Source organism: Microchirus variegatus (assembly GCF_963457635.1).
Source record: "Microchirus variegatus genome assembly, chromosome: 13".
NCBI classification, from domain to species: Eukaryota; Metazoa; Chordata; class Actinopteri; order Pleuronectiformes; family Soleidae; genus Microchirus; species Microchirus variegatus.
In genome coordinates this window covers 20,188,529-20,247,321 of record NC_139814.1, presented here as the reverse complement: position 1 = coordinate 20,247,321, position 58,793 = coordinate 20,188,529, and the positions used below count along the sequence as shown (strand labels likewise).

General features: G+C 38.1%; 8 protein-coding genes across 8 annotated transcripts in view; 5 read left to right on the top strand and 3 right to left on the bottom strand.

Moving 5' to 3' along the window:
* The window catches only part of LOC310935623 (sodium/hydrogen exchanger 3-like), a gene marked incomplete at both ends in the record, with an annotated part of 16,230 nt that extends 15,290 nt beyond the window's left edge, over positions 1-940 (bottom strand). Inside the window, one exon of the mRNA XM_083899556.1 lies at positions 616-940. Within this exon, the coding sequence (XP_083755682.1) occupies positions 616-940 (325 nt within the window). The remainder of the gene's footprint in view (positions 1-615) is intronic.
* Positions 941-6,342: 5,402 nt separating this feature from the next.
* lipea (lipase, hormone-sensitive a) lies at positions 6,343-14,990 on the top strand. Its single transcript, XM_083900028.1, has 12 exons — positions 6,343-6,379; positions 7,721-7,787; positions 8,646-8,884; positions 9,629-9,913; positions 10,166-10,256; positions 10,860-11,005; positions 11,106-11,291; positions 11,385-11,537; positions 11,632-11,776; positions 12,320-12,547; positions 13,340-13,731; positions 14,201-14,990. Exons 2-12 carry the CDS (start codon positions 7,784-7,786, stop codon positions 14,441-14,443), a joined length of 2,112 nt encoding a protein of 703 aa, XP_083756154.1. The 5' UTR covers positions 6,343-6,379; positions 7,721-7,783; the 3' UTR covers positions 14,444-14,990.
* Positions 14,991-17,058: 2,068 nt separating this feature from the next.
* On the top strand, positions 17,059-25,430 carry LOC310936074 (putative ATP-dependent RNA helicase ddx6). The gene is made up of 12 exons (XM_083900107.1): positions 17,059-17,925; positions 18,009-18,113; positions 18,553-18,682; positions 18,968-19,114; positions 19,347-19,441; positions 19,544-19,666; positions 20,385-20,513; positions 20,619-20,735; positions 21,224-21,287; positions 21,372-21,473; positions 21,579-21,826; positions 21,909-25,430. The coding sequence occupies exons 1-11, from the start codon at positions 17,701-17,703 to the stop codon at positions 21,791-21,793; spliced, it is 1,452 nt and encodes a 483-aa protein (XP_083756233.1). The 5' UTR covers positions 17,059-17,700; the 3' UTR covers positions 21,794-21,826; positions 21,909-25,430.
* A 1,456-nt stretch (positions 25,431-26,886) lies between these two features.
* tomm40l (translocase of outer mitochondrial membrane 40 homolog, like) lies at positions 26,887-30,772 on the top strand. Its single transcript, XM_083900026.1, has 9 exons — positions 26,887-27,103; positions 27,499-27,566; positions 28,177-28,269; positions 28,358-28,459; positions 28,783-28,888; positions 29,225-29,347; positions 29,824-29,900; positions 30,022-30,124; positions 30,378-30,772. The coding sequence occupies exons 1-9, from the start codon at positions 26,893-26,895 to the stop codon at positions 30,515-30,517; spliced, it is 1,023 nt and encodes a 340-aa protein (XP_083756152.1). The 5' UTR covers positions 26,887-26,892; the 3' UTR covers positions 30,518-30,772.
* Positions 30,773-31,628: 856 nt separating this feature from the next.
* LOC310935817 (uncharacterized protein) lies at positions 31,629-33,334 on the bottom strand (the record flags this gene model as incomplete). Its single annotated transcript, XM_083899777.1, has 4 exons — positions 33,197-33,334; positions 33,049-33,102; positions 32,301-32,451; positions 31,629-32,208 (listed from the first exon to the last, which is right to left on the bottom strand). The coding sequence occupies exons 2-4, from the start codon at positions 33,086-33,088 to the stop codon at positions 31,629-31,631; spliced, it is 771 nt and encodes a 256-aa protein (XP_083755903.1). The 5' UTR covers positions 33,089-33,102; positions 33,197-33,334.
* Positions 33,335-36,104: 2,770 nt separating this feature from the next.
* On the top strand, positions 36,105-37,430 carry LOC310935621 (uncharacterized protein; the record flags this gene model as incomplete). Its single annotated transcript, XM_083899554.1, has 3 exons — positions 36,105-36,144; positions 36,257-36,407; positions 36,851-37,430. 3 exons carry the CDS (start codon positions 36,105-36,107, stop codon positions 37,428-37,430), a joined length of 771 nt encoding a protein of 256 aa, XP_083755680.1.
* Positions 37,431-39,121: 1,691 nt separating this feature from the next.
* apoea (apolipoprotein Ea) lies at positions 39,122-41,367 on the top strand (the record flags this gene model as incomplete). Its single annotated transcript, XM_083899553.1, has 5 exons — positions 39,122-39,148; positions 39,513-39,576; positions 40,086-40,236; positions 40,665-40,952; positions 41,061-41,367. 5 exons carry the CDS (start codon positions 39,122-39,124, stop codon positions 41,365-41,367), a joined length of 837 nt encoding a protein of 278 aa, XP_083755679.1.
* A 9,733-nt stretch (positions 41,368-51,100) lies between these two features.
* LOC310935619 (globoside alpha-1,3-N-acetylgalactosaminyltransferase 1-like) lies at positions 51,101-56,656 on the bottom strand (the record flags this gene model as incomplete). Its single annotated transcript, XM_083899552.1, has 9 exons — positions 51,101-51,242; positions 51,519-51,738; positions 51,833-52,028; positions 52,112-52,244; positions 53,009-53,143; positions 53,218-53,250; positions 53,424-53,480; positions 56,077-56,121; positions 56,631-56,656. 9 exons carry the CDS (start codon positions 56,654-56,656, stop codon positions 51,101-51,103), a joined length of 987 nt encoding a protein of 328 aa, XP_083755678.1.
* Between the last annotated feature and the right edge of the window lie 2,137 nt (positions 56,657-58,793).

Here is a 58,793-nt window from a genome sequence, read left to right as displayed (position 1 = left end):
GTTCTCTGGATCAAAATGGTTACTGGAACCATTAGTGTTACTAAGAACCCTTGAAAAACCCTTTGCAAATGGTTCCAGGTAGAACCTCAGCCATTGCAGAAGAACACTTTCGGAACCTTTAGAGTGTACCGTACCAAACTGAACCGATCCACTCAGTGAGCATACACCATAGAGCAGTGTTTCTCAATCCTGGTCCACGGGACCCACTGTCCTGCAAGTTTTAGAAGTTTCCCTTCTCCAACACACCTCATTCAAATAGTCAGCTCATCAACAAGGTCACACAACCTGGTAACTAACCAATTTATTTTCCATCAGGAGTGTTGGAGCAGGGAAACAATGCCATAGAGGGCAAACTTAGCACCTTTTAGGTGTTAACAATAACTGATGGTGACCATAGTTTCTGCAACTTCCCCAATAAAGTTTCTAAATCTAAGCTGCAAGTTTGACTTTTCACTACACTGCACTTGTCGTCCTGCCTAGTAACAGGTGCAGTACTTTCACAAAACACTGCACCTTTTTTAAAACATTGTCTTTCTTATCTTATCTTGTCTTGTCTACGATAATAAAGGACCAGGACACACCGGTCCTCCAAACACAGAAGATGGTGGAACTCACTGAGTTTGCACATCCAGCAGACCAGGATCCACAGGGCCACCAGGTACGGGGCGGTCACGTGGTGCCACTTCCAGGTCACGATCGGCAGAGTGGTGATGGGTTCTCCTCCGTGAGCGTCATGGCCGTCATCATGACTGTCATCGTGTCCGGTCTCATCGTGGCCCGAGTCCGGGGTTGAGTTGGAGGTCTCGTCGTGGCCCGAGTTCGAGTCCGACGTTGAGGTTGAGGTCTCGTCGTGGTTGTGCTCGTCACTGGCCAGACTCGGGTGCGCGGCCACCATCAGCAGCACGGACAAAAAGAGGGCAAATCTCCACGTCACTGCCATGTTTGAATTAAGATTGTTTCACAAAGTCTCAGGCAACTGTTGACTCAACATGAGCAGGTCGTCTCTCAGTCATCTCTCCACGTCTCCTCCGTCCTTCCCTCCTTCCATATCTTTCACTCACTAACTTTCTTCTTCTTACATATGTCCACATCTTTGCCTGGCCAGTGAATGACCCCCTCCCTCCCTCCCTCTCTCCCTCTTCCCTCCTCCTCTCTCCTCTCAGGCAGGTGATAACACCTTTTCACACCAGGTGAAGCTCAGCCCGTCCTGATGCTTTTTTGTTGTTGTTACCTCCCACCTTGGAGCCAGACCAGCTTGTTTGTCAACTTTGATCAATGGAAGAATTGATGCGCTTGTCCTTTCTTTATTCAACACAGACAGAGAACTTTCCCTACTATCCCTTTTTTGTTGTTGTTCTTATAAAAATCAGAAGACGTTGTTTCCAAAAAAAAAAAAAAAATCATCAGACACACAAACCCAGTTTAGTGTGCACTTAATTGTTGTTGTTGATGTTATAATTCTGTCTCTATTTAAGTGCAATGCAAAAACAGCCCTACTTTGAAAAGGAATACATATTCTTAAATTTGATATAAGTTTTCTCGTTATTTAGGTAAATAATAAATCGTTTCCTGTTCCTTTTCATGATTGGGTTGACCTTAAGAATATCGACATATCGACTTTAAGAATAATAATTAGCCAATTTCTTGGCCAGAACTCTTAAAATTAGCTTGTAAATCTGCAGAGACTTTAAAACTTTTAAACAAGCCCTTTGACTAAATATTATATTTATATTTTACTTAGCTAATCTAACCTTAGGTGATTCGAGACAAACACAGGTATTAACTGCAGAAACATCAGGTTTAATTAAGTCGTAAAGTACATTTGGTGTCGGGCAGGTCTGTGTAATAACTTTTCTGAAAGTGCTTAATCCAGACATTAAGAGCATGGCAGCAAAATTTTTTGTTTCTCCAAAAACCACATCATTTAGCAGTTTGGTGAGATTGGAGAAAATCTATTTTTGCAGTATATCCGCTTATTTGAAGACAAATGCAGGTGAGAATTTTCCTACTTTTTTTGTTTTCCACATTCTATTTTTGCCATGACTCATTTAATGGGGGAACACCTTAAAATCACATGTAAAAACGACTGATATAAATTGCATAATTTAATAATGTAATTTCTGGAAACAAATCTAATCTAATCTAATCTAGTTTCCCAAGTCATCCCAAGTCATTTTATCCAGTCATACCAAGGGATCAATAAATTCAAGTCTAAGTCCAAAACCACAACAACCATAGAATCAGTTTTAAATTTTAAATGCATATTTTTTTACTCAGATTCCCACTTAAACTTAGTCACTTTTATCAGATACAAACTCACTTATAACACATATAACTCATCCATCCAGAAAGCTTCTAAGTTTACAAAAAAAAAAGATGAAGATTTATGGTCCTGTTCTTTGAGACTATCCCATAATTTTAGTCATAGTTCCAGAGAACATCTCTCTCTAAGAGTTAATGAATAATACAGTTAAGTTAATATGAGATATGTGTCTGAGGAACTGGACTGGAGTTCAAGCAGCTTTTCAACATTTATAGCTGTTTTCCTTCTTCCTGTTAATATGTTTTTTTATGTTGTATTATTTTTTTAGGGCCTCCATCAAAATGTGATGTCAATTACATCATGACCTCGGAACAACAAAACAATGAATGTTTTTCAAATCCGTAAAAATCAACAAAAGGCTGCTATAGAAAAATGGATTTTGAAATAACAGGAATAAAAATGTAAATATTGGTGTCATTACTCAATCTTTTTACAGTAAATATATGGTGGATTGTTTTCCACCTGATTGTCCAGGTCAAACGCTGACTTGTCATGTTTGACATGAGTGTGCATACATAGAGTTATGAGCCAATGACAAATATAAGACATTTGAGGAATAGATATTCACTTATAGATATAGATTGTTCAGGAAAATAACAATCCTAGCAGTAAAATTTAAACAATTCATTTAAAATATATGTTTTTGTAATTACCATCTTTATTACTAAAAGTGGTGGTATTTATCTATTATGCTGTATAGCAGGGATTCTCAAAGACTGGGTCAGGACCCAAAATGGGTCGTGAGATAATTTTTTTTGGTCCCAAAACAAATTTGCAGAGTTTTCCCAACTTGCAAAAAAAAGTTCTAAATCATTTACTACACATATCTTGGAAAATATTTATCTATAAACTGCAGTACTGTGAGTATTGAAAACAAGAATTACACAAATACTGTATGGGTGATCATAACGTATGTTAATATGCACAGTTAAATCGACTAATTGAATCCGTTTCCTGTTCCTGTTGACCTTCCAACAGGAAACGGATTCAATTAGTCGATTAAACTGTGCACATAAACATACTGAGGATGAACCTCACCCATGGTCTAATTTAATCTAATCTAATCTAATTGCAGAATCAACCAAAACTGACCAACATAACCTACATTATGATCACCCATACAGTATTTGTATGTGCATGTGTGTTTAAGATTATTTTCAGAACTTTTTTGACTAGTTTTTATTGTATATCTGTTGCTTTTACCCATGTTTTATGTCTTTAAACTTGTTTTAGTTTTTGTTGGTTTTTTTTTTTTTTATGCATTTCATGGCCACGTGTGAGCTTTTATGTCTTTTATCTTTTATTCCGTGCAGCCCTTTGGTCGACTGCGGTTGTTTTAAAGTGATTTTGTTTGAGAACAAACTTGTACACATGTTAAACACTGAATGTAGACACAAAATGTCCACTGGTGTGAGAACAGGGAGGCAGTTTGACCCCTTTGTCTCCCTCATTAGTGAAATCCCCTCCCTGACCAGGACACTGTGTTGAGCCTTCATTGCCTCCATAAATGTGTGTTTAGGCGACAGAATCCTGTAAATGAACCCTGGTTTGGACGTGTTTTTCCTTTTCCATGAGGCGTTAATCAACATTTTGTCTTCTGGCGCCATCGCAGTCCCTTTAGTCACAATTTGAACAGCCACATCAGCTGCCGTGAGACACATATTTCCACAAATCTGTCTTTTACAAAGTGTTCACCACATGCCTACTAGTGAAGATATTAAAGCTCCAGTATGTAACTCCTGTGCTAGCTTTGAAGGACTACTCTACTTGTGCATTCCATTTGTAGTCGGAAACTGAATTTCTGAGGTCACCGGACATCAGATTTCTAACTCAGAGCACTCCCCCAAGTTCAGGATTTATGGCTGTCACCATGTAAACACCACTACCACTTCCGACTTCCCACTTCCGATGTGAATGTAATTCAACATTAGTACTTATTCAAACCGCTCTCCTCGTGTTTCGGTATTTCACGACCTCACTCGTGTTTCAGAGAACCAGGGTTAATTCCTTGACCTAAAGTCCGCTACTGACTTGCTGAATGTAACAAATTAAAAAAAACTTACATACTACAGCTTTAAACATGTTCATGCATTTACCCTGACTGATTCTCAATTTTGCTCTTTTTAGTCTGTTGCACCTTTACAGCGCATCCAGATACAGATCTGCAGATTGTTAAATAAAGCTTAAAATGAATCTCTCCTTTGTTTGCCCTCCTAATAACACAGATGAATGAATGAATTAAACAAACAAGACTTTTAAAGATGACCTTGTAAATTCCAGGAACATGACAAAACCCACAGATGACGCAACCATGAAAATATTTTTTTACTCCTCTTTACTCCACAGCTCAGTACAATCAAGACATTTGTGCACACGACAGAACAACACAGTGACAATCGAAACCTAAAATAGCTCATGACTTACAACCACTGCTTTCTGCGATATGTGATGGTAAAGTTTACAGAAAGTTAGTGAGTGAGTCACATCAGGGTCAAACAACTGCCCTCTGATTAGACAAATTATGATTTGCAAACTCATCCAGCGACTCAGCATTTTGCATAATGCTCGCATACAATATGTTAAAAACTATATGACAGAAGATGAGATTAGTATAAATATTATATTTAATATTATATTATATAATATTATATTTTATACCTGTTACATAGTCATACCGGCCAAAGTTTGGCGCAGAAGCGCTGATCGCGTGAGCTGTTACAGGCTTAATAACAATTTTAAAAAACTCAGCATATTAACAAAATAAGCTCATTAGCACTTGCTGCAGGTAATCTGGTGACCACTAGAGACTCCCATAATCTCATCACATACAAGTCACTGCTGTTCTTTGAGTCTGTTGAGTGTTTTTCTTAGAGTTGTAAGTGAATAGAAATACAAACTATTACCCTGCTTTATTGATTATAACATTTACATGCATTGTAAATCACACAAACCATGTATTACATTCCAGATTAAATCTTCACAAGTCAGCTGTACAGGCTACTGGACGAGACATTTCACCTCTATTCGGTTCTGAATAACGACTGAAGGCTGGAAACCTGTCTTGTCTTTATATGTGCTTGAGTATTGATTTAGAAAAATAGCTCAGAACAGCATTGTATGAGGCCGATAGTGCCTTACATTTGTATAATTGTTGAATTCCAAGTTCCAAGTCAGAAGTTTCAACTGGTCAGGATTTCCAAGTCAGAAAGTTGGAGCAACCTCACAAACCTTGACATAAGACTCCAAAATGGCTGCCACACTAGTCAACAACAAAAACAGTTGGCTACTTTTACGTTGCAGCCGTACACAGTGAAGTTTTTATCCGTGGATATTTTGCAATGCCATTTGTGTGTGTGCTAAACACTGAGTAGAGCTTTGTTATCGACTAGTATTGCTAACAATGGCTAGCCTAATATACATTTGCGTCTTAAAAGTGCTTGAGGATGTGGTGTTTGTTGAAAATCCTCCTAATTTTGAAACTATTACCATTGCAGCACAATTTATAAATGTTATGATGTAATTGTGACTTGTTTTTTTCATGTTTTTAGCCTCTCCCTTGTTGTTAGCCTGTGGCTGTTTAGTTAGCAGGCTAACAGCCTCTCCCCATAATGCCAGGGGTCATAACATAAATGACCTAGAGGCTACTGAACATCTAGTCTGGCCAGGACGTATACAAATATCAAACTTTGTTGGGAAAAGTCTTCTGTTTATTAGAGGTGGGTGATCTTGGAATTATATCATAATACTCCATCATGATGTATCACAATACTGGAATTTGGTACAGTGTCACAGAATTGTATCAAAATGAACACTTAATTTTAATTTTGATTATGATTAGATTGCAGGTATTTCTATATTTAATTAAAGACTTTGTGGTATTATACAGTACTATTCATTATTGTTTTACATTACACAATCTGTGTTATGTTGTCAACCTGTTGGCCAGGGCGCGCGCACCGTCTCGTGCTCCCAACCGGTGACGTCAGCATTGCTTGGAGCGCGCACTCGCCACTCGGTCAGGCAGATACCGACAGAGGAAGACGAAGATGCGGGCCGGTGAGTTAGTTTTGACAATCCTGGTTAAAACACCGTTTAAATGAACATATGGACGTAGACATGTAGCCGCGGTCTTGTTTGCGGTTGTAACGCAGCGCAGACGGTTTCGTGGCGAACGTGAAACCGTTGTGACGGACGTTTAAAAACAGGAAGCAACAGGGCGTTTGTCGGTAAAGTCTTCAAACTTGGTGTCACCGGTGAAGTTGACACCGTCCCGGCTCGCGGTTAGCCACCGCTTAGCACGTTAATAAGGATTTAATGGGGACATGCTAGTAACGAGCTAACGCCGCGAGCTAACGTCGGATACTGACACTGATGTGATGTAAAGTGATAGTGACTGTGTGACAGTGACAGGTCGACGTCACCCGTTTGCGTTCCATCACTTTAATCTTTTAAAAGGGGGCTTTTATTTTGTTAAATTGAGCGAGGCACAAGAACAAATCCAAGGGGAGCGAGAAAAATAAACAAAGGATTAATGTAAAATAATGGAAACCACAATGTTTTGATGGGAGGAAGAAGAAGCTAAGGGAAGAAGGTAGTGACACAGTAATACTGATGCGAATGGTCGTAAAACGGAATAAATAATAATGAACTCGAAAAGATGGGAAGAACTTAACCATGATTCAATCCAGAAGAATGCATAAATGCAATGTTATCTAAATCCATGGTTCTCAAACTGTGGTATGTGTACTACCAATGGTACATGAGCTCCCTCTGGTGGTAGTTTAAATACTGTTCTGTTGTATATACCATAAATTAAAATAAATTAATTAATAATAACAGTCACCTAATCTCTTGCTCCATCTCTATGTGATATTGATATCGAAATCAGGGAACTGAAATCACACCCGGACCGGCGGGAGGTCTTTAAAAGAATCAATAAATCAAAAACCAGTCAATAACAATGCTCTAACATGGTATTTTTGCGCAATCAAGCAGTGTAGCAACATGTCTGTGGTTAACAATTAAACAGTACTTTGTCTACAACTGATTTAATGCTAAACAAATACGACAGCATTGCTCACGGTAAAAGTAGCAGTGTTTGCAGCCGTCTTGGATTTACACATTTTTTTCCAAGTTAAAAAGGGCTTTCCTATTGAAGACGCACTTCCATAACCACCATAACCATGAGTTTGCAGAGAAGATTTATAATGCAATACTTGCATGTTCACATGTAACAGACTGTAGTCCTGTTATGACTCATCTTTCAAGACTCTGACCCCTGTTATCTGTTTTATATTTCTGTTGTTATTGAGTTTCAGTTTTAGTGTGGATAATTCTGTCTGGAGTTTCTGATGAAACTGTAAAATTAATAAATGTTTTGCTTGCTTCATGTTGCAGTTTAACATATAATCTAGGCTCCTGCCGTGTCTGTGGAGACATACACACCATACTGAGGCCTCGATGGGTGAGTTTGCGTCTCTTCATGTCTAAAAACGATTAAGTTAAGTTTAAGTGGACATTTTCTTCTTACTTTGATCCATTTAACAAAGAAATCATTAAAACAAAAATTGTTCTGACATAATTATAATTTCATGGTTTGGGGAAACCGCATTAACCGCAACCATGATCAAGAGATTATGAATATAATCACTAGTTCAAACCTATAAAACACATCAAGTCACTGGGCTGGCCTGTTGAGATACTGTTAATAGAAACTAAAACTAGAAAGTATGTGTCTGGACTGTGATAAAGGTTTCACTTTCACTGCTGTTGAGTCGACATATAGGAGATTTTCTATGTTAAATACCAGTTGAGCCAAACATTCCACGTGTTATGAAAAGACATTTAAACAAAGTTTCCAGATTTTTTCGGCTTCTTAAATGTGAATATTTTTATTGTTTCTTTCCTCCATATAACTACGAATAAATTGGGTTTGTGAACATAACAAGACATGCAGTATGAGAGTATGTTCTTGGACAGATAAAAAAAATCCTCTTTGAAAGTATTCAATATTTTCAACTCATCTAATAATTGATTTGTCATGAGTTAAAGGCACACACCAGAAACAGAGCTTCAAAGTTGTTGTCTTGAGGCTGTCCTGGAATTTTCACTCTTGACCAAACAGATAAGAGTAATCGCACAACACAATGAGCTGTGTCGCAGTCGACTGTATGTTTACTGAGGGTGATGGTATGGTTTTTCTTTAGGAAATGCATCACATGTCTGCTGTGTCAGGAACTACAGAGGCAGGTATAAAACAGCCTGAAAGAAAACACACAAGCTTTTTTACATGTTTGCTCTTTGTTTTTGTTTTACCCTGCAGCCTCAGATATGGATTACAAGGTTGTCTTCGCAGCCTTGGAGAGCGTGTGCGAAGACAACATCTCCGCTCTGTGCGGGGACTCTTACAACGCTGTTGCTGAGCGCCTGGTTACGTGTCTGCGACAGATTCAGGGACATGGTCGGGCTCTGGAGCCTGTGGTCGCCATGCTCACTGCCATTTACCACCAATACGACTTTGACGCACAAACGCCGGGGAATGGATACCGCACTCTGGTCACGGTATGACGACTTATGTCTTTTTCTTGAACTGACAGCTGGACTGGATTGTATTATATCGCCCTAAATAGACATGGCTCATTGAATTTAGGTCCTGGGAAGTCCTCAAAAAGTCCTTGAATTTATTGTCAACCAAGGTGCGGGAACCCTGTTTTAATGGTCAGAAATGACCAGTGGTTCTGTAGCCTGGCCAATACCAGACCACATCTCAATATCATTGAGATAAGTTTCCTATCTACATAGAGAAGGCACAAAACAAACAATCTTTTCCTTTGTTGTACTGAAGGTTTTCCGTAAACACAGCATTGTTTCTTCATCAACAACTTACAATGTATACTTATGCAAATAGAGCTTTACTTAAAGGTCACATAGAGTAGTCCTGTTGCACATATATGTTAGTTATGGAGGTCTACTTACATACATTAAGTTGTTTTTATGGTCAAAAATCTCCTAGTTGCTGTAAACGAGCCGATATAAATCCTCTTGTTGTTTATCTCTGTTGTTAATATTAAGCCATGTTTCCACTGAGTGGAACGGTTTAGTTTGGTACAGTGCAGTCCTAGTCTATACTCATAGACTGCCCTAGTATGACATCACGCTACATATCTCACTGACAGGGCTAACGGGCACAGCTCACAGCCTGCTTACCAAGTAGTGAAAGCAGAGCATTTGTTTCCTGACTTCCTGTAAGACTGAATGTCGCTTGAAAAGTCATGTTCTGTCTTTTCTTGTCACCTTTTTTGTCAGGTTCTGCACGCCTGTATTGTGCACATCATTCACAAGGGCCGTTACATTGCTGCTAACTACAACAGTGCCTTCTTCAGGGCCGAACACAACGCGTCTGAGTTGGAGGCGTACGCCAGTGCCCTCTGCCAGCTGCGTGCCTTGCTTCACCTCGCCAAGCAGCTGCTCAAAGACAACGAGCTCGGTCAGTTGTTGTCCCCGAACGATGGAGACCTGAGCCACAGGTTTGTGCAGGAGTACAGCTCCATGCACAAAGCCTGTTTCTACGGACGCTGTCTGGGTTTTCAGGTGAGAATAAATGCTTGTTATATATAGATGAAAGAGAAACAGTTTTAGAAGATAAAAGAAAACAGACATTATACTTGGCATATAAATGTATTCATGGTAATTTTAGAGGAACTAAACATTACTACTGAACCAGTATTTGGTAGCTCTTCTGAAAATTGTGACGTTTGCAGCCTGATCAGGTCGCAAGTTCCAATATTTTTTTTACGTTGGTATGGATAGTATATAACATACTGTATATTTGTCTTTCCGCAGTATTCTCCTTCTCTGCGTCCGTTCCTGCAGAGTGTTGTCATCAGCATGGTTTCATATGGAGAGAGGTTTGGTAAACAGCAGTCTGGGTTTGGTGAGTCTCGTTTCTCTCTCTTTTTTTAGCTTTTGATGTCGACTGTTGTGTCTCAGTCTGCAGCTTTTAAAAATACAGAAGCTGTCAATAATTGGGTTAGGGTGAGGATTGAGAAAGTGACATTTGTGCAAAACATATTTTTGTACAGCGTTGTCATTGACTAACAATGCCTAGCCAGAGTTTTATTTTTATTTTATTGATCTAACAGGGACAGTGTACATTAATTAATATCTATTAAAAACAATAAAGATGAAAAAATGAATGATCAAACTATAACTGAATGTAATAAGACAAAACAACACTAAGACAACACGTGAGGACACAACACAATAATGACAAACTGAGTTAAGCAAGATAAAACAGCAGGTGGCAGCATTTACATTTGCAGCCATCTTCTTCTCTACTCAAATGGAATGTGGTCAGCTCGGTGGTGATGACCCCAAGTTCTAGAGTGGATGTTGGGTTCCCATTGCTCCTAATTCTAGGAGGAGTGGGCTTTTCCTAATTCCAGGAAGGCTGCAAACCCTGAATTCAATCAAAGATGTGGTTTCAACAGTATGATCTTTTTAAAAATAATATTCTAATAATCTTGCTTCACTTCAGGTGCGGCAGCACTTTCTCTCCTCACATCAGGGAAGTACGTCATTGATCCAGAGTTGCGGGGAATTGAGTTTGAACGCATTACCCAGAATCTGGATCTGCCGTTCTGGAAGTCCTTCTGGAACCTCACAGAGTCCGGCCTTATAACAGTAGGCACGGTCAAATACTCTGCCACCCATGCCGTTATTACACAAAGTGCCTCCTCACTATTCTCACTTCTCATTCTCCTGTGTTTATTTCTCTGTCCAGGGCTTCAGCAGAATAACTTCCAACCCGGTTCAGCTGAACTTCACCATGACTGTGCCTCCTGAGACTTTACAACTTCCTCTGGCCTCAGATCCAACTCTGACAACCACTGTGTCCCCTCCAGTCGCTCTCTGGGGCCCTGGACCCGTGCACATGCGCCTGATCTCCTACGAGCTTCGAGAAGGACAGGTAAGGAGCTGCAGCTCTGAAAGAGGAGAGGGGGTAAATAAATAATTTCACCTAAATTCTTAAGTGGCTTTGTTGTTGTTTATGTGTTGACAGGACAGTGAGGAGCTGCTGGCTTTGTCCAGATCTGACCCTCCTCCCCTCTCCGTCACTCATATGCCCTGGGTACAAAAGTTGCCTCGCTCTCCGTGGCTGCTCATCCACTTCCACGGAGGAGGTTTCGTCGCTCAGACGTCCAAATCACATGAGGTACACCACAGGGAGCGGTTTGAAAGAAGCGCCGCAATGAGAAGCCGCTGGTTTGCTCTTCATCATACAGCTTTTGTCGTTGTCTTTCTCTCAGAGTTATCTTCGTAACTGGTCCAAGGAGTTGAACGTCCCCGTCCTCTCCGTCGACTACTCTCTGTCGCCCGAGGCGCCTTTTCCCCGAGCCCTCGAGGAGTGTTTCTACGCCTACTGCTGGGCCCTGAACAACTGCCACCTGCTGGGTAAGAGGAGCACTACATCACATAGTCATAAACACTCTCAGCTGGTTATAAGGACAGGTAGATCAACATAATATATGTTATTGTAAAGTAGGAAATGTAAGATCTACCTTTGTACAGACCCTGTCATATATTACTAATGACTTGACCTTTAAGAGTCATTTTGAGGGGTTTTGTGTGTTTGAACACATTTCTTGTTGATTTTTAAGAACAAAAAAAGAAAAAGGTTGTGTAGGAATAGTCATGTTCTTGCTTTTGTTCTTTCTGTTTTCAGGTTTTTCATTCAGGGGAATTTCTCGAGCAGCATAACAGTATCACATACACTCTTTGCTTTTGTGTGCATGAAGACATCTCTTGAAACAATTCTGTATTTGTGTGTCCAGTTGTTGAGTCCCTAATGCCAGCAACTTCAAACGTGTCTTGTCTTTATTGTTCAAAATGGTTTGATTAGATTGATCGACATGACACAAACAAGGCAGCAGAATTAAAATGTCTGACAAACAGTATTTTAAACTATATTGTCATTATTGTGTGTGTGTCGCTTAGGCTCCACAGCAGAGCGGGTTTGTCTAGCTGGTGACAGCGCTGGAGGAAACCTCTGCATCACTGTGTCCATGAAGGCCATTTCCATGGGCGTTCGAGTCCCTGATGGCATCATGGCTGCCTACCCTGCCATCTTACTCACCACTGATGCCTCGCCCTCGCGACTGCTCACGCTCATTGACCCGTTGTTGCCTCTAGGTGTTCTTGCAAAGTGTCTCAATGCCTATGCAGGTATGTGGGTGTGGAAGTGTGTGTGTGTGTGTGTGTGCTCACAGCATCATATCTCATGCCTCATTTAACACAGGAGCACATTCTGGCGCCATTGCACCAGAAAACAGATCATATCAAAAATGATTTGGATATAAACAAGGTCATGAAGGAGGAAAAGAAATATGTAAATGAATAGCAACCAACTATTAGGCAGAAACAAACCAATAGAGTATTTGTATTAACCCATCGTCTAACTTAAGTCTGTGTTTGCTGCTTTATCTCACTGTTAGACAGCCCTTTTAGCTTTAATTTGAGCTCTCAGAGATATGGAAGCTGCTGGTCTGCTTCTTCCTCATTTGGTTAGTTTGTATCACTGTAAAGTAAATCTGAACAAAAGATTTCAAACACTGAACAAAATAACACATTTAACTTAGCGATGGAAGCAGCAGTGGATCAACAACTTTTGTCTGCCGTGATTTTAAATGACTGATTTTCTCTATGGACTTTGGTCTGTTGAGAAAGTGACTCAAACTTTATCTTAATCTTAGTGTTGGGCACGTTAACGCATCAACGTTAACGCGTGACGTGTTTCCATGATATCTGACAGGAAAAAGACGCATGTGACGTCATGTTTATGTGACTCCGGATTGTTAAAATGAGTCTCTAAAGTAACGCTAAACTTTAAAAACAGAGGCACACATACGCAGTACACAGGTATGCTGGTTATTTGTAGCACTGCTCTTTTCATTTAATAAACAGCCTGCTCCAGTTCCACTATAGGCGCGCTAACAACGCCTCGTGTTTCCGTCCCAGGTGCAGAATCAAATGCGGTGCAGCCTTCAGTGACAAACAACAGTCTGAGCTCTTTGAGCAGAGACACGGCCGTGCTGCTCAGCGATCTCACCCAGGGAGCCTCCAACTGGATCCAGTCCTTTCTGGACCCCATGCTGACCTCAGGTGGAATGCACTCCATGTCGTCACTGCAGAGACGGCAGCAGAGCAACGAAACCAGGAGGACATTGACTCAAACCTCCAAGCCAAACGCCGTGTGTCATGTGGATTACCCACAAGGCTTTGAGCCCTTACGCTCTGAGTGTCTGGCCTTTATCCGCCCGACCTCCTCTCCCATCATCAGGAACCCATTTGTGTCGCCGGTGCTGGCTCCGAACAACCTGCTGCAAGGTCTCCCGCCTGTGCACATCGTGGTAAGAGAGCGAGAGACAGTTTACTCACTTATTCTGTGTTTTTAAAGGCTTAATTTCTGATAGGGCTGCAACAATTAATCACTCAATTGATCGTCAACTATTCTGATAATCAAATTGTTTTTTAAATAATTAAAAAACAATTTTCCATCTTCTTAAACGTGAATATTTTCTGGTTCCTTTGCTCCATGTAACAAGACATTTGAGAACATCATAATTTCCACATTTGATAAACGCTGATCAACAGTTTCTAACTTTTAACAGACCAAACAAGTAATCAATTCACTGAGAAAATAATGGTAAGTGGATAGAGGAAGAAGATCTAAGAGTGTAATGGGTGTGTCACTGGTGCCCTAATAATATTTTAACACTTTGCTTGCCAAGCCTGTCAAGCAAAGTGTTTGATAGTTATGCGATTAACAGACAGATTTACAGATTGACAATGTGTCCTGGTTCCACTCTGTTTCCTCAGGCCTCTGCTCTGGACGCTTTGCTGGACGACTCTGTGACGTTTGCCAAGAAGCTGCAAGACATGGGTCAGCCTGTGAGTCTGACGGTTGTGGAGGACCTGCCTCACGGCTTCCTCAACCTGTCGCCGATCGCCAAGGAGACGGAGGTCGCCTTGGAAACCTGCGTGTCGCGAATAAGGGAGGTTTTTGAGCAAGAAAGACCGATGCCTGCTCTTCACAAAAGGCCAAAGAATGAAGTCACTTAAGTAAGAGAACCAAAGCATGTGTGATTTTTGTGGATGAAGAAGAGGAAGTGACGTGTGGTTGAGCGTTGTTGTGCAATAAGTTAAAGGAAAGTTCAGGGAGGATTATGGGGATGAACCAGAACACTGTAAAACAAACAGGAAAAAGCTTATCGAGGCTCTGCACTTGAAACCTGTACCGCACAACATATTCTGTTCAAAAGAAACACTAATAACTTTAACTTTCTACCACTAATAATACAATTATTAGTTACTACATGTATTTTTCTACTAAGATTTATATGATAAAGATGCAGATTTACACGGCAAAACTAAACACAGAACAGTGTGGTTGTAATTTTTTAAAACTATGTCATTGTTAATTTAAAGTATTTCTGTATTTCCATCGTGTTGGATGAAGATTTACTTGTATAGGGAACACATTTCTGATGCATTATCATTATTAATGTTATTATTTTATAATTTAGATTCACTGAATTACCAGCTTGTCACATGTTTACAGCTCATGGAAAAAACAAGACTCATGTAATGACCGACAGTGTGTGGATGTGACGCGTTATGTTGTAAATTAATTTACATTTCCTCATGATAAATATTTACCACCATTTATTTAAAGTCTGTATTAAATCAGAAATGCAAACATAACCAGTGTTGTTGTACTGATGTTATCTGCTCTGCTGTGTGTAGCCTCCTGATAAACCACATGATATGTTAAAAATATATTGATTTTAAATTTACTTAAAAGCTACACTTCTTTTAAAATAGCATGCATTTCCTTAGTGGTTTTGTCTTGTTGCTTCTATGGAGCAATTACTCTTAATAAAAAGTAAATTAGCTTTTTATTATATATTATATAATTAGCCTCTAATAGCTCATCTGATTACAAAAAGCCATTTCCCTCAGACTTTGAAGTTTATAAGACATCCTCAAATGTTTCCATAATGGTAAAAAAAAAAAAACAATAGCATAGAAGATATTTATAAATACAAACTGTTATTTTCACCTTAAAATGCATTTTAAACGGTCTTTTGACCTCGAGACAGCGCAACCCTGGTTATAGCTCACAATAAGTCTCAATTCTGTACTTTTTGTGTCTTCGAATAAAAGCTTATTTTCTTTTATTGCACTCTATTATATTCAGTTTTATTAAATGTTTTTATTTTGAAAATATCCTCTTGGAGCAGTACTCAAACCTACCGGCAGGGTGTAGCAGTGTGACGGATCCTTACGTGGTGATAAACAGGAGAAACAGGGCGAGGAAGAGAAGACGAAGAAGAAGGAGGCGACCATGTTGATTGAAAGGCAGAGGAAACACAATAGAAGCGATTTATCTCAAATAAAACTCGGTAATTAAACGACTTGCGGAGAAAGCAGCCGATCAGCCGCGGACCGGATAATTCATGTAAAATAGTAGACAAACAAAGGTAAGTCTGCGGCGAATCGGAATCGTGCAGTTTCCGCTAAAAACATCAAAGTTGTTGTGAGCAGGCTAGCTGACGTTTGTGCTAATTTAGCCTCGAGGCTAGTCCATCCTGTCAATCGCGCTACACAGCATTGTATTAGCGATACAAACCTCACGCAAAACTAACAGCAGCGTCATCTAACAATATCGTAATTGGAACATTTCAGTATAAAGAGTACTGTCTCATAACTTGAAATTGTCTAAAAGACAAATAGGACTGTTTAAATGATTTAGCTGCTAACTAGCTTAAAGCTAAATCTGGCTGAGCTGTAGTGTAGGTTTGAAGTGGCTTATTATGTTGTGTAATGTCACTTCAAACGTAGTTGTTTTGATTAAAAGAACGTTCCCATAGTGTTTTAATACAAGGAACCTCTGCAAAGAAGCGAACAGAGACACTCGCATGGTGGATACACGCTCAACGACCACTTTATTAGGTACACAAAACACCTAATTACGTGCGTAATTGATTTGACAGGTTTTTTTCTGACTAGTCTGACCATTCTTTTCAGGTTCCTGCCATTTTTATGCATTTTCTTTTTTTCGTAATCACAAAAAGGAGAATCTCCTTGTGTGCGCGTGAAATGTTTAGTTGATTATTAATTCCCAAAAATATTTTCAAAGTAAATTAGATTTCCTTCCCTTTTTTTAACCTCAGTTGGTTGTTTGATTAAATACTTGTCTAAACGTGCAGTTGGACAGGTGTATCTTTTATCTGCCGCTTGGTAAAAAAAACCCTAAACTGTTAAGTAAATAGTCTTTTAGTGTTGTGGATTGCTGCAGCCCCAGGAGGTATAATTATAACATTTCTGACTGGCCCATTGAAAAATCAACAGAAAATGACTTGGTGATGCTTCCGCTTTGTATGCTTCTTTGTTAAATTATTTTTCTTGGGTTTATTTCAGGTGAAAAGTCTAAGGAGGCAGCAGGGAGTTGATCGCGGTCAAACTTGCACACTTCACAATCCGACCCTGAAGGTTTGTGGTGTTGAGGGAGAGAGGGTCGAACATTTGGAGCAGTAAGGAAACACACAGCGACGACTCAACGGGGGTGAAAAGCTATTTTTTTGGCTTTGGACTAGATAATTGGACTAGAAACAAAAACCCCTGTGTGACTTGCATTTTCAGGGTTTTTTTTGTTTTCACACGTGGAGCGACGTCAACTCACACAGTGGAAATAAACGCAGAGCATTACAGACTCTATGATTTTTGACTATTTTTGGGGGCAAAGACTTGGACATCCTTTTTTTCAACGACAGGGAATATTGAGCAACTCTGATGGACTCAAAAGTGGAAACAGGAAACATTGTCCCATTAAGAAACAGAAGTTTATCAATTGAACTAAGATTATATTGAAGAAGATAATTCCCCCAAGTTCAGATTGCCTTAGTTGTTCTATTTCAGGACTTTAATCGCTTTTGATACTTGTTCACGTATAATTTTTCTATATTGTGAGCAAGTATATTCATGCATATGAAAGCAAATTTCTCTTCATTTTGAAGAGCTTTTGTGTAAAAACTTCTTTTTTTCTCCTTGATGTTCTCGTACGTCAGTCTCTCTGTTGTTTGAAGGGGACCGAACTGCACGTACATGTGTATATGTAAATACTATTAAGTTGACTTCTGTTGTAAAAAATTTGGACTTTCAAAAAACGAAAGAAAAGAACAGAGAATATTGTTTTGTTAATGCTTTATTGAATTTTTTTTTTTTACTTTTGAAGAGAATTTTTAAAAGAAAAACCTAAGAGGCAAAAATCTAATAACTTTTGAAGAAAAAAAAAATACAAGGACATCACGGAAAAAATGGCAACTGCCAGAACAGAAAGCGTTGGCACAGTCATGATGGGACTGAACAAGCAGAACGGCCAGCTCAGAGGACAGACCAAACCCGCTTCAGTCCAGCCAGCACCTATGACTCAAGGAAAAGCTCTGGGTTTACCCCAGAAAGACGGAGGAGGCATCAAGTTTGGAGATGATTGGAAACAGAGCCTGAAGCTCCCTCCTAAAGATACCAGGGTCAAAACCTCAGTGAGTCAAACGGCAGTCTCTAAACACACACTGGCTTTAAGTCATTTTCTGCTTTGATTCTAAACTTTCTGTGTCCACTGCAGGATGTGACGTCCACTAAGGGAAATGAATTTGAAGATTACTGTCTCAAACGAGAACTTCTGATGGGCATCTTTGAGATGGGCTGGGAGAAACCATCACCTATTCAGGTAAATTAACCCAATTTGTATTTAGTACATCGACACATTTGAATGCAGCTTTTGGGGGAAATTAGCTTCTCGGGCTGCAAAAGGAGTTAAAACTGAGACTGGAAGGATGGATAACTGACGAAAAATTAAGTTTTGCTGTATTTTTGTGTGCCAGAATCAAACGAGTACCAGCTCTGATTTGTATGAATAGAGTAGAAGCTTGTACGTCACTCTAGAGATTATCTAATGTGTAAGTAAGCTTCTGTTAGAAAACAGCAGGAGAAGCTCCTAAGGGTTCACAGTGAGTCATACCTGGTACGATAAAACCTGGCACCAGGTTCCTCTGGAGATTCTCCTGCTCTTGTCTGATCGAAAATCTCTCGACTTTAAACCTTATTTCATATCTGAAAATGGCTTATGAGAGCGTTGCATTGTAATTGATGAGAGTCTTGTGTTGCAGGAGGAGAGCATTCCCATCGCCCTGTCGGGACGGGATATTCTGGCCCGGGCTAAAAATGGAACGGGAAAAAGTGGAGCCTATCTTATCCCACTGCTGGAGAGAATAGACCTGAAGAAGGACCACATACAGGGTGAGGCTCTGTCTGTAGGTTTTAGGTGGATCGATGGATGGATGTACTTAGACTATTGAGATGTCAACATGTGGAGTGAAGCAGTTGAAAAGATTGAGTATGGTGCTAAAGCAATGTCCAAGAGTAACGGCACCACTTATAACTCTTAAATATAAGAAATGGAACAAAACCTGAGATAATAACAAAAGTATACAAGATATAGATTGATAATAAATATTCTTATTTCTGCCAAAACTGCAATTTTCTTACCTGTACTTTGTTACTTATTGTTGTGTGAATCCTCAGCCATGGTCATGGTGCCCACTCGTGAGCTGGCCCTGCAGGTGAGTCAGATCTCCATCCAGATCAGCAAACACCTGGGAGGAGTCAAAGTCATGGCCACCACCGGGGGCACCAACCTGCGAGATGACATCATGCGCCTGGACGAGACTGGTAAGAACCTCTCAAATGCACATAACGGTTATTTCCAAACAGTGGGTTAGGACCCATATATGGGTCGTGGGGTTAATTAAACTTGACACACTTGAAGTCCAGCAATTAAGTTTATCCAGCTTTAAAATAACTTATTTAAAAAAAGAAAAACTATAATATAATTCTTTGAAATAATAGTTTTTGTGATCCTGTGGTGCTCGGTATAAAAGCAGTTTTCTGTCTCCTGCATCAGTACATGTGGTCATTGCCACCCCGGGCAGGATCCTGGACTTGATAAAGAAGGGAGTGGCAAAGGTGGACAGAGTCCAGATGATGGTGATGGATGAGGTAAACATTTAATTCATACAGGAAATGACATAAATCTTGATTCCGTGCCTGTGTGTTGTGTCTCTGCCAGTGTGTCCTTCATGTCAAACTGTGTCTCCTCAGGCGGATAAGCTGCTGTCTCAGGACTTTGTGGTGCTCATCGAGGATATCATTAGCTTTCTGGCCAAGAACAGGCAGATCCTGCTCTACTCTGCAACCTTCCCCATCAGCGTACAGAAGTTCATGGTGAGTCGTTGTTGTTGGCTCGTTGTTCGCGCTCGTGGCTCGGGGCCACTTGGCACCGCTCGACTCTTGACTGCTGACCAAGCTGTTCTTGTGCTGTGCCCAGATCTGTGTTTGTCTGTTATATAAACGTTTCCACCCACATCCGCTAATTATAACAGGATTTGAATGTGTGGAAAACCTCTGCCGTCTTTTAATAATCTTTTTAGTGTCGGAGAAAAATTTTAGATTTTCACACTTATTTGATCCAAGTGAATTGTTAGACTTTAAAGTTATTAAAAATGGCTTTTCTGACTTTGTCTGCCCTGAGACACTTGGGGGTAGGTCCCCTGAAGGAGCCACACACACAAACACTCACACACACTGACTTGTATGCTTTAGTGGGGACCAAAGTCTGCAAAAGTCGCTGTATGTCAGTGTTTGTACAGAATGGTAATGTAAACATTGTGGTATTAAATAAAAATAATAAATGTAGGGAAATGACATTTTAACGATATACTTTACTCAGTGAAGCAGTAATGATGTGCAATAATTATTAACAGTATGAAAGGGGGAACGGAAAATATAGTGTGTTGAGTAATTATTCCAGCCCTAGTCCACATTATCACCAGGTGACTATTTATGGCTTAAGTCAGCTCACAAATGTGTTCACTACTGTCTAACATTTATGCTTGTATTTTTTCTTAAATGACTGACGTGTTTGTTTGTTTTGTTGTTGTAGGCCAAGCACCTTCAGAAACCCTACGAGATAAACCTGATGGAGGAGCTGACACTGAAGGGCATTACTCAGTTCTACGCCTACGTCACTGAGAGGCAGAAAGTCCACTGCCTCAACACTCTCTTCTCCAGGGTACATGACTAACTCACTCTGTGATTCAGCTGCACAGCACAAAAACCATGACTTAAAGGTGAATGGATTGGTTCATGACGATGTCTTTGTTTCCTTCTCTCACAGCTTCAGATCAACCAGTCCATCATCTTCTGTAACTCCACTCAGCGCGTGGAGCTGTTGGCCAAGAAGATCACTCAGCTGGGCTACTCCTGCTTCTACATCCATGCCAAGATGATGCAGGTGAGACACAGCTGACATTAAACTACTGTTCATTGTACTTTTTCTTTTCTTTTATTGGTTGTGTTATGTTGCTGAATGGGTAATCATCTCATTTTATGTTCCTTTGCTTGTACCTGGAGAAAAGATAACTATCAGCAAACGGCACAGTCGAATGCAATCTGATTTGATTAAGTTTCTAAAGTCCCTATGTAAACACAGAACATGAATATTTACCCGTTCTCTTCTTGAAAAGAGGAGATTTCTTCACCAAGCTGTGAGTGGTCATCAAGAATAGAAAAGCACTAAATAAATACATTGGTTGTTGTTTCCCAAACCAGGAAAGGATATTGTTATATGGAGCAAATGAACCTCAAAATATTCACATTTAAAGGGTAAAAATAATCAGAAAACACTCGAGTAATTGATTATCATAGTAGCAGTCCTAATTATTGTACAGTACGTGGTTTCAATGTTAGTTCAGAGCATTTCATGTCTCATCTGTTTTGCAGGAATACAGAAACCGCGTGTTCCATGACTTCAGAAATGGACTGTGCAGAAACCTCGTCTGCACAGGTGAGTCTCTCTTCGTACACGGCAAGGTTTACCGACGCAGCGCTAACGTTTTAACGTACTGACGACATGTGTTTGTTCCCGCAGATCTCTTCACCAGAGGTATAGACATCCAGGCCGTCAACGTCGTCATCAACTTCGACTTCCCTAAGAACGCAGAGACTTACCTTCATCGTATTGGAAGATCAGGTGTGTAGTTTTATTCTTCAGCGAAGCATAGAATCTGAACTTGAATTACTTAAAAAAAAAAAAATCTATCTGTATTTGTGTTGATCATTTTCTCTGGCTCTTCAGGGAGGTTTGGTCACCTGGGCTTGGCCATCAACCTGATCACGTCAGAAGATCGCTTCAACCTGAAGACCATCGAGGAGCAGCTGGTCACCGACATCAAGCCCATTCCCAGCAGCATCGACAAGAGCCTCTACGTGGCCGAGTTTCACTCGGGCAGCGGCGACTGTGACGTGGAGGAGGTGGAGGAAAAATCAGGAAACCAACAGGACAGCACCTAAAGAAAAAAGAAATGAAACAAAAAAACCCACAAGGTCAGAGGTCATTTTCAGATCATTTTTCACTGCAGGAAAAACGCCGGCGTCTTTCTAAATCGAACGTTTTTCTTCCCTCCAGGACTTTTCGGACACATTGGGCTTTTGCACAGACTTCGGCGCTTGCACACATACAGTCTTCAGGCGACTCCTCAGTTTCTCCTGCGTTTTCAGAGCCTGACACATGGATGTAAAGGCTGCTTTTATTTAGAAGTTTTTCCTCAGAAAGCTGCCGCTTTTTTTTTTTTTTCCTAATAACATTTGTTTTGCACCAAACTCACGTTTCAGACGGGAATCTTTTCGTTCAGCAGCCATGCAGACGAACATCAGAGCCGCTTTGAACCGCCTGTTTTTAAACGATAACAACGGTGCGTCTCCACCGGCCGTGGCTCTGTCCGCTCACACTGCTGTTGTCACTTAAGTGCCTTAACTCACTCCCACGTTCACTCGTCCCTTCATCGTCTGCTGTTTCCTCGCCACGCAGCAGAGCGCGAGCACAAATGAGGTGAACTAAAAAAAGATTATTATTATTATTTTAACATCGCGTTATGCAAAAAGGGGGAAAAAGATAACACGCACTTAAATTCTCACGCAGGGAAGTGTGTGCGAAAACACGACTCAAACTTTACTGAATGTTTATTTTTTAATGTGAACGTTGCAATAAAAAAAAGGGCAGCTTTATTTAAATACTGCGTGACTGTTTTTTCCCTTTTCACGACGATTAATAAACGACATGACGAGCCCTCACCCTGATTTTCATGGACATGCAAACACACACACAGTGTGGGAAGTCACTGGTGAATTCTTACATTTAAAACTAAATCACATGACAAATCCTTTGGGCCGCTGTCGCTGGAAGACGATCCGTTTTGGTTCGAAACGCCTCTGATGGCAAATCCTGTCTTTTCTAAGCTCTCAAAAAAGCCGTGTTTGAGTCGTTAAGATTCCCGTGGTTGTGTAAAACTTTGGTGCAAAACAATTGTATGTTTTAATTTTATTTTTGTGAAAATCTAAGGTTTAATAATCAAACGTCTGAGGTTCGTTTTAAAGCCCCCCTCCCATCCCGACATAAATGGAAGTTGGTGAATGTATAAAGTTGCCAATGTTAAAGAGTCGTTTTGAGGCAAAGCTCAGACGCATTTTTGACCAAGTTTTTGCTCTTTTTCTGCTGCTGCTGCGTCAGAAACTCCACTTAAATTAAACTAGACTAGACATTGACTAGATTTGCGTTCAATTGGGTAACGACTTCTATTAAAGCTAATGCGGCAGCAGCAATATTATTTTTTGTTGTATTTTTATAATTTTTATTTATCCCCCCCAGCAACAATGTGAGAATTCTCTTATTTTAAGGAGTGGGCTCTGTTTTTGAAAGCAAAATTGTAGCATCTTTGAACAGGCAGCTGTGACTTTTTTTTCTTTCTGTCCTCCCCTTACAGGGCGTCAGACAAAAACAAAGGAATTGATTTTGCTTTTTAAGATTCATTTTTTCACAGTTTTGGCTGTGAGGCTTCAGCACTGGGAGGTTTTGTTTTTGCAGAAGCCGACACGGTGAATCTTTCCTCTTCTCTCCGGTACTTAAAGCAAAAGATAATATAAAGGTTTGCTTTGACCTTTTTCTGCCCCAAAGTTCACACACGCATGCTTTGTGTTTTAAGTGCTGGATAGACTGGTCTGTTCATGTGCAGGCGAGGGTTTTCTGGACAGCACTGTGATCCTGTTCCATGTGCTGTGATTTGTTTTCTGCAGCAGCTCGATCCAGATCCAGTTGCCCCCCCCCCCCCTTTTTATACGAGGTGTTATACGAATCATTTTTGAGGAAACAGACAGAAAGGTAAATGATTCATCGTTTACACTAGTCGTTTACAGCTGTTCAGAAAAATCTATACGTATATAAGAAAAAAAGGAAAAAAAAATACTTTGCTTCATGGGTGGAGGAGGTAGAATTTATTTTGTTTCCCCCTTTTTTTAAATAGATTTTCAGGATTTACACTGAAGCAAAACCAAAAAAGTGAGCGTGTGAGGGTGTTTTAGGTGTGTGTGGATGTCACTGTCTTTGTCAGAATCGTTGCGTTTATGTTCAAATCCACGTCTGGACTCGCGTCTAGAAGTGGTTTCTTGTTTGTGTGACAGTGAATTGATGATGAAAGTGTGTGTGTGTGTGTGTGTGGCCTAAACATCAGTATGCGTGTTTACTTTTGTCTGATCTGTTTTTTCTTTTGTGTCTTCTTCCAGAAGTTTAACTCTGTGGCAGGGCTGCAACTAAATAACTATCCTCATAATCGACTATTTTCTCCATTTTAATCGAGTACTTGTTTGGGCCGTAAAATGACAGGAAATTGAAAAAAAGGTGCCTCGTCTTTCCCAAACCTTACACGTGTTGCGCACAAACCAAAATTAATCTGAAAAATATCCACATTTAAGCTGAAAAATCAGGGAATTATGAAAAATAGATTAATTTAGCAGTCAAACAATCTCTGCAGCCCTACTGTGTGGACATGAGTTTCATTTCTAGGTTTACATGTTTCACTCTTCTTGTCGATGTTTTTGTTTTTCTGATCACTTTTTTTTTTCAAACTCTCCTTTGTTACCAAACGACCTGGATTCCCTCTAATTACATTTTGGGTGGAGTCTTATTATACTTTTGTTGACTTTAAACTGGAATTGGCTCCAAAGATGCTTCAACCCTTCACAACAACTGGATGTGAATAAATGATCTCACTCGGTCACCAGAAACATCAAACGTTTTTGTGTGAAGTTGACATTTTGTCCGTGGTAACAAAGGAGTGTGATGAGCTGTTATGAATGAGTGATTTTTTTTATTTTTTTGTCCGTTTGTGTGTATGTGTGCACTCAGACGTGTCAGGTCTGTAGTGCCGATGTGGGGTGGGAGGGTTATTTGTCAGAAAATAAGTTAAAAATTAATAAAAAAAAAAAAAGAGGAGAAAATCAAGGGGGGAAAGGTTGAGGAGTTTGGGTAAATAAAAGGAAAAAATTGGCTTCTCTGCTTCGGCCTTTGCAAAATTCTCAATTGGTAAAAAAACAAAACTCAACATCGCTTTAACGGGTGAGTTGCCCCCCTAACGTTCCCACTTTCTGTGCGTAACTGAATTAAATTGGATGTATTATTACTGTGCTGCACTAATGTGAACTCACCCGCGCTTCAAGGCGGCGATTTGGGCCGAATTTATTCGACAAAACTCAGCGGGATTCGTTAAAGTAAGCTGAGAATTGACCTACTGTCGACATCGACTGTGAATTGGCGCCGAAATGTTTTGTTTTGAATGTAGCTCAGGATTACAGCAGTATTTCTCTACAACAGGGACAGATGAACTATTGGCATGAAAAGAAATGGTTCCATTTCATCCCTCACTAAAAAAAAAAACTGCTTTATTTAAAAAAAAAAAAAAAACTTAAGTTGTAATTTCCCTTCTCTTGTTTGTAGGTTATGGTGCTTTGTCGAAACACGACAAACTAGAAATGACTTTTGGAATTATTTTTTCCTCATGGCCTTGTGTCGCTCGACACAAGAATTGGCAAAAAAAAGGTTTTCCACATGAAAATGTGTTAACTTCTCTGTCTAATACTGTTGTAACAAAGAAATACTTGCTGCGGCTATAAAATTCAATAAATTGATCAGAAACCTACATCATCTGCTGGTGTTTTATTATTCTGCTGTTTCATTTTACACCAAGGTTTTATGTTTTGTGTTAATTTTTAAGTCTGTTATTTCATACATTTTCAGAATCTCAAAGTGCACACACACAAACGACACTAGCTAAGACACAAATCTACACAAACCAAGCGATATACTGTTAATATTTATTAAAATACATGAAATTTAAACACAAATCCAACAAACCTTTTGACCTTGAACATTTCTTTAACATTTCACTCCAAAGACGGCGCAACCAACGGTCGCCCATCTTCTCCACCAATCGCTGAGCTCGGAACATTAAGTCCCGCCTCTTAACACCTGACCTCGCGTCTCTTAACCAATAGTGCTTCAGTTAGGAAAATACTTCTCCGCCTCTCAAATGACTGACGGGTGTGTCTGCGAATCATAATTGAAGATTATGTCCCGCTATCCATTCACAGCGCGTTTCGATCGAAGTGTGGGCGGGTCTTACTCGTCATCGCGACTTCTTCGGTGCAACAGCGATTAACTTCCGGCTGCATCGTCCTCTGGATATTACAACGTGAGTAGCAACGTTAGCCCCGTGCTGACAAAACCTGTGTTTTCACGGGAAATGTAGAGATATGTTAGTTTATTTTACAACCGCTTTTTACCAGGGGATGTTTATGGTGGTTGTCCTACGGCAGCAGCGACTGTTTTGTTTAAATTAAATGAGCCGCAGATGGAAACGATAGCCGAAAGTAGCCAGGAGCTAGCTTAGCTAACGTTGTCACGTTAGCTTTCATTCATAACCTGAAGTACGTTTATATAAGAAGCTGTTTTATAGCAAGTGTTTGTTCTTACATATTCTGTCATACGGTGACGTTTTTATTTCAAAATAACTTTAACCGGTGTGTGTATTTTTACCCGCTGCTTTATCTTCATATGAATGTACATTGTGTGAGTGAAAGGTTAAAGGGACATTACACCTATTTTTCATAAGAACCACGTTAATAGTTCAATATTTCCCCTCCTGTCGCCTCTAGCAGGTTTATACTGTGAACTGTAAGCTCCAAATGAAGCAGTGAACACTGTTTAAAGAATTTAATGTGAATTTAAGTAATAGATTTGGACGTTTATTGTAGGGATGCACAATATTATCGGTATGATATTGGTATCGGCAGCTTTAAAATTCTTGTTCTAACAAAAAATAAACATAGGGAAATTGTTTGGCCCCTCGATTCCTTTTCACGCCAAGAAAAGGCACAAACTATCACCACTCGATTCATAATATATATTTTGACATGAACAAATATGGTTGTGCAAATTTATTAGCAACCCCCCAAAAAAATCTCCCACCACCTACTGGTCTGTCTAGGTATGAGGCGCAGCCCTGGTTATAAGACACTCACTCTCTTTTTTTATTCGCTAATTTCTTCCCTTTCCTCTCAGAATGGGCAGTGTTTTGGCTGCCAGCTCCCCCAACCCTCCACCACCAGCCACTGGTGGCGCTGCTGCCCCCGGGTTGACGGTGCCGCCAGGCTTCGGGATGCCTCCAGTTTCCTCAGTGATTCCCCCAACTGATGCTGCGTCGGGTCAACAGGAGACGGAGAACCCTCTGCCAAACCCGGGAGCGTTTGATGAGTGTCATCGCAAATGCAAAGGTAAACAACAACAATTGGTCAAATCACAAATTTCATGCTCGTACATTTCTTTTCTTAAGTGTATAAATAGGGCTCGATTACTGGGCATTTTGCTGATTATCTGTGCCAGCGTTTTATTTAACGCTCACTGTCATTAAGTAATTACAGTTTATGCTGCTGTGTTTCTGTTGCCGTCTCTTTTTTTATTTTTAGTCATTAATCCGATTGTCTGTGCTGTTAGCTTTTTGTAATTGTGTGACTGTTTTCTGTCTTCCCAAAAACCTAGCCAATTACTATAGGCCCTATAAACACAACAGCAGTTGTACTTAAACAAGATGTAACAATACCCACATGTATTGTCCTTGTCAAATATACCACTAAATAATAAATGAATGCATCTTTGTTTTTGTCTGCAGAGGTTTTCCCTATGCAGATGGAGGGCGTCAGGCTCGTTGTCAACAAAGGCCTTAGCAACCACTTCCAGGTCAGTCATGTTCTTACGAGATTTTGTGTGTAAGTGATGAAAATATCTCTTCTAGTTTTGTCACCTCACAGGAAAACATGTTGCTAATCACCATGCCAATTTCAAATTCTTAGTTAGATAAGTGCAAATTCACAGATACGCTTTAGTGGAGACCGAAGCAGGTGAACCAGAATATTTACGTAAACGGCTCAGATGTCAAACTACTGGTTTAACTGAAGTTAGGGGGGAAACAATTCAGTACTCCCCTTATCCATATGAGGCGTGTATGTCTGTCACTATTACTAAATAATTAAACAGTAAATTATGAAACTCTTCAGTAAATAAAAGAAGATGCCAGAAGATGCTAATGATATTTTTACAACATCTATTTATTTAAATATTCAGTACATAAATAACACACACATACATTAAAAAATTCACATTTTGCCAAACTGCATATTTATTAGATTACCCTTAACCTTTCAAAAATGATTTTAACTTCAAGAATATGCAGCAAAATTTGCAGTGCTGTATCCAAAAGTATTCAAAGACATGTATCAGTATACATGTATCAGTAGAATCTCTGTTATCTGCTTCACTGGGTCTTAAAATGTTTTGACTTTGGTTTCAGGTGAATCACAATGTGCTGCTGAGCACCATGGGAGATTCTACGTACAGGTTTGGTGCCACGTACGTTGGATCAAAGCAGACGGGTCCAGCAGAGGTGAGCTGCCGTGACGTCCCATCAGTCAAACGGCATTTATTATTCAATCTTAGCACTGATATGTGAATGAATGGTTTGTTTTGGTCAGTTATTTCCAGTCATGGTCGGGGACATGGACAACAGCGGCAGCCTCAACGCCCAGATCATCCACCAGATCTCCAAACGAATACGATCCAAATTAGCCTTTCAGGTCATTACAGGTTTTTCCTTATCCAACTTTTTTCTTCTTCTTCTTCTCTCTCCTTCTCGGCTGTCCTCATGTCCTCCTTCTCAACATCCATGAACCTTCTCTGTGGTCTTCCTCTTTTCCTCCTGCTCTTTGTCCAATATAACCACTTAACTATAAAAACATAAATAACCACAGAGACACATAACACATTTTATAGTTGTGTTATTTTCATTTAGTCATTAGTCTAAGCCAAGCTCGACTCGTTCTGGCTCCAATTTAATAATTAATAAAACTAATATGACACGATTTCTATTCACGTTTGTCGTACTTTCTCTCGTCCACAGACGCAACAAAACAAGTTTGTTAACTGGCAGGGTGACGCCGAGTTCAGAGGAGAAGATTTCACTGCAACTGTTACACTCGGAAACCCAGACGTCCTCGTCGGCTCTGGTACGTCATCAGTGAGTGACGCTGCAAACGTGTTGTTATTGGTGCTTAAAATGTCCGTAAACACTGAAAAATGGTGATTGTTGTTTCCCAAACCTCAAAAAGATGATGATGTTCTCAAATGTAACTGAAAAATCAATGATCAAAAAAGTTTATTTACTAACCAATCAATCAAGGATTAATCGTTGCAGCCCTAATATTTCTAATGCTACCTCGGGTTAGAGATACAAATTAAAAAAAATGTATCTAAATTAATTGATATTGATTTGAATTTTGTGAAACCAAACCCAAAGCATGAATCTGTACATGAGCGCCCCCTGCTTGTCTTGTTGTGCACAGGCATTGTTGTAACACACTACCTCCAGTCCATCACGCCTGCTCTGGCTCTGGGAGGAGAGCTGGTTTATCACCACAGGCCAGGAGAGGAGGGAACGGTCATGTCCTTCGTCGGCAGATACACAGGTGAGATTCAGGAAATAGAGGTCTGGACACCACATGACTCGTTATGTTTACACCGCCAAATTGGCACAAAGCAATGTATTGCAGAGCTTGATAGACTGAATATAACTGCCTCTTATACTGCCCCCTGCTGCTTTTTATGAGTATTGAATGAAGCCAATATTCCAACAAACTTTCTCTCTTCCTACTCTGGAGAACGCCAACACATCGCAATAAAATAAACAAGATATTTAAGTTTGTAGGCTTTGATGTGGTACCTGATATGAAGTGGTCTTCACAGAGGAGGAATATGGATCCCCATCTCTTTGAGGACGTTTTCTAACCCTGACGTTCAAAGAGACATTATTGCCTGTTATACACAGTATGGTTTTGCTATTGTGTGACGTCAGCTACCAGAGCTCTGTTATCAGTCCATGGTTAGGATTCATTGGGCTGTATTTTTTTGTTTATTTTAATCATCTGAACCACCTCCTTCACAGGTAATAACTACATCGCCACTTTGACGCTCGGTTCAGCTGGAGCTCATGCTTCTTATTATCACAAAGCCAATGATCAGGTAACTACTACTTCGTCTCCTCCTTACGTACATGGTGGAGTCTTGTCCTGCTGCTCTGCTGTCCTGTCCAGTGTTTCCTGTTTCACCCTCGCATGTAAATGTCCTCTGTGTTCGTCAACAGCTGCAGGTCGGAGTGGAGTTGGAGGCCAGCTCTCGTATGCAAGACACCAGCGTGTCATTCGGTTACCAGCTAGACATGCCTAAGGCCAATTTACTGTTTAAAGGTAAGATGTGCTTATTTGATCATCCTGAACTGATCTGTACAAACATTTATGGATTTTACTGGCTGTTATAACTGCATGGTCACTTTGTTTTCCAGCTGTTTTATAAATGCTCAATTATATGTTGTTATTTAGTTAAATCCTTTACTTTTAGTATTTAATTTTCTTAAACTTTTACCACCATTTCCAGTAGACGGATATATTTGCTGCTTATTTCTTTTATATCACAATGTTTCTCCGTCTCTCTCTCTCTCAGGCTCAATAGACAGTAACTGGGTCGTTGGTGCAACATTAGAAAAGAAGTTACTTCCTCTGCCGCTCTCTCTGGTTCTGTGCACGTTCCTCAACCACACCAAGAACAAGTTCCAGTGCGGCTTCGGCGCCACCATCGGTTAGACTGAATGTTTGATTTTTACAGGACGGACAGACGGCGTCACGCTGCTGTTCAACCTTCACGCCATCCTCGACCTCTTCAAAGCAAGTCAAGCTTTGTCGTGTTTAGAACTTATCCCAGATCAAGTTTCATGAGAAACATGCCGAATAGAAACACTGAAAGGTTAAAAAAATAAATCTGACGACTTTAATCGTGTAATCCGTCGTGTGGTCAGAAGTTAGTGGTTGTCAGGAATTCTCTCGACACAAACCAGTAGAACCCTAACTTTGTTTTTGTCACTGAATTCAGTGCCTGTCGTGTTTTGTTTTGATTTTATTTGTCTCTTCTTCTTTTTTTTTACTGTAAAGTCTCGATGTGCAGTGAACGAAATCATTGTTTACACGCTGTGAGGAAAAACGACTGCAACGTCACGACTCATGTTCACAATCCATCCCTTGCTTTGTTGCCTTTTTTACGTTACGTACATTAGGAACAGTATATATATACGACCTGTATTTATATATATAAATATATATACATCTTGAAAACTGATTAAAAAATACAATTTCCTAAAAAAAAAAAGAAACTGCACGTCTTGACTCATTCATCAGTTGGTGTCAACTCCAATTTGATTTGCAAAGTTTGTTATTTTCTGATTTCTTTGCTCTATATAACAAAGAAATCATTAAAACTGAATCCTTTTGGTTTTGGACATAAGACAAAGAACATTATCGTTCCCAGGTTTGTTAAACACTGATCAACATTCTCTGACATTTTACAGACCTAGAAATTAATGGTGAGAATATTTTTTGCAGCCCTTATACTACAAATGCAAGGATGAGATTATTTGTGTGTATTAATGCTGCAACTATTATTCACTGATAATTTTCATGATTGACTATTTTATCAATTAATACGGGGTTTTTTTACCCTAAAACAAAAATCTAGTTTACTGTCACAGTAGAGAAAAGAAACTCTAGCTAAAATGATCTGCTGTTCACACACATGAAGACACAAAACTGGGATCTTGATTTGTTAGGTTTTATTGAACAAAATAAGCAGGAGTTTGAAGGTCGGCTGGAGATGGAAATAAATATTAGTCGTGTGGAGAATCTGGAAGTAGCAGTGGCCTGTTTACTGGGTCAACTTGGAGAAGGTCTCCCACAAAGCAGCGAGCTGAGCCTGCACGTCCTGAGCGCTGGCGTCCAGCTTGGCCTTCAGCTCCTCTCCGTATGGAGCCAGCTTCTGCTGGAGCTCCTGGGCTTTCTGGTTCACCTGGCTGTCAAAGCTCTGGGCCATGGGCACCATGGCGTTCTGAAACTCCTCCACGCTCTGCTCCATCTTCTGCCTCATCTCCTCAGTGTAGGGAATCATCTGGGCCTGCAGCTCTTCGGCGCTCTTGTCCAGCTGTGCCTTCAGCTCCTGGCTCTTCTGCAGCAGGACGGCCTTCAGCGTCTCCGGGTCCATGGCGTCAACGTAGGGGGTGGCGTCCTTCTTCAGGTTCTCCACCTGCATCTGGAGGTTAGCCACCACTTGCTGAGCGTAGGGCTGCACATTCTCACTCACAGCGACCAGGTCTTTCTCCAGGCGGGCTTTCAGGACCTCGATCTCGCTGTTGAACTGAGCCATGAAGTCCTGAGACAGAGGGCCCACCTGAGAACGAAGAGCGACCACATACTGGTTCACCATGTCAGAGCTGTGAGCGATCCTGGTACTGTAAGAAAAGGAAAAAAAACACGTCACAATTACACAAAGTATCTTTGTATGTTTTTGGAGCAAACTTCTTCATCAGACTGAGTCTCTTACTTGACTTCCTGTCCCAGCTCGGACTGTCTGATCTGCTTCAGTGAGTCCTCAGCTGTGAAAGTTGCTTTGGCGACGTAGTCCCAGAAAGCATCTTTGACCACCTCCAGGTTGCTCTTGGGTGCATCCTGCCACAGGATGTTGGCATTGCAACCTGAGAATGAAATAATGAGGCAGAAGTTAGAGCCGAGTTCAATGTTAAAAAAAAGAAAATGAAGCTTTAAAGCTGTAGTAAGTAACTTATAAATTTTACATTGCTAGTCAAATGACTTCACACAGCTCTAAATAACTGTATTTGATTGTAGCGCTGTGCTGCCCAGCGACAGTACCATGCTGCACACAGGAAGTCATTGTTTGCTTTTTGCCAAGACAGATGGAGGCAACAGCAATATTATGCGAGTTAAGACCACTGCCAACAGGAGTATGAATGAAAGCCTTCTTGTCAGTTATCACTGAGGGGAAACATGGACTTTTCAAGGTAAAGTTAGCAATTAAACCTTCCGTATTGATCATGCATTGTGTTTAGCCCTCAGGGATTGAACATGGTGTAAAATGCTAAATGACTAAACACTCAACTGTAGAACAACTCTGCATCATGGGCTGACAGACAGAAATAGTCGGGCTGGATTATTGAAACACAGGTAGAATAATATAATAATGGAATAAAAATATCACAAAAAGTTATGTACTGCAGCTTTAAAGTTTGTAAATTTGATTAAGGTTTGGTTTTGATTAATGTAAATTCACTCACCAGAGAAAACAGCAAGAGCGAGAACCACAAGTACCTTCATGATTGAGTTTGTCTCTGCGGGACGAAGACAAAGATTCATGATTAATAAAAAATAAATATACTTTTCATACATGAAATTTGAAAGAATTGAATAATGTGATGTTTTTACCTTTCAGGGGCAGCTTGTCTCTTCGTCTCTGATGACTGTTGTGGTGCAGACGGACGCTCAGACACAGGTTTTATAGCAGCGTTGGAGGGTAAAGTCCTGCTTCAACTGTCGCGCTGGACGACTTCTTGTCACTGCTGTCATTCCACGTCAGGCTGTGAGTCAGTGCTCGCTCATCATTTGCACATTATTTATGCTCACACTGCATCACGTACAACACGAGTACGACAGAAACATCCATTAAAGATCGTGGAGTTAACAAAATTAATATCAAATATTTCACATTTGCTGGATAGATAGACTTTATTTATTGTGTTGTTACTGTTGTAAATATGATTGTCAGTCAGTCATGAACATTATTCTCAAATTTTGTCTCTCCTGTTCAGATGCCTACATTACCCACAATGCAACGGAATCAGTAAGAGTTTGATCAGATATCCAAATGTGTTATGTAACACTTCTGGATTAATTTAAAGTGCTGTACTAAACATTTAAAACAACACAGACCTTTTAAAAGGTAAAAGAAGTTAATATATTGTATATAAATTAAAAAAAATGGGACTGGGTTGAAAAACAATACATGCAATACAGATAATATGATGAAAACTAAACAGTTGGGTAACAAGAAAGCTAGTTATGTAACCAGAAAGTTACTTGAATTGTAAAGCTAGCTACCTAGCTAAATAGAAAGAGAAAAATACTCTTAAATTGTCATTTATTTAGCATAAATGTACCAAATTGTATGGACATTTTTGGAAAGGTTCTAAATAAATAGATAACTATTTTCATTCAGAGATGAGGGATCCAAAATAAACTCTATTGACATCATTCATGTAAAACAGTCAGTTCGACTGAATTTAAATGATGTATTTACTGTTCCTCCATTGGTCCAATGAATGTAAACAACAGCTCATCACATGTCTTTGGTTCTTGATCTGAGTCAGAGTGAGACCTCTTTGTCTCTGAGTGTCATTGTCTCTCTCTCTGTGTGTGTCACATGAAAACAGTGGGATATTGATCATTGTGTTCTCCTGAATGCGTCTGTGTTATCAGTGCGGGAAACAAAACACTCCCCATTGAAGATAATCTGCAGCTTGTGTGGAACAACTGGACCAAAGTCCTGCCCACATTATATCACTGACCTACACAACCACACACAGTGTTTGCCTGAACATAATTAATATCAGTTTAAAGTAAAACCGAATTTATATTTAATAGTACAAGTCACATTGAAGTTAACAATGGACACAGGTAATTATGCTGCGTCCCATTTGTAGTTGGAAGTCAGAGTTGAACATAAATGGAACGTAGTACAATCTGAGTTTTGTATTAGTCGCCCACATTCACATGTTTTCCTGTTAGTTTAAATGTGGTGATTGTTGAATTTATTTTAAATTCTGAGACTTCATCAGAGTTCTAATGATTGATGAAGGTTGTTTAGTAAGCTGTTTATGTAGAATATTTCCATAATGTCCATAATATTTGGTACATGTTTAGTTAGCTAACCCTCCGGTCAGCTAGCTTTCTAATTAGCTAGGTATAGAGCAACTTGTACGAATAAAGCTGCATTTATGTATTTATCTAGCTAGGCAGCTGGTTTTCTAGTTAGCTAACTTTCTAATTAGCTAGCTTTCCAGTTAGCTAGCTATAGAGCAAATTGTCGTCAGTTTAAAGCATCACTCCATTTTCTACAGCTTTATCCTCCATGAAATATTTCTTGAATGAATTCATTTGCATTTGATATTGTCTTCATTATTTATATTTCTTAAAAAACCCAATTCAATTTATTTGTGGCATCAAAAAAACAAAAATACAAATAAAGCTTATTGGTATTAAGAAGAGTATTTGTGTATTTGTTTTTACGGTTTTCATTGTACGTTGGCAAGGCAACCTCGACTGCCGAGGACTCTCTGAAGCAGATCCAACAGTCTGAGCCGAGAAAGGAAGTGAAGTAAGAGTCATAATGAATGTAAGTCTTTAAACTAAGGGAAGATTTGGCCTCACATCATGGCTTTAAGTGGCTTTACCTAAAAGTGAGTTGGTTAGCTAGCTTTCTAATTAGCTAGGTATAGAGCCAATTGTACGACTAAAGCTGCATTTATGTATTTATAGCTAGATAGCTGATTTTCTAGTTAGATAACTTTCTAATTAGCTAGGTGGCTAGCTTTCCAGTTAGCTAGCTATAGAGCAAATTGTCGTCAGTTTAAAGCATCACTCCATTTTCTACAGCTTTATCCTCCATTAAATATTTACTAAATTAATTAATTTGCATTTGATATTGTATTCATTATTTATATATCTCAAAAAACACAATTCAATTCATTTCTGGCTTAAAAACACACACTACAAATAAAGCTTATTAGTATTAGGAGTATTTGTGTATTTGTTTTTACGGTTTTAATTGTAATTTTATAGTTTGTACAAAATCAACAACAACAAAAAATAGGCAGTGTGTTTAAAATTATATTTTACATTTTATATTTCTAAAATTCCTCTTCTATATCTCGACAAAACCACACTGAGACACACTGAGTGTTAGTTTACAGGAGAATGAGAGCACAAAGAAAACTTGAGTACAGTGAAGATTACAAAAGATTACAGAGTTGACTTTACAATAGATGTCATCATTCCTGGACAACGCATCGTTGACACTTCTGTCATGTGGAAGCTGAGGTGACAGTGCAGCACTCACCGTGGACTTTACTCCTCTGTGTCCTCTGTGTCATCCATACAGTATATATATGTCCATCAAAGTCCAGAGCAGGACACACTCTCACACTCGGTCACCGACTGATCAACAAACTCAGGTGAGACCCCAGCGATGAGCTGCTCCCTCTGACGCTTTGAGCTTTAAATGAAAAATAACCAAAGAAACTAACATTTTGCATGTTTTCCTTTCAGCTGCAGAGTCATGAAGTTCTTCCTGGTCCTCGTTCTCGCTGTTTTCACAGGTAAAATAATCAACATTTTCAGCAAATGTGTTTGGGTTCTTTTCATCTGTGTCATAGAAGATGAGAGTGGTCTGTTTTAAAATAAATGTTTTCTCCTCTGTTCTTCCTTCAGGCTGCAATGCCAGAGCCGTGAAGCAACAACAGCCCAAACAGCAGATGGAAATGGTCAGAGATGCTTTCTGGGACTACGTTGGCAAGGCAACCTCGACTGCTGAGGACTCTCTGAAGCAGATCCAACAGTCTGAGCTGGGAAAGGAAGTGAAGTAAGAGTCTAAGAGTCGTAATGAATTTAAGTCTTTAAACTAAGGGAAGATTTGGCCTCACATCGTGACTTTAAGTGGCTTTACCTAAAAGGGAGTTTTACTTCAAAGTTTTGTTTTGGCTGCAAACTTGACTGTTTTGGTTCAGTCGTGGTCTTGTTTTCTGCTGCAGCAGGAAGCTCTAAAAACCCCAAATACTCAATACCCAGTGAGAGCTGATGAACATAGAACATAGAAGGATTTGTGACCAGAGTTGGTGGAGACCAAAAACAGAGCAAAATGACACACCTTTAAAAAACATTGATGTGTTGTTATGGATGACTCATCGCATTGTCTGGTGTATAACTGAGGCTGTAAATATAGTAAAACATGTCTGCGTTTTATTTTTACTAAATACATACATTTTTCCTGACTTACTCAGCGTGTTGGTGTTTGTGTCTCCACAGCACACTCATCTCTGAGAGCACCAACGTCGCCAAACAGTTCAGCGATTCCATGCGCACTCAGGTGGCTCCTCTCACCAAGGACCTCATGTCCAAGCTCTCCCAGGAGGCCCAGCAGCTGCAGATCCGCCTGCAGAAAGATCTGACCACCATGAGCACCAACCTGCAGCCCTACGCCGAGGAGCTGGCATCGGACCTGCAGAAGAAGGTGGAGGAACTGAGGAGCGAGGCAGTGCCTTACGCCAATGCCATGGACTCCAATGCGCTGAGGGCCGTTCTGCTGCAGAGGAGCCAGGAGCTGAAGATGCAGCTGGAGAAGACCGTGAAGGAGCTGCAGGACAAGATGGTGCCCTACACAGAGGAGATGAAAGAGAAGATGGAGGAGAGTGTGGAGGAGTTTCAGAGGAGCATGATCCCCATGACCCAGAACTTCCAGTCCCAGCTGAACCAGAAGACCCAGGAGATCCAGAAGAACCTGGCTCCATTGGGAGAGGAGCTGAGGGCCAAGCTGGGCGCCGACACCCAGGACCTGAAGAAGCAGCTGACCAATCTCTGGGAGTCCTTCACCAAGATGATGCAGTAAACGCACAAACAAACCCTGAAGCTGTGTTACGTTTAAGTTATTTTCTCCTGCCTCAGCAGTGATGTTACCTCATTTTCTATGTTTTATATGCTCTCTCTGCATAAATGTCAATATTTATTTGCCTTGACTGTTTACAACTGTGTGACCTGTGAAAGAACAATAAACAGAGTGAATGAATTGATTTGTCTGTAAACCTTTTTACACACGAAAAAAAACAAATGTTCCATTACACTGACTCATACTGTGTCAAAATAATTAATTTGGCAGAAATTGAATGTTAAAATAAGTATTTTAAGTGTACAATAACTATATTATTTATAATTAATAATAATATTGATAGTTTATTGTCATTATTATTATTATTATTATTATTATTATTATTACAACAACAGGAGAACACACCAGGCAGTGATCCATTGACTGTTAACTCAAAGTTACTCTCAGTTGCACTGTTGAGCAACATTTGTACTATTTAAGACCTCAACATCAGCTGTTTGGTCAAAGTGACACACTCTGGTGTCACTTTCATCACTTCTGAAAAAAATAATAGAATTTATGTGAAAGATAAAAAGCATGACAATTTCCTTGAATATTATAATTTTTGTATATTCTGGGTACTTTTCCACTGTTCTATAAACATATATTCATTATTTTTGGGAAAGAAAAATCCAAATGTCTACTCTAGTTTAGTCATATTGTTCTGTTTAGACTGTGATTATTTGTAAACAATATATCTTGAGAATATTTTTTTCCTCGGCTGTTTGTAAAACCAACATAAATCTTCTCAGCTGTCATCATCGCAAGCATTTAAAAAAAAATACTGAAATTGTGATTATTTATTAATTAGTCATTTAAATTCAATATTTGTTTATTTCAGTGTCATGCTACATTCTTACTAATGTTCAGATATTAGCATTAGCTTCCTAGACTTAAGTCTAAACACTAGCAGTAGCATTTTTGTTTATGTCCAGACATTTACATTAGCTCTTTAGTTTATTACCGGGCATTAGCATTCTTGCTTAAAATTTTTAACATTATCATTCTTGCTTTAGTCCAAACACTAGCGGTGGATTCATGCTTATGTCCAGGCATTAGCATTCTTGTTTGTAAGCGGACATTAGCGCTCTTGCTTTAATCCTGACATTAGCATCCTTTTTTAAGTCTAAATTGCATTAGCAGCATTCTTGCTTATGTCCAGACATTAGCATTAGCAGTCTTGCTTATAGTGAAGAAAATGTAACTTTAACTGCATTTTAAGAAGAGAGAAAAAAAAACATCCATAACATTATTAGCATTAGCTTTCTTGCTTATGTTGTTGAAGGTTTTGCTAATTTTTAAAAGTGTTTGGTTGTTTTTAAGAACCATCTCTGCTTTAGTCAAAATGAATGCACTCATAGGTTACTTTCTCATACACAGTGTCTTTGTTTTTTTAACAACTAGACAAAAAGGAAGATTAAATCTTGATAGTGTTCAATATAAAGTTATTGACTAATCTCAGTTATAAATGTGATGGAGGTTAATTATCATTTATTGTGAGTTGCATAAAACAGACTCTGGACCAGAGAAACTGGACAGTGATTTGTATGAACAGATTGACCTTTGGCCTTTTCCCCTGCTGCTGGCAGATCAGCAGAGACAGTGTTATTTTCTGATCATCTCATTATCTGCAGATAATCAGTGACGGAGGTGAGATGTTTGCACCTGCTGACGGAGCTGAGGTCAGACCTTGGCGTCTCATTGGTGACCTGTGCTCCTTCCATGTGGATCAATAAAAGGTGACAACAGCACAGTTCTCGCCGGGAACTTCGGACGCAGGTCAGCAATCCTGCTGACATTTATCGGATCACATCAGCGTATAAATACAGTGACGAGCTCAGACAGTTTCTCAGATCAGGATTCACTGAGGTGAGACACTCGAACATTTATTTTAGTTTTTTTTAGCCAACACATATTTATCAATAAATAATTAAAATTACTCGTTTTTTAAATGTTTTAATCTGTGAGTATAAATATATATGTATATTTCAGTGTTTTTACATATAGATATGATTAACTTACTGTGTTTATGGTTTGATTTTCCAGGTGTCCACTTGTCTCATCATCATGAGGATGTTTGCGGTTATCTTCGCTCTGGCAGTTTGGTCTGGTAAGTTCAAAACTTCCACTACCATTTATAAAAAAAACAACAAACCCTATCTCTTCCTATTCTAATTATAATCCATATTTATTCACATTGATATGTATATATAAATATATGTAATTGGTTTTTTCCAACTTATTTTCATAGCAAAGTCAGGAAGATTTAAAGAAAAATGAATTAAAACATTAAAAGGAAATTACAATTAAGAGACAGAAAGAAAAAGAGGGACAAAGGAAGGAGATGGAAGAAAGAGACAAAGAGGGAGGAAGACAAACAAATATATTGAGTCTTCTATCATTTAAAAGCTTTATTTTGAAAATTTTAATGATAAAATAATTATATGAGTTTTCTCTAAAGATGAGAGTTTGTAGATTTATTCGATCGTTGAGACTCATGTTTTCCACGACCTGTGACCCAAATTTAACAAAACAAACCAAAAACAATAGACAATAGAATGATATGATCATTTATTTCAAAATAAAGGTGCATTACAGATTGTTTTGTTGTGAAAACAGGCTGCCAGGCCAAAAGTGTTCCTCAGGCGGACGGGGGGAATCCATGGCTCCTCAACGTCGACGAGTTTGCGGATCATTTCAGTGGCTTGAGCTCAAAAGTTGACGAGTTTGTCAAGAACACCAAGAACTCACAGATCAACAGAGAACTGGAGTGAGTTTGATTTCACACCACCTTCTTTATAGACCTGACATTTACTGTGTATCAAGTTCATTCATCAACTCCGTTTATCTACACAATTAAAGTTAATTATCATTATCAGTATTATGGCCGAGTACAGATAGTCATTGGTTATGTAACAGTTGACCCAAGAGTCCATGAGGTGAGACGTGGAGCCGAGTCTCAAGTCCACTTTTCGGTTTAGTTTTTAGCAATTTCTACACTTTCTACTTTCAGTAATATTTCAGAGTCTCAATGTTGTCTCAAATAGTTTTAGCAAATATCAGCCCAATGTTTCAGTTAAAATGTTCATTTCTTGAAAACAGGGACATTCCGAGTGTCTCTGAAGGGGCATTTAAATGAACACATTAGTACGTGTAGGACGACTTTAACAAACCCTGTACACGATGACTTTTCTCCAGCACCCTGTTCCGGGACAGCATTTCCGAGCTGACCTCGTACAGCAAGGACGTACAGGACAAACTGGCCCCGTACACGCAGGAGGCCGCACGGAATCTGGGCGAGGACATGAAATCGATGGCCAACAAATTCCACCAGCACATGGAGGAGGCCCGCGAGCAGATGGACAAGTACGTCCTGGAGCTGCAGACCATGATGGAGCAGAACGCCGACGACGTCAGGATCAGGCTGACGGCCTACAACCGCAAGCTGAAGAAACGCCTCAGCAAGGACACGGAGGGCATCAAGAGGTGATACACTCAGATGACCTACCTACCTTGCCAGGTATCTAGCTAACTGTAAAGCCAGTCGTCAGAACCTATCTAACACAGATTCACTCTTCTCTCTCATGTCCTCAGACAAGCTGCTGACTTCTTTGGGGAGCTTCAGATTCATACGTCGGACAACATTGAGGAGGTGAAGACTCGCTTCGAGCCGTACTTCTCTAAGGTGCAGGACAACGCTCAGGCCAAGATCTCCACACTCAACAGCATGCTCAAGTCCCAGGCGGACACCCTGCAGGACAAGATCCAGGCCACAGCCGAGGACATCAAGGCGAGCCTTGAGATGACCGCAGAGGGCCTGCGCGACACCCTGGAGGACAAGATGAAGGACGTGCCCACCTGGTTACAGCCTCTTGTCAGCCTGTTCCAGGGGAACGAGTAAAGGCTTTACTCAAAGCATCAGGACTTGACCACCAGAGTCTGTGTGTGGTCTTAAGGATTCATCAATAAAGATGGTTAAAGGAATGTTTGTCCACATGTTCACGCAGTCTGAATGTGTCTCATCACCTGTTACACTCCTGTCTCACAACCTGAAATGTTGACTGTGTTGAATTCAAGACCCACAAATTCAAACTTACTCCATTGCTGCTTTAATAAAAAAAAAAAACTTTAACATGTTTCCATGTGTGTTGAAAATCACTGGCTGTAACAGAAAATGACCTCAGACTTCATCTTTACACACTTATATAGATAGATATTTTAGCCTTATCTTTAAATTTACATTAGAGTATAAAAGCAACCAAAAGACAACCTTTTTGGAAGTTTCCAGTTGTTTTTCCAAAAAAAGTTTATTTTCCAAAAAGTTAAAAGTTGGTCAAATTCTGGACCAAGCTTTTTTTTTTTTTTTTTAAATGACAGATGTTGAACCAAATAGTGTAGTATGACATTTTGGTGGATGACATAGTATAGTATGACGTTTTGGTCACATTTTGGACTAAAAAAATGTTTTCAAAAAAATTATCCGATTTTGGACGACATAGTATAGTATGATGTTTTTGTCAAATTTTGGACCAAAATGTTTTTTTTCAAAAAGATGATCAGATTTTGGATGAAATAGTGTAGTATGACATTTTGGTCGATGACATAGTATAGTATGACGTTTTGGTCACATTTTGCATTAAAAAAATGTTTTCAAAAAATTGTCCAATTTTGGAGGACATAGTATAGTATGACGTTTTGGTAAAATTTTGGACCAACATTTTTTTTTTTTTTTAATTATCAGTTTTTGGACGAAATCATGTAGTATGACATTTTGGTCAACGACATAGTATAGAATGACATTTGGTCACATTTTGGACTAAAAAAATGTTTTCAAAAAAATTATCCGATTTTGGACGACATAGTATAGTATGATGTTTTTGTCAAATTTTGTACCAAAATTTTTTTTCAAAAAGATGATCAGATTTTGGATGAAATAGTGTAGTATGACATTTTGGTCGATGACAGATGACATAGTATAGTATGACGTTTTGGTCACATTTTGCATTAAAAAAATGTTTTTAAAAAATTGTCCAATTTTGGAGGACATAGTATAGTATGACGTTTTGGTAAAATTTTGGACCAACATTTTTTTTTTTTTTTAATTATCAGTTTTTGGACGAAATCATGTAGTATGACATTTTGGTCAACGACATAGTATAGTATGACGTTTTGGTCACATTTTGGACTAAAAAAATTGTTTTCAAAAAAATTATCCGATTTTGGAAGAAATCATGTAGTATGACATTTTGGTCGACGACATAGCATAGTATGACGTTTTGGTCACATTTTGGACGAAAAAAATGTGTTTTCAGAAAAATTATCCGATTTTGGACGACATAGTATCGTATGCTGTTTTTGTCAAATTCTGGACCAAAATCTTTTTTTTCAAAAAAATGGTCAGATTTTGGACGAAATAGTGTCATATTACATTTTAGTTGATGACATAGTATAGTATGATGATTTGGTCACATTTTGGACTAAAAAAATGTTTTCAAAAAAGTTATCCGATTTTGGACGACATAGTATATAGTATGATGTTTTGTCAAATTTTGGACCAAAAATTTCTTTTTCAAAAAAATGATCAGATTTTGTACGAAATAGTGTAGTATGACATTGTGGTCGACGACATAGTATAGTATGACGTTTTGTTCACATTTTGGACAAAAAAATAATTTTTCAAAAAAATTATCCGATTTTGGACGACATAGTATAGTATGATGTTTTTGTCAAATTTTGGACCAAAATGTTTTTTTTCAAAAATATGGTCAGATTGTGGACGAAATAGTGTAGTATTACATTTTAGTTGATGACATAGTATAGTATGACGATTTGGTCACATTTTGGACTAAAACATTTTTTTCAAAAAAATTATCTGATTTTGGACGACATAGTATATAGTATGATGTTTTTGTCAAATTTTGGACCAAAATTTTTTTTCAAAAAAATGATCAGATTTATGACGAAATTGTGTAGGATGACATTTTGGTCGACGACATAGTATGACGTTTTGGTCACATTTTGGACTAAAAAAACGTTTTCAAAAAAATGTATCCGATTTTGGACGACATAGTATAGTATGATGTTTATGTCAAATTTTGGAACAACAAGTTTTTTCAAAAAGATGATCAGATTTTGGATGAAATAGTGTAGTATGACATTTTGGTCGATGACATAGTATAGTATGACGTTTTGGTCACATTTTGCATTAAAAAATGTTTTAAAAAAATTGTCCAATTTTGGAGGACATAGTATAGTATGACGTTTTGGTAAAATTTTGGACCAACATTTTTTTTTTCTTTTAATTATCAGTTTTTGGACGAAATCATGTAGTATGACATTTTGGTCAACGACATAGTATAGTATGACGTTTTGGTCATATTTTGGACTAAAAAAATTGTTTTCAAAAAAATTATCCGATTTTGGAAGAAATCATGTAGTATGACATTTTGGTCAACGACATAGCATAGTATGACGTTTTGGTCACATTTTGCATTAAAAAAATGTTTTCAAAAAATTGTCCAATTTTGGAGGACATAGTTTAGTATGACGTTTTGGTAAAATTTTGGACCAACATTTTTTCTTTTTTTTAATTATCAGTTTTTGGACAAAATCATTTAGTATGACATTTTGGTCAACGACATAGTATAGTATGACGTTTTGGTCACATTTTGGACCAAAAAAATGTTTTCAAAAAAAGTTATCCGATTTTGGACAACATAGTATAGTATGATGTTTTTGTCAAATTTTTGACCGACATTTTTTTTCAAAAAAATGATCCGATTTTGGAAGAAATCATGTAGTATGACATTTTGGTCAACGACATAGCATAGTATGACGTTTTGGTCACATTTTGGACTAAAAAAATGTGTTTTCAGAAAAATTATCCAATTTTGGACGACATAGTATAGTATGCTGTTTTAGTCAAATTCTGGACCAAAATTTTTTTTTCAAAAAAATGGTCAGATTTTGGACGAAATAGTGTCATATTACATTTTAGTTGATGACATAGTATAGTATGACGATTTGGTCACATTTTGGACTAAAAAAATGTTTTCAAAAAAGTTATCCGATTTTGGACGACATAGTATGATGTTTTTGTCAAATTTTTGACCAAAAATTTCTTTTTCAAAAAAATGATCAGATTTTGTACGAAATAGTGTAGTATGACATTGTGGTCGGCGACATAGTATAGTATGACGTTTTGTTTACATTTTGGACAAAAAAAATTTTTTTCTAAAAAATTATCCGATTTTGGACGACATAGTATAGTATGATGTTTTTGTCAAATTTTGGACCAAAATGTTTTTTTCAAAAAAATGGTCAGATTTTGGACGAAATAGTGTAGTATTACATTTTAGTTGATGACATAGTATAGTATGACGATTTGGTCACATTTTGGACTAAAAAAATGTTTTCAAAAAAGTTATCCGATTTTGGACGACATAGTATAGTATGATGTTTTTGTCAAATTTTGGACCAAAAATTTCTTTTTCAAAAAAATGATCAGATTTTGTACGAAATAGTGTAGTATGACATTGTGGTCGGCGACATAGTATAGTATGACGTTTTGTTTACATTTTGGACAAAAAAATAATTTTTCTAAAAAATTATCCGATTTTGGACGACATAGTATAGTATGATGTTTTTGTCAAATTTTGGACCAAAATGTTTTTTTCAAAAAAATGGTCAGATTTTGGACGAAATAGTGTAGTATTACATTTTAGTTGATGACATAGTATAGTATGATGATTTTGTCACATTTTGGACTAAAAAAAAAATTTCAAAAAAATTATCTGATTTTGGACGACATAGTATATAGTATGATGTTTTTGTCAAATTTTGGACCAAAATTTTTTTTCAAAGAAATTATCAGATTTATGACGAAATTGTGTAGTATGACATTTTGGTCGACGACATAGTATGACGTTTTGGTCACATTTTGGACTAAAAAAACGTTTTCAAAAAAATGTATCCGATTTTGGACGACAGTATAGTATGATGTTTTTGTCAAATTTTGGAACAACAAGTTTTTTCAAAAAGATGATCAGATTTTGGATGAAATAATGTAGTATGACGTTTTGGTCACATTTTGCATTAAAAAAATGTTTTCAAAAAAGTTATCTGATTTTGGAAGAAATCGTGTAGTATGACATTTTGGTCGACGACATAGCATAGTATGACGTTTTGGTCACATTTTGGACTAAAAAAATGTGTTTTCAGAAAAATTATCCGATTTTGGACGACATAGTATAGTATGCTGTTTTTGTCAAATTCTGAACCAAAATTTTTTTTTCAAAACAATGGTCAGATTTTGGACGAAATAGTGTAATATTACATTTTAGTTGATGACATAATATAGTATGACGTTTTGGTCACATTTTGGACTAAAAAAATGTTTTTTCAGAAAAAGTATCCGATTTTGGACGACATAGTATAGTATGCTGTTTTTGTCAAATTCTGGACCAAAATCTTTTTTTTCAAAAAAATGGTCAGATTTTGGACGAAATAGTGTAATATTACATTTTAGTTGATGACATAGTATAGTATGACGATTTGGTCACATTTTGGACTAAAAAAATGTTTTCAAAAAAGTTATCCGATTTTGGACGACATAGTATATAGTATGATGTTTTTGTCAAATTTTGGACCAAAAATTTCTTTTTCAAAAAAATGATCAGATTTTGTACGAAATAGTGTAGTATGACATTGTGGTCGACGACATAGTATAGTATGACGTTTTGTTCACATTTTGGACAAAAAAATATTTTTTGTAAAAAATTATCCGATTTTGGACGACATAGTATAGTATGATGTTTTTGTCAAATTTTGGACCAAAATGTTTTTTTTCAAAAAGATGATCAGATTTTGGATGAAATAGTGTAGTATGACATTTTGGTCGATGACATAGTATAGTATGACGTTTTGGTCACATTTTGCATTAAAAAAATGTTTTCAAAAAATTGTCCAATTTTGGAGGACATAGTTTAGTATGACGTTTTGGTTAAATTTTGGACCAACATTTTTTTTTTTTTTTAATTATCAGTTTTTGGACGAAATCATTTAGTATGACATTTTGGTCAACGACATAGTATAGTATGACGTTTTGGTCACATTTTGGACTAAAAAAATGTTTTCAAAAGAATTATCCGATTTTGGACAACATAGTATAGTATGATGTTTTTGTCAAATTTTTGAGCAACATTTTTTTTCAAAAAAATGATCCGATTTTGGAAGAAATCGTGTTGGTCAACGACATAGCATAGTATGACGTTTTGTTCACATTTTGGACAAAAAAATGTGTTTTCAGAAAAATTATCCGATTTTGGACGACATAGTATAGTATGCTGTTTTTGTCAAATTCTGGACCAAAATCTTTTTTTTCAAAGAAATGGTCAGATTTTGGACGAAATAGTGTCATATTACATTTTAGTTGATGACATAGTATAGTATGACGATTTGGTCACATTTTGGACTAAAAAAATGTTTTCAAAAAAGTTATCCGATTTTGGACGACATAGTATATAGTATGATGTTTTTGTCAAATTTTGGACCAAAAATTTCTTTTTCAAAAAAATGATCAGATTTTGTACGAAATAGTGTAGTATGACATTTTGGTCAACGACATAGCATAGTATGACGTTTTGTTCACATTTTGGACAAAAAAATAATTTTTCTAAAAAATTATCCGATTTTGGACGACATAGTATAGTATGCTGTTTTTGTCAAATTTTGGACCAAAATGTTTTTTTTCAAAAAAATGGTCAGATTTTGGACGAAATAGTGTCATATTACATTTTAGTTGATGACATAGTATAGTATGACGATTTGGTCACATTTTGGACTAAAAAAATGTTTTCAAAAAATTGTCCAATTTTGGACGACATAGTATATAGTATGATGTTTTTGTCAAATTTTGGACCAAAAATTTCTTTTTAAAAAAAATGATCAGATTTTGGACGAAATAGTGTAATATTACATTTTAGTTGATGACATAGTATAGTATGACGTTTTGGTCACATTTTGGACTAAAAAAATGTTTTTTCAGAAAAATTATCCGATTTTGGACGACATAGTATAGTATGATGTTTTTGTCAAATTTTGGACCAAAAATTTTTTTTTCAAAACAATGGTCAGATTTTGGACGAAATAGTGTAATATTACATTTTAGTTGATGACATAGTATAGTATGACGTTTTGGTCACATTTTGGACTAAAAAAATGTTTTTTCAGAAAAAGTATCCGATTTTGGACGACATAGTATAGTATGCTGTTTTTGTCAAATTCTGGACCAAAATCTTTTTTTTCAAAAAAATGGTCAGATTTTGGACGAAATAGTGTAATATTACATTTTAGTTGATGACATAGTATAGTATGACGATTTGGTCACATTTTGGACTAAAAAAATGTTTTCAAAAAAGTTATCCGATTTTGGACGATATAGTATATAGTATGATGTTTTTGTCAAATTTTGGACCAAAAATTTCTTTTTCAAAAAAATGATCAGATTTTGTACGAAATAGTGTAGTATGACATTGTGGTCGACGACATAGTATAGTATGACGTTTTGTTCACATTTTGGACAAAAAAATATTTTTTGTAAAAAATTATCCGATTTTGGACGACATAGTATAGTATGATGTTTTTGTCAAATTTTGGACCAAAATGTTTTTTTTCAAAAAGATGATCAGATTTTGGATGAAATAGTGTAGTATGACATTTTGGTCGATGACATAGTATAGTATGACGTTTTGGTCACATTTTGCATTAAAAAAATGTTTTCAAAAAATTGTCCAATTTTGGAGGACATAGTTTAGTATGACGTTTTGGTAAAATTTTGGACCAACATTTTTTTTTTTTTTTAATTATCAGTTTTTGGACGAAATCATTTAGTATGACATTTTGGTCAACGACATAGTATAGTATGACGTTTTGGTCACATTTTGGACTAAAAAAATGTTTTCAAAAGAATTATCCGATTTTGGACAACATAGTATAGTATGATGTTTTTGTCAAATTTTTGAGCAACATTTTTTTTCAAAAAAATGATCCGATTTTGGAAGAAATCGTGTTGGTCAACGACATAGCATAGTATGACGTTTTGTTCACATTTTGGACAAAAAAATGTGTTTTCAGAAAAATTATCCGATTTTGGACGACATAGTATAGTATGCTGTTTTTGTCAAATTCTGGACCAAAATCTTTTTTTTCAAAGAAATGGTCAGATTTTGGACGAAATAGTGTCATATTACATTTTAGTTGATGACATAGTATAGTATGACGATTTGGTCACATTTTGGACTAAAAAAATGTTTTCAAAAAAGTTATCCGATTTTGGACGACATAGTATATAGTATGATGTTTTTGTCAAATTTTGGACCAAAAATTTCTTTTTCAAAAAAATGATCAGATTTTGTACGAAATAGTGTAGTATGACATTTTGGTCAACGACATAGCATAGTATGACGTTTTGTTCACATTTTGGACAAAAAAATAATTTTTCTAAAAAATTATCCGATTTTGGACGACATAGTATAGTATGCTGTTTTTGTCAAATTTTGGACCAAAATGTTTTTTTTCAAAAAAATGGTCAGATTTTGGACGAAATAGTGTCATATTACATTTTAGTTGATGACATAGTATAGTATGACGATTTGGTCACATTTTGGACTAAAAAAATGTTTTCAAAAAATTGTCCAATTTTGGACGACATAGTATATAGTATGATGTTTTTGTCAAATTTTGGACCAAAAATTTCTTTTTAAAAAAAATGATCAGATTTTGGACGAAATAGTGTAGTATGACATTGTGGTCGACGACATAGTATAGTATGACATTTGTTCACATTTTGGACAAAAAAATAATTTTTCAAAAAAATTATCCGATTTTGGACGACATAGTATAGTATGATGTTTTTGTCAAATTTTGGACCAATATTTTTTTTTTCAAAAAAATTGTCAGATTTTGGATGAAATAGTGTAGTATGACATTTTGGTTGATGACATAGTATAGTATGACGTTTTGGTCACATTTTGCATTAAAAAAATGTTTTCAAAAAATTGTCCAATTTTGGAGGACATAGTATAGTATGACGTTTTGTTCACAGTTTGGACAAAAAAATAATTTTTCTAAAAAATTATCCGATTTTGGACGACATAGTATAGTATGATGTTTTTGTCAAATTTTGGACCAAAATGTTTTTTTTCAAAAAAATGGTCAGATTTTGGACGAAATAGTGTAGTATTACATTTTAGTTGATGACATAGTATAGTATGACGATTTGGTTACATTTTGGACTAAACAATTTTTTTCAAAAAAATTATCTGATTTTGGACGACATACTATATTTTATGATGTTTTTGTCAAATTTTGGACCAAAATTTTTTTTCAAAAAAATGATCAGATTTATGACGAAATTGTGTAGTATGACATTTTGGTCGACGACATAGCATAGTATGACGTTTTGGTCACATTTTGGACTAAAAAAATGTGTTTTCAGAAAAATTATCCGATTTTGGACGACATAGTATAGTATGCTGTTTTTGTCAAATTCTGGACCAAAACTTTTTTTTTCAAAAAAAGGTCAGATTTTGGACGAAATAGTGTAATATTACATTTTAGTTGATGACATAGTATAGTATGACGATTTGGTCACATTTTGGACTAAAAAAATGTTTTCAAAAAAATTATCTGATTTTGGACGACATAGTATAGTATGATGTTTTTGTCAAATTTTGGACCAAAAATTTATTTTTCAAAAAAATGATCAGATTTTGTACGAAATAGTGTAGTATGACATTGTGGTCGACGACATAGTATAGTATGACGATTTGGTCACATTTTGGACTAAAAAATTTTTTTCAAAAAAATTATCTGATTTTGGACGACATAGTATATAGTATGATGTTTTCGTCAAATTTTGGAGAAAATTTTTTTTTCAAAAAAAATTTCAGATTTATGACGAAATTGTGTAGTATGACATTTTGGTCGACGACATAGTATGACGTTTTGGTCACATTTTGGACTAAAAAAACGTTTTCAAAAAAATGTATCCAATTTTGGACGACATAGTATAGCATGATGTTTTTGACAAATTTTGGAACAACAAGTTTTTTTTTTCAAAAAAGTTGTAATATTTTGGACGACATAGTATAGTATGACGTTTTTGTCACATTTTGGCGACATATCGCAGTATGATGTCCAGCAACCACATAAAGACAGGGGCAGCATATTAAGTCAAGTATTTATTAACTTACCAAGAATCTTTTACAACCTTTACCAGATACATACAACAAACATATGGCAAGTGCAGTCAAATTATTCATTAACTGTAAAGGAAAGCTACTGCTAAGCTAATTATCTAAGCTCTGTCTTTTACATACATATATACATATATATATATATATATATACAGGAATAATTAATAGTAATAATAGCAGTAATAGCCAGACAATATAACACAGTAATCATTCAGGCAATGTATTGTCGCTTCATCATTGGAGAGAATTTCCCTTTATTAACCTTTTTTTCCTTCATGTTCACAGTGGAGCATTCTGGGTGATTTCTAGCTAGCCTAAGTCCTTTTGGATATGACTTAATAACATGAAACAAAAACAGTTGCATTGCTGTCAATACTCTCAGACGTTGGGTCGAATCGCAGCGTAGTTCTTGACGACTCCAGAGAACCTGATGATGTGAAGTTCAGGCTCATGGGCTTTGAAGTCCTGCCACAGGTACTCGGGTGATAGAACCTTAGTGGGCTTGTTGATCCACATGTACCTAAAATTGCAGAGGAATATAAATGTTTTATGGCCTGGCTAAAGAAGCATAGGCCATGGAGATAATAGATCTAAAGCCTTGTCAATGATGTATCAGTGTCTGTAGAGGAAATGTGCTGAGACGGTGACAAGGGGACGTAAAAGAAAAGAAGGGTTTGCACAAGCACTCTCTGCAGCTTTCTCTGAGAAATAAGTGACTTCCAATGAAGTTGAAGAGAAGGGATGAGGTAGACTGAGACTGGGGCATTGTGGATTAGCCAGCTAGTGCTCTGCTTACCTGTTTAGGTGACTCTCCTCCTGCCAGGCTGCCTCAATGCCTTTCTGAGCATCATCCCTGAAGTTTTCGCTGCAAGTTTTGGTAAGCTGATATACTTCCTTCACTTGGCCTCCATATGCCCCTCCGCAGTAGTAGAAGTCACCTTCCCCAGGACCAATGTAGGCTTTGGAGGATGGCCGCAGCTCGTAGGGTAACGCATCACGATTACTTTTGTAATATCCTGCAAATTCAATTAAAAAGAAAGGGGAACATTCACAAAACCAAGAAGATCAAGATAAAGAAACACAAAGAAGAGGAAATAATCCTCCTTTGACCTGGATGAATCACACCAACTAGTCCGCCCAACGACTCTGTCCCCCAGCGGCCATGGAACTTGGAGTCCACATCCAGACAGAAGATATAGTCGGTGTTATCTTGAAGCTCCTCCTCTATCAATTTCTGGAGGATCTCCATCCTGCGTGCAGAGATCTCCTGCCAACGGTCGGAACTAGGCACTGTGTGCACCGTCAACTGGAGGCAGAGAAGGAGATGTCAAACTAATAAGGACAAGGAGCTTGTTGAGAAAATGATTTTAGTCTTTTATAGTCTTCCACCTTTCTGCCGGCAGCCATTTTGACTTGGGGCACGTCCTTTGGTTTGTCGGTAAAGACGTGCATGTGCACAGTGAATCCTACAAAGAAGTGTTGCTCCGCTGTCTTCAGGAAATCTTTCAGGAACATGATGTACCTGTGGAGAAGATGAGAGGAGTCACCTCCAGGTTAAAGGTCATAACAGAAACTCAACTCAGGCAATGGACCACTAGAGCCACTCGGACCAAACGCCATCACTTCTGTCTTCTTTTCATTCAATTTTAAAAAGGTCAGTGACATCCAGGCTTTAATGGCTTCAAGATATAATAGGAGTGGTTGCAGACAGGCATTTTTCTTTTTCAGCGGCACATAAATCTGACTGTCGTCAGAGCAGGGGCCCTATAATGGATCCCTGTGGAACTTCATATGACATCGGAGCAGAGCCGGTCTCAGAGCCACCTAGGCGTACACACATAGATCTTCCCTCAAGATATGATCTGAACCAGAGGTGTCAAACTCAATTTTGTTCACGGGCCACATGCAGCGCAATTTGATCTCGAATGGGCCAGACCAATAAAATAATAGCATAATAACATATGAACAACAAGAACTCTGAATTGTTTCCCTTTTGTTTTACATTTAATGAAGTATCTTATTGACAAAATATGAGAAAAATAACTGCAATTTCATTAATATTATCCCTAAATTGACCACTTACACATCACACAGGTAGTTTAGTATAGTATTTCAACAACAAACTAATCCTGCGGGCCGGATCAGACCCTCTGGCGGGCCGGTTCTGGCCCACGGGCCGTATGTTTGACACCCCCGATCTAAACCAATTCAGGGCGCTACCACTAATGCCCACTGGGTGCTGCAAGCGTGACGCAATAATGAGAGCAGTGCATTGTGACATCATACTTTCCCACAGCGAACACAGTAGCTGCGATGCTGATGTTCTTTGGTTTGTAGATGGCGTCCAAGAGATATGGGTTGAAAGATCCTTCCCAGACCACAGGAGCCAACCAGGGAGTCACCGTCACTACATCGGTACGACTATGATGAAAGACATAAGCTGATGTCATCGACAAAGCAAACAGCCAATCAGGATGTCAGCGAGTGATACTCACCCGTGGACGATGCTGGGCTGCTTGTACTTTAAACTGAAACACAAACATTAAGGTTTGCTGATGAGCAAAACACAACAGCAATCTGAAACTATTAATAATCCTTGGAATTGATTTTAGGACCCTAAAAGTCTGAAATGCTTAATACTGCAAACACTTCCCTGCTCTAGTCAAAATGAAAAGGATGAAGACGAGCATACTGCACTTACTGGTCAGGAGATTCCAGGCGGCCTTCAGGGCAAAAAGTGATGGTTTTAGCAGCAAATCTACAGATGACACACAGACACACACACACCTGAGCATCAGTCAGAACAGGGCCGGCCCAAGGCATAAGAGAACTAAGCCATTGCTTGGGGCCCCGTGACCACTAGAGGGCCCCCAAGAGCAATTCACTCAAAAAATAAATAAATAAAAGTTTGGCTTGCTGTAGTTTATTTTGAATTTTTCACAGATGTGATTATATTTAACTTATTTATTTTATTTATAAACCATGTTTATGACCTTGTTCCAGGTGCCTAGTGTTTGTTTATTTTATTTAATGCTGTGTTTTTTTACATATAAAAGTCAACCCCCCCCCCCCCCAAAGATTGTGCACATTTTTACATTTCCAGACCTTAACATCTTAATAATTTATTTATAAAGCCCTTGGTTTTATGTCTTGATTCTCTGTGTCGCCAGTAGGTGGAGTTGCTGATTTTGCCAAATATTAGATTTTTCTGTAAATTTACAAATCTGGTGTCGAAAAGTGTATTCGTATTCGTGACAGAGTAGAATAAGTACAATATCTTTAGTATAGTAGGTGTGTGAATGATCAATAATCATTATTATTGGCAGTAACAGAGGGCCCCAAAATCTAATTTTGCTTAGGGCCCCATGGAGGCTTGGGCCGGCCCTGAGTCAGAGTGGAAAGATCTATCGGCTCTCTGAAATGCTTGTACCCACAATGCATGGCATCCCGTCACTAGACTGCAGTGGATCCTTGTATACGCATCATGCGACGAATTAAATTGAGATTGAAATATCCACAAATGATCTCAAAACGTTCCAGGAGGAGAAAGATTGATGCAGATGGACGGCAAGAAAGATGGGAAGGTTAATACAGGTCCATGCTTCAATGAGGAAAACCGGTATGTCTTTTTGTGTTATGAGGCCGTGACGGTCGTCAAAGATTACAACCCACATCAGCATATTGACACCAAACAAGGAGCCAAGCATGTCAAAGTTAGCCTTCAAGAGAAACAACAATCTGCGATCGCAGCAGAATGTGTTCGCAAAAGTCATAACCAAAAACAATGCTGCAGTGGAAGCTAGCTTTAATGTGGGTGAAGAAATCACTTGTGCTTCAAAGTCTTTTTCTGAGGGTGCGTTTACATTTATTCTGTCTTACAGTTACATCATGGCCCTTTGAGGGCAACCATTATGCTGATGTGGCCCTCAGTAAAAATGAGTTTGACACCGCTGGCCTAAACCTATATCATCATTTCCTGAATGTGAACAGTGTGAGATGTGATGTGAGGTTGTTGGACCAGTGAGAGTAAAGGTAAGTTTTTTTTTCTGAAGAAGATGAGGAGGAATAATAATTTGGTTGTGTACCAATGTGTGATAATGAACCTGGTGTAAACAGAATACACATAAACCGGATGCAGGAGCAGCGGCCAGCACTTAACCAGGAAGTACCTGTGGTTGGGTAACTTGCTGTCCTCCAACGAAACATAACTGTGTGCCGTATTCAGAAATTTCAACCCATATGTACGTTTTTAAAATAGGCGAGACGTTGTATAATATAGAAATCTGGTAACTTGGTAACTGGGTGTCATCATCAATTAGCTTTGATGAGGGTTCCACTGCTTCGTGGTTAAAGCATTGTTATGGAAGTAAATCTGTGCCATCTGAGTTTGAAATCGAATTTCTAACACGGAATTTTTTTGCATCGAAATTAGACGTTGAATTTTAAAAACCATCAAATTTCAAGCACTGTTTTTTGAAATAAATTCCGTTGCAAAAAATTTGATGTCTCAAAAAATTCAGTTGCAAAAAATTCAGTTGCAAAAAAATTGTTGTCTCAAAAAATTCATTTGCAAAAAAATCCATGTCTCAAAAAATTCAGTTGCAAAAAAATTGTTGTCTCAAAGAATTCAGTTGCAAAAAAATTGATGTCTCAAGAAATTAACTTGCAAAAATTCAGTTGCAAAAAAATTGATGTCTCAAAAAATTAACTTGCAAAAATTCAGTTGCAAAAAAATCGATGTCTAAAAAATTCAGTTGCAAAAAAATTGTTGTCTCAAAATATTTACTTTACCGGGCCACCAGAGATTCATCCAAGTATACATACATTTTTTTAACACTAAATTTATTTCAACGTCAACAAAAAAAAATCAATCAAGCTAAAAAAAAACAGGACTTGAAATCTAATCTAATCTAAATCTAATCGCATCTCTGTGGTTAGTCAAACCTGCTCAGGTATGGAGGAAACTGTTCAGAAAGGGAGTGGTTTCCACAGAAAATGTTCCATTTTCTTCATCACTGCATCGTCATCGTCATCAGAATACTTTTTTTTAATAATATAGTTAATATTCTATATAGTCATTGTGGTTGAGCATGAATTAACTTTGCAATAATAAATGTCCTGTATGTCAGTTGGAGGACAGGTTGGCTCAGGGGCACCAGCAACTCTCTGGTTACCCGCTGTTTCTTGAGAAGCACCACAAAAGGGAATGGGAGGCAACACATTTTTAAAGCAGGTCCAGCAGGTCCTGCTACAGAAGCACGTACAATAGAGGCAAGCAGCGTGTCCTCTTGCCCACACTGAGTCACATCATCCTCTGTAACCTGAATGAAAATGTTCTATTGGTAGCTACTGACCCGTCCACTGATGTGCACTGAGTCTTTTCAGAGGATTCCAACTTTCTGTGGGAAAAAACAACAAAGAAAACACAATGAGACATGGGTGTGGGTGGGTGTGTGTGTGTGTTTTGTGTGTGTGGATCGAACCGGCTACCCTACGGTTTCAAGCTCGAAGCCCTAACCCCTAGGCCTCATGTGGGGACCTAAATTGGTTTACACCACCACATCAGACTTGTTTTACTTCAAGCAGAATCCTATAATGTAAACTGAAGACATGTTGGTTAGGGCAAGGTTAGGCTCAGGTTACCTTTCTTGCATTTTTAAACATTTTCTTTTGCGATCTTAAATTGTTCCTAATAAGCGTATAAACCACCAAAAAAAATAAAAAATAAAAAAAATAAAAAAAACACCAGGTGTTGAAACTCATCATTATTGATTCTCATAACTCTTCAGGAAATTAAATGAAATCAATGCAGTGTGTGTGTGTGTGTGTGTGTGTGTGTGTGTGTGTGTGTGTGTGTGTGTGTGTGTGTGTGTGTGTGTGTGTGTGTGTGTGTGTGTGTCTGTGTTACCTGTTGAAGGTATACGTGGTGTACATGGCTCTGTGGAAACAGAGTACTACTGTAACAATACCGTATTACAGTATTATCAATACAGCATTAACAGTAGAAAAAGTAAAAGAAACACAAGTATTGGCACTACAATTACCGTAGGAATAGTACTGCAGTAGTAACAGAGGTTATTGTGCTGCAGTATTAGTACTATAGTAATAGTAGTAATAGTATTCCAGTTATTGTAATGTTAGAATTCAAATTATAACACTGAAGAAACTGTAGTATTATTGTAGCATTACACTACAGTAGGAATAGTACACCTGTAATTGCAGTATTAGTACCAGGGCAATGGTAGTAGTAGTGGGTATCAGTTACTACCGATCGCTACTATCAAGAACTTTACACGCTTCTTTTCTCTTTGTGTAAATGTTTGTTTTGTTCTGGCAGTGAATCACGAAATGTGACATTTTCTGCATGAAAGAAAAAAACTATTTCGAAAAATGTAACAAAAGGGTAAAAAAAAAGTCTTGACATATATTCTTGACTCATATTACACTTCATTTCCAAGTGTGTGTGTACTTTTATAAGTTGTATTTTCTACCTCTTACGGACGTTTTTGGCATAAAGACAGACCTTTGGAACGGTCGTCTTTTTTCAAGACTATAACATGGTCCGGATGAGGCAAAACCAAATTCCTGAAAAAGTGGCTATAAGTTTAGGGGCTAATATAAGCACCAAGTTTAATCCTAGCAGTAACTTAGTAAGTATTAGAATTATTATATATATTATACATAATATTATATTATTAGTGTTATTAGTATGTATTAGTAATTCAGTACTCACCCCAGCAGCAGAACTAACAGCAAAACCACTGTCACAGTTTTGATGCTTAACAAATTCATCTCACAGTCTGAATCCGGATCAGGAGAGTCCACACAGCAACACACAGCGACACAGCACTGAGCTTGTTTTGCAACGCAGAAAGGTTATGAAGTGATGGGTGGTGAAAACAAACTTATTGACATTTCGGCTTACCATAACTCCAAATACGAATATTTTATTTTCAGTGTCAGTTTCCTTATCTGATGGCCAACGCTCATGTAATTTAAGACTCTGCCACTCCCTCTTTCTGCTGATTTCCCTCACCTGACCCCGCCCCACCATCCAACTGCTCCTCATCAGCTAATCTGCACTGCGGTCACATATACCGGTCCATTCCCTCAGTTCGCTGTCAGACGGTCTAGTCTGCTCCTTAGAAATCCAGCGTTCATAATTCTGATCTGGATCTTGCCTGAACCTGTTTTTGACCTGTGACGTTGGACCTTCGTTTTGCCTGTCCCTACTGGATTTGCTTGCCTCGCGGATTGACTTCCTGGTTTGACCTCTGCCTGCTTATTAAACATTGTTTTTGCACCAGAACTCCTTTGCATCTCCTTTGGTGTCGTGTGACAATTCACTGCCATGGCTACAGCTCTCCAGCAGTCTTCTGAACACCACAACCAACAGTTGGAGACTGTTTCCCAAACCACCAGTCCAGTCCGTCTGTTTGCTCCATCTCTGGTTTTGATTTAACACTCCCTGTATGGCACATTCTTATAGTATAAACTGTATGTTCAAACATAGTGATGGAAAAACACTCTGTTTACTAAGGGTTCAACGACGAAGGGAACTCCAGTTTGACTGGTTTGTACACTCAGTTCTGTCTTTGTACAATGTGCTTGGATGAATGATAAAGTTATAGTACAGAGGGACGTGAAAAATCAAGAAAAACCTCCTATACAGGCAACGCTACATGAGGCACAGAACATTATAGAAAAAAACTGGTGAAAAAAAGTGGTGGCAAAGAAACAAAGTTTAGAGGTTAAAGAGGCCGTAATTAAAAAAGAAAAATGGTTACAGGCTGAAACTAGAAAATTCCCCAGGCCAAATTTCGATCGTGCCAATTTTTCGGGCAAAGTTTGTGTTTCGGCAGCAAAATACAATACAAAAAAGAATTCAACATAAAATAAGTGTAGAAATGTCTTACAGTACTTGACTTTGTTTAAACTTTATTGAGAGATTACAGGCCAGCATATCCAGTTCCAGCAGAGGATAAAACAATGAGAGATTGTGTGTGCATCTCTGTGGTTAGTCAAAACTGCTCAAAAGGCATGGAGAAACTGTTCAGAAAGGGAGTGGTTT

Bases quoted from the DNA above. Each gene is read 5' to 3' on its own strand.
- tomm40l (XM_083900026.1), top strand. From the start codon at position 26,893: ATGGGCAGTGTTTTGGCTGCCAGCTCCCCCAACCCTCCACCACCAGCC. The intron at 28,270-28,357 runs GTGAGCTGCCGT...TGTTTTGGTCAG, and splicing joins AGCAGACGGGTCCAGCAGAG to TTATTTCCAGTCATGGTCGG. The intron at 28,460-28,782 runs GTCATTACAGGT...TCTCGTCCACAG, and splicing joins GATCCAAATTAGCCTTTCAG to ACGCAACAAAACAAGTTTGT.
- LOC310936074 (XM_083900107.1), top strand. From the start codon at position 17,701: ATGGCAACTGCCAGAACAGAAAGCGTTGGCACAGTCATGATGGGACTG. The intron at 18,683-18,967 runs GTGAGGCTCTGT...GTGAATCCTCAG, and splicing joins GAAGAAGGACCACATACAGG to CCATGGTCATGGTGCCCACT. The intron at 21,288-21,371 runs GTGAGTCTCTCT...TTGTTCCCGCAG, and splicing joins CAGAAACCTCGTCTGCACAG to ATCTCTTCACCAGAGGTATA.
- lipea (XM_083900028.1), top strand. The intron at 8,885-9,628 runs GTATGACGACTT...CTTTTTTGTCAG, and splicing joins GATACCGCACTCTGGTCACG to GTTCTGCACGCCTGTATTGT. The intron at 11,777-12,319 runs GTAAGAGGAGCA...TGTGTCGCTTAG, and splicing joins GAACAACTGCCACCTGCTGG to GCTCCACAGCAGAGCGGGTT.